This window comes from Schistocerca gregaria, chromosome 7, assembly GCF_023897955.1.
Source record: "Schistocerca gregaria isolate iqSchGreg1 chromosome 7, iqSchGreg1.2, whole genome shotgun sequence".
Classification (NCBI taxonomy): Eukaryota; Metazoa; Arthropoda; class Insecta; order Orthoptera; family Acrididae; genus Schistocerca; species Schistocerca gregaria.
Window position 1 is genome coordinate 136349738 of NC_064926.1, and position 72089 is coordinate 136421826.

The 72089-nt window shown below is 42.4% G+C and overlaps 1 protein-coding gene across 1 annotated transcript; it reads right to left on the bottom strand.

Moving 5' to 3' along the window:
- Positions 1-25947: 25947 nt before the first annotated feature.
- Positions 25948-57318, bottom strand: LOC126282330 (gastrula zinc finger protein XlCGF8.2DB). Its single transcript, XM_049981988.1, has 4 exons — positions 57262-57318; positions 50595-50981; positions 43306-43569; positions 25948-26109 (listed from the first exon to the last, which is right to left on the bottom strand). The coding sequence occupies exons 1-4, from the start codon at positions 57316-57318 to the stop codon at positions 25948-25950; spliced, it is 870 nt and encodes a 289-aa protein (XP_049837945.1).
- Positions 57319-72089: the final 14771 nt, after the last annotated feature.

Genomic DNA, 72089 nt, shown 5'->3' on the forward strand with positions numbered 1-72089 from the left:
GGACTGTGAAGGCTTGTGATCTGTCACTAAATAGAACTTACAAATAGTGATGGAATTTTGTGAAACCATAAACAATCGCGAGAGCCTCTTTTTCAATTTGTGAATAATTGTACTGAGACTTAACAGCTTTTGAGGCAAAAGCAATAGGTCTCTCTTGTGAGCCAATTCTGTGCGAATGCAGAACGCCGATTCCGTAGAAAGAAACGGTGACTTACAATACTACTGGCTGGGTAGGGTGAAAATGCATTAAACGTCTGTAACTAAGCTAAGCATTTTTGTGTTGCTGAAATGGGTCGTGACACTCTTTGGCCAACTCGAAAGGCACATTTTTGCGCCGCAAGCGATGCAAGGCAACCGCGATCTGAGTGACATTCGGTATGAATCGAATGTAGTATGTCTTCTTGTCTACTAATGCTTGCAGTTCAGACACATTGCGAGCAACAGGCAGGTCACGGATTGCAAGCAAATGTGATTGGAGGAGGTGCTCACCCTGATTGTTAATCACATGATCTAGGTTCTGTAGTTCAGTTTGAAAAAAGTCACTCTTTTCGATACGACACTTGTGTCCTGCTTCTACAGCACTCGAAAAGGAGTACACAAATTAGCAATGTGTTCCTCCGGCGTACGACGTGAGATGACAATATCGTCAAGGTAGTTCGAACGAAATGGCACTTTTGCAGTCACATGTTCCAAGTCACGTTGAAATGTGGTGGGTGCGGAAGCACTGCCGAACGGCAAACGCGAATACTTGAAGAGTCCAAACTGTGTATTTACAACAAACACTTTCTGTGACTCTTCATCTAATTTAATTTGCAAGTAGACAACACGCAAATCTATCTTAGAAAAGTAATGTCCTGTGCGAAGCCTATGCATGAGTCCCGCAGGGCGAGGTAACGGGTAAGTGACAGCTACTGTCTGTGGGTTGACTGCACACTTGAAGTCAACACAAATGCGAATTCGGCCAGAAGGCTTAGGCAACAAAGTGACAGCACCTGCCCACTGATTAGATTGAAAACCATTATCTTGCAATTGTTTCAGTGCATTGGCTACTTTGTCTCTGAAAGCAACTGGAACAGGGAAGGCCAGAAAAAACTTAGGCTGAACATTGTCTTTGAACGTAACATATGCTACAAAGTTATTAGATTTTCCCACGCGTACTGAAAATATTTCAGGAAATTCTTGAAGCAAGCTAGAGACCATGTTTTTTGGACTAAAATCGATCACTGCTTGAATATTGCTCACAAGTGTGGGATCCGTACGAGGTGGGTTTGATAGAGGAGTAGAGAAGATCCAACGGAGAGCAAATCGCTTCGTTACAGAAACATTTAGTAATCGCGAAAGCGTTAAGGAGATGATAGATAAAGTCCAGTGGAAGACTCTGCAGGAGAGACGCCCAGTAGCTAGGTACGGGCTTTTGTTGAAGTTTCGAGAACATACCTTCACCGAGGAGTCAAGCAGTATATTGCTCCCTCCTACGTATATTTCGCGAAGAGACCATGAGGATAAAATCAGAGGGATCAGAGCCCGCACAGAAGCCTGCCGACAATCTTTCTTTCTACGAATAATACAAGACTGGAATAGAACGGAGAACTGATAGAGGTACTCAGAGTACCCTCCGCCACACACCGTCAGGTGGCTTGCAGAGTATGGATGTCGATGTAGAGATACATTATCTTGGATGCTAACTAGGTACAAACAAATCAAAGGCATCTAAACCGAATATGTTCTCAGTGTCTCTTGATTTCAGCACATTAAAATTCACTGTCTCAGTGAGAGATTCGTAAGTTGCAGGTAAACTACATCATCCAAGCAGTGGAATTTCGTCTCTGTTGTAAGCAGTGAGATGTTTGCTAGATTTAGAAAGGCGCTGTGAGCCTAACTGTTTATATGTGGCACAATTAAGCGAAGTTCACACAATGGCCAGCAATTCGTAATGAGACAAATAATTTGTTAGAACGTCGTTGCACAGCACTAGGGCGAGAAGCACGCACAACCTTAATCTTAAGTTGGCTGCACCTGTTGTAAATTTCGAAGACACAGCGTTCACTGCATTTTTACCAGACTGTTTTTTGTGGGAGCTGGCCAAATTTTCGTTTTTCTGCCACTGCAAACAAACTGCTTGGACATGGCCTTTTTTTCCACATGCGTGACACGTTGCGTTATGTGGAGGGCAGTCCTGACTTTTATGATGGGCAAAACATCTAGGCAAGACTTCGCTAAATTCACAGGCCTGTTTTCATGTCTAAGTGGCGTCCGCTCGACTGAGTACACCCTCGTTGCTGTGGCTGCTTGGAGCGCTCGCGAACGAAAGGTGACTCGACCCGTCAAATAGGGGCCTGGTCAAACTTATCGGTTGCTATTGCACCCGAATCGTAATGCAACACTTGGGGAAGTGATGAATCAAAGTACATTAAGATATGTTCCCTTATTCTAATATCTGTTATTACATATATGTTATTACATCGTGGATAATTAAATCACGGTAGAAGTTGCCATGGCTACACTTAAATTTACACTTCCTAGTCATGCCCGTTGATTCGGTGTACCACTGGAGGTTCGTCTGTTCCGGCCTTTTCTGCAAGCGAAAGAACATATCTGGCTTCAGCTACTTGGACTTGCTGATCATAGTATTGAGTTAATTCAGCGATTACTTGGTCATAGCTAGGTTCGTCAGGAGAGGCGTTTGGGAATAGCTTTTTGTATTAACCTGAACACTGGGGATGCTGCAATCGAAAGAAAGTATTGTAACTTTGCAGTACCCTGAACATGATGAACATGGCAATGTGCTTCGAGCTGAGTCAGTCACTCGAGAATTCTTCTTCTGTTTCTTTACACTGCCGGAACATTGGTATACTGGCCGGCGGCACTTTTCGGGCTGGTTGTTTGGTCGGTTTTGCGGCCGACGCAGCTTGTGCAGGCGGCCGAAGTGGCCGAGCGGTTCTAGGCGCTACCGATGACCTCAGAAGTTACGTCCCATAGTGTTCAGAGCCATTTGAGCCATTTTGAACCAGCTTGTGCAGCCAGTAATTGTTGCACCGTCCTCAGTAAGATTGCCACTTTTGGTTATGAAACTGAAGTGTGACAGATCCATCACATTGCCCGGCTCTGGCTGTGGCGTTGGGACAGGGATGGAGGGGATGGGCTAGTCATGGTTTTAGCGAAAGGCAAGCAGCCTCTGAAACGAGAAATTTGATTAGTTCTGCGCCTCCCCTTCTCCAATACATTCCAGAACACAACAACAAATTAGCATATAGAAACACTTGAACACGATACCTCTTCAAGCTAAAATACAAGACAAGCAAGCACAATATTCGGAAAAGTTGATTAACTTCGATCACCACTGAATTATCCTCGTCGCCATTGTAGAACCCTCATCGCCACCGCCTATCGCAAAAAAGCAAGTGTAAGGACGTTGTTATGGGTGTCTGAGATCCTCTTTTTACAACACAAATGCACGCATGTTTCTTTATTTACATGAAGCTCCTACTTAGCTTGAGTAGAGTCCATGTTTTGTGGTACAAGCTAGCCAGTAAACATGCTCTTGCAGACAATATCGGTAAGGATGCTATTACATACTTTCGTCTCACTGCCAGTCTCGCTATACGCACAAATCTGGACGCTATGTACTGTTGCAACCTGCGACGTGAACTGAGCCCCCACTGCAACTAACTGGGTGTGAGAGAGTGGGGCCCTCGTGTCAGTGGTGGTGGTCTCAATCCCTCCTGCCGAGAGAGCTTCGGTGACATGTTGTTTGTCAGGGTATCTCTGGCCTCTCGTCCTCTCTTCTGATAGGTGCACTCGATCCAGCACCTACTAATAGCTTTTCGCTTCGTCTTAGCCCTACGGGGTGCTGGCGACAGTTCACGCCATGCTTCGAACATTAAATTTACATGCTGAAATGAAGAATAGTGGTGCATTGGGCGTAATTGGATTCTTCTCGTCCACTATATCCTCACTCTGTTTCTGCAGCATGACTGGAATATTGTGTGATGGCGCACATGGTGGGGTCCATTACCGACCTGCATCATGCTGTTAAGCACTCTCACTGCACTTCTGCAAATCAGGGACTGGCTGCATTCAACCAACAGTGACAACTCATTATTCTGCTGCAACAATATGACCAGGTGAACAACAGGATACCAAGTTGCTCCCACTGCTGCAGGTCCTGATACACTGAATGGTGCTATCACTGCAGGTCCTGACATGCTGGGACATGTTACTACTGCAGGTGGAATACGCCACAGTCACTAATGAACAAAGAAGAAAAATCGTTACAAGCGATAATAGCATCACAAGGACTTCATCTTTCTCACAACAGTAAACACTGGCATTAAGCAAGGGGTACTCACTTCTCCATGGATTCTTCCTATTCTGCTGATGCTGCGACTGGACAGTGCCAGGCGATCTTGGCCAGTGTTTCACACTTACTGACATCTACCGAGGCTGGAGAGGTGTTGGGCCCTTCCTTATATCCCCAATGTGATCAGATGCTGCATTTCTATTGGCTACTGCCAATTTCGAGCGTCTCTTGTGGCATAATTGTGAACTAAATCAGTTTCTCGGTGCTATGGATCAGAGGCAAATGTCTTGTGTGAGGTAGGAAACTGACTATGCCTTTCAAAAAGTGCAAGCAGTTATAACATCAGCAGTCTGCATGACTTACAGAATGCATCTTCATACAATTCTGCTGCATAGCCATATCTGCTGGATGGTATTCCTCTTCTTCTTCTGGCACTCATCCAGTACAACCCCTTTACATTCTGCATGAAGGAGATCACAGGGGCAGTCCTCGGTTCTATGCTTATGGGCTACATGGCCCTGGTTAGACACTAGCAGCTGTTCGAAAGAAAACATTGCACACATCACCGAGGATGGTCAGTGACTGACGATAGCACGAGAGGATGGGTTGGTGGAGGGAAAGTAGATGGGGTTGGGCAGTTGATGCTTTTCAGTGGCGTATATTATATGTACAAATATGCTTCTATGGAAGCAAATTAGTACCAACGCCCACCTCTTCCATTTTCGAACGCTTTATGTGGAATATCTCAGCATTTTGTGCGTGTGCATAAACATGCATCAGTTGTAATATACATCTTGGCATCACCCCTCTGTAATGCAACAATCTGCTGAATTGAATCCAACTGCTTCTTTCTCGTACACTCTTCCGTTACTATAGTCTTCCATCCCCTCGGTACTAAGTAATGGCTACAGTCCTCCCTCCAATGGATATATGTAATACAACTATTGAACGTCAGTCTACCCTTCACATTGAACTCTTTGATCGAACAAATTGTGATGCTTCCACAATGACAGTTCAGCACATACTGAATGTCTCCCACCACATCTGGTCATGTGAGTGGAGAAAAAAAAATTCCCACCCAAATTCGAATTTCCCATCAATTCCTGGGTGAGAGGTGGGGTGTGGGGTGAGAACCGTCTTGGGACAGAGAAGTTCCCTCCATTTTTGAATTTCCCACTAAAATTAGAAATTCCTATCTACACGAAAGGTGGTGGTAAGGGCAGGGGAACCCACATGCTGCCTGGGGAGAAACCGTGATGCCATCTGGGGGTAGGGTGGGATAATAAAGTTGATATTAGGTAATTGACATAATTAATTTGATATCAATTTGAAATCAAAACTGTACTCGTAGCAGCTTTGTCCCACTACTCATATTGTAAGCAGGAACAGTCGTATCACACTTTCTTGGGGTACTCCTGAAATTATCTTCATATCTGTTTATTTTGTCTGTTGAGGGTGACATGTTAAGCTCTCTTTGCATGGAAATGTTGAACCCGGTCTTTAATCTGGTGCTATTTTTCTTTATTTTTCTTCACTAATCGGCAGTGTGGGCCGAGGCAAATGCCTTCGTGAAGAACAGGAATATAACAGCAACATTAGGTCTGATATTTACAATAGTGTGAATTTCACTGGGAAACAGAAGCAGTTGAGTTTAGCATGGCCTCTCTTTGTAGAATAAATGTTGATTATTGTGGAGGAGATTTCCATTCTCCAAAAAAGTCATCATGCATTCACAAAAAAAACTAAAATAATCTCCGACGGAACACGCCTCAGAAGACACAACAGTACTGATCATCCGCAGTCTCATCCTCTGTCGATAGGCATCATTAGATGACGGTACAAATGTGTTGAGGCAAAGCCAGTAAGGCCCCAATGATGATACAGCCCCAATACTGGTGCGGCCCCAGAGTACCGTTATCCAATATGGCGGCAATGACATCACTCAACCCCAAGGCGGGTACGGCCCCAAAGTACTATTACTCAAGATAGCAGCAATGATGTCATGTACTGACGTCAGCTGATGATATCGTGCAAGGTTGCGTCCGTGACGTCAGTTTATTATGTAATCCCAGATGGCGGCCGTGACGTTATCCAAGATGCACGGAAAAGTGCCACACTCCCCTGCCATGCCCAACTCCCCACCCTGGTGGGAAGTTCAAATTCCATCAGAACAATGCAACCTCTACTAACCTAAGAAAAAGGTGGGAATCTTCAGAATTGTGTAAGCGATAGGCAGGATGCTGCCTAGTGCTTGATATCAAGAAGTACCACGAAAATGGTATAATATTATGGCGGCCCATTCGAAAATATGTGTGTCCTTCTAATCCCCAAGTCTGGAGTTGTGCGTAGAAAAGCGAGCAAGTAAGGAAGCAGGTTCGGAGCAGAAACAGTAAAGCATTTGTGCCAAAGAGAAACGATCCCAAATTTGTAGAACAGTACTGAGAGCAACATCGCCCCGCTGACATGCTGTGGCCACCCATCAGGTGTAGATGCCCTAGCGCTGAGAGGAGTAATTATACGGTTCTGTCTAACTTCATGGTATATGTATGAATGATGTGAAACGGATGACATAGTATGGCATAGGATATGAATTGTATATCTACTACATCGACACGTTACACAGTGATACATTACTGGGTTGAAGATCGGTTTTGTGGACAAATATTCCAGCTCCTGTCCTCAGTGAGGGAGCACTGTAAATGAGTAAGAGTCTTTCTGTATCTGACGTTATGTATTGCACTTTGTGAGGTTTAGTTGTTGGTGCAATATATTGATCAGTGTAAAATAGTTTATTGGCACTGGAAGTCTCATTTGCAGAAGGAAATAAAAGGCTGACGATGCTTCGATACTGGCGTTATCAGCAATTCGGCAGGTAAATTCGATAAGAGGCAATCATAATGCTTGATTCTTTCACATCCATTGTGTTGGGATATAGGAGCCTCTACGTGGTGGAAGTAAGGTTTGTGTGTGTGTTGAAAGCAGGTAGGGTAACATGCGATGGACTGGGTATCACGTTAGGTCCACGAGGAAAACTGCATTCGGAGTTTTTTTCGTAAGCAGGTTCTGTTAAGGAAACAATTCCTGTGCATACTAGCTGAGACATCAAGAATGCAAGCATTAACAATTTCTGAGACACTATACAATTCCTGAGAGGTCGACTAGGCTTTTACTTTTTACAAAGGCATGTGATATAAGAATAACATTGTGAACTGTTTAGATGGCAAGTCGCCATGAGAACATTTCGCGGCGAGGTGTCAGTGACACTGGGGCGGGTATGCACAGCTGGATGCAGCTCATATGTTCCTTTAGGGGGAAAGCAGCCTGTGCTAGTCTGTCATGAGCGGTAAAGACAATTGCTGCCCAGAGGTGTGTGCGTATGAGACAGCCGTGAGTGTGCCTTGGAGTTCTGTGACATCAGTATAACAGAGACTGTAAACTCGAAAATAGAGGCAACTTTCACCTGCGTCCAGCAGTGGCTCGTGGCTGTGCGTGCTCCCGCAGCATCTCCACTCCGTCCGATCACGTCAGCACCGGTGCCTAGGTGAACACGTATTTAAGTGTGAATTTCTCTGGTGTCAAGTATGAAAGGGACGTCGCTGCCTCTTGCCTGAGGGCACCTGTGTGTGGTTTGACAGCTGACGGCCGCATCACTTCTCGGGGTTGCCACTAACCTACCGTGTGGACCAGTGGACAGGGCGTGGAGGGTGTTGATTAGGTGTCCATTGCATTATTTTGCAAGTGGGCCTGTAGGCTGTGCTATTCGCAATTTGGACAGTTTATGACTTGATTTCGTTTTGCACATCTGTGTGCCGTATTATTAGCCAGCTGGTGTGGCCATGCAGTCCTAGGCGCTTTAGTCTGGAACCGCGTGACCGCTCCGGTCGCAGGTTCGAATCCTGCCTCGGACTTGGATGTGTGTGATGACCTTAGGTTGGTTAGGTTTAAGTAGTTCTAAGTTCTAGGGGACTGATGACCACAGATGTTAAGCCCCATAGTCCTCAGAGCCATTTGAACCATTTGCCGCATTATTAGGTAGCAGTTTTCAGGTCTGTACTGAAATTATTTCGGAAAATTAGGAGTTGTTTGTGTGTCTGGAGAGCTTTATTTAGAAGTAGCTTACAGGTCTGCAGACTGTGGCCCGCATCTCGTGGTCGTGCGGTAGCGTTCTCGCTTCCCACGCCCGCGTTCCCGGATCCGATTCCCAAATGGGTCAGGGATTTTCTCTGCCTCGTGATGGCTGGGTGTAGTGTGACGTCCTTAGGTTAGTTAGGTGTAAGTAGTTCTAAGTTCTAGGGGACTGATGACCATCGATGTTAAGTACCATAGTGCCCAGAGCCATTTGAGCCATTTGTAGACTGTGTACTATGACCCAAAGCACATCAGGGCTACTGTTTTTTTGTCAGTGTGATAAATATACTTCATCCCTAAATAAAATGTTCCAAAATAGAGTTTACTCCACCCTTACTCTCTCAGCAGCCCACTGCAGGCTGAGTCATTTTTGCGCCATTTACCTCACTACAGACCACCATCTTCGATTACGTAAAATGAGGGATGACAGCACACACTGGTTTCATTACTGTATACTAGGTCAGTTGGATTCTAGATCCTGTGGTGAAGAGGCTGTCTGCAAAATAAAGATTCATGTTCACCACAGGCAGTCATTTTCCCACCATTTTCCCCCACCCCAGAACTCCATCTTGGATTATGTCACAGGAGGGATGACAGCACCCTCTGGTGGCTTTATTGTGTGCTAGGTCAGTTGCAGTCTAGATCTCGTGGTGGAGACACTGCCTGCAAGCTAGAAACTTACGCTCAGCACTGGTAGAGTCGTTTTTCCGCCATTTTCCCCCTACCATCTTGCGTTACAACACGAAACAGGCGACAGCGCTCTCTGGTGGTGGTACTGAGTATTAGGTAAGATCTCATGGTGAATACACTGTTTGATGCCATCTTGGATAATGGTACTTGCATCATCACCTGATATCATGGCCGTCATCTTGGACGACAACGCTCTCTGGTGGTGGCGCTGTGTACTAGGTCAGTTGGAGTGTGGACCTCATGGCAAACACACTGGTTGGTGGTGCTGCCTCTAATTGTTTCAATAAAGACTGGTGCATGATTTCGACAGCTGACGATTAGCAAAACATGTTTCCAGAGTGTTTTACATGGATTATTATTTTGACAATTTACGAGTTGTTGGTTCTCTGGAAATAAATGTATTGCATTTTTTATGAGTGGTTTGCATGGCTGTAGGCTGTGCAGTGCGTTATTTTTTACAGTTTACTACTAGCAAGCACGTGTGTTGAGCACTATACAAGAGTTATGTAGGAGTAGTTTGCAGGTCTCTATGCTGTGTGGCATGTCAGAGCATATGTTCTGTATCACTGTGAGAAATGTACTCCATCCCTAAATAAATAGCTCCAAAATAAATATAGGACACTCCTTCCTCTCTCCATCAGCCTAGTGCATGCAGAGTCATTTTCCCACGAACCCTTAGGAAGAGGTGGTGGCTGGGTGACTTACGTTAGTGGAGGTGAGCTTTGTTTCCTGCAGTTTTCTTAGGTTGGTAGCAAAACTACCAGTGACCTTTCTTTACTGCCAAAATTCAAACTTGGTGACAGTTTCTAGGAGGAGGTGCCAATTTCTTAGCTTGGTAGAGATATGCGAGTTGACCTTCATTTACAGCCAAAATTCAAACTTGGCTCCAGTTCATAGGAAGAGGTGGCCTTCAGGTGACATAGGTTAGTGGAGGTAGGCCAAATGATGTATCTTCGAGGGATTTTCGTAGGTTCGTAGAGATAACCATGGTGTGATGCATTATACTGTTGGAATTTGAACTTGCTGCCATTTTTCTGGGGGAGGGGGCGTGGCCATCTTGGATAAGGGTACTTGCATCATCAGGTGACTTCATGGCCACCATCTTGGATGACGGCGTGCGCTGTTGCCAAGTCTACATACCGCCATCTTGGAAGAAGTCATCGCCGCCATTTTGGAAAAATCTGGCAACAATGCAGAGTGGACCAGAACTCTGTTTGCCCCAATTCTCAGGGTGTTTGCCGAGCAATGCAGTGGGAGAAGTCCGTAGTTAACTGCAACGGGAAACAATGATAGACACAGTCCTCAACTGAATCCTTATTAGACTCCTCTCTGTCCAACATCATCTCGTCAGTTGAATACATTTCGCACCAAAAATAAAGTAGTACCTTCCAGTCCAGCCTTTCTTCCACCTGCTTGTAGGACAAGAGTTTGAGTATATCAGCCACTAGTTCCATAGCAGGATAACACTAGTTGTATAACAGTATCAATTTTTGATACATATTGCAATTTTAAGGCCAGCAGCCTTGAGACAGTAGTAACACTGAAGTTAAGCACTGTCGGTCAGAGCTAGCGCTTGGATGGGTGACCATCCTATCTGCCGAACACTGTTGGTAGCGGGGTGCGCTCAGCCCTTGCGAGGTTAACTGAAGAGCTACTTCACTGAGAAGTAGAAGCTCCAATGTCGTAAACTGACATACGGCTGGGAGAGTGATGTGCTGACCACATGCCCTTCCACTTCAGCATCCAGTGACGCTTGTGGTGTGAGGATGACACGGCGGCCAGTCGGTGCCATTGGGCCTTGCAAGGCCTGTTCGGACAGAGTTTGGCTAAGTTTAGTTTTGTATTGCGATTTTAGGCGCTCCTTGTGGAGGACTATGTATATATGTGTAATTAGGCCCACTCTTTAAGGCCGGCCGCGGTGGTCGAGCGTTTCTAGGCACTTCCGTCCGGAACTGCGCGACTGCTACGGTCACAGGTTCGGATTCTGCCTCGGGCATGGATGTGTGATGTCCTTAGGTTAGTTAGGTTTAAGTAGTTCTAAGTCCTAGGGGACTGATGATCTCAGATGCTAAGTCCCATAGTGCTCAGAGCCATGTGAGTCATTTCAATCTTTACGATTAATCATGTTATTAGAACCGTTGTTAGTTCAGTTCATCAAGGAAAGTAAACAGAGCACACAAACCTAACCTTCCGCTCCCGCAGCTGGACAGATTCCCTTTGTAGTGGCGAGCACTTCGTCTTCCACTCAGAAGGACTGGGGTCAAGGCGCGGAAAGGGCACCACAATTTTAATTTTCCCTTCAATTGCCGGGTTAGGGGTGGAGTGGGACATCAGCAAAGCCTTGGGACAAAGAAGTTCCCACCATCTTCAAGTTCCCACCATTTCTTGAATATTCCGCCAAAATTCGAAATTCCCGCCAGTAGGGCAGAGGGAAGAGGAGGAGAAGGGGGAGGGGAGGGAACGGGAGGAAGAGGGGGCGGTGAATCACTTGCCAGCTCCGGAAAACCCATGACGTCATCTGCAGTGTGGGATCATTAATTGATCAGTGAATTAAAGTGCATTTAAATTTGATATCAAAAGTGCGCCCTGAGTCCCATCATTCAATTTCTCCTGTATCATCGGGGCACGGAAGGCAGTCAGTTTCGGCAACCTAGGATATAAAAGAAATGTAACGGCCGAGATCTGCATCAGAAGTTATGGTTGTAGGCATTAACATTTTGCTAATAAGTTGTGTTGTAATAATACGTAACTAGGAGTGAAATGTTACTACCTGAAAACCTTTATTAAATAAAGTTATAGGATAATTCATATAGTAAACAATGAAGAACAATGAAAATTTAGTATCTGCTGTAGTTTCCTGGTAGCAGGCTCATATTCGTATATAGTTATAGGAAAATTCATATAGTAAACAATGAAGAACAATGAAAATTTAGTATCTGCTGTAGTTCCCTGGTAGCAGGCTCATAATCGTATATAGTTATAGGATAATTCATATAGTAAACAATGAAGAACAATGAAAATTTAGTATCTGCTGTAGTTTCCTGGTAGCAGGCTCATATTCTTAAAAATTAAAGACATAAAAATCTAGGAGTAAGCGACGATTACAAACCATGTACGACACAACAACGTGAGAACAATGGCAGAGTGATGATTTTCTACCGTTTCCAGTTTGTTTACCTATGAATCACACAAGGGCTACTACTGCAAAATGTACAGAAAGCAACCAGTTGTCAGTGAGAGTTGCAGCGTGTGACTGAGGTGCGTCGCGATGCCCACATTATGTACTGCCAGGCTGGAGTGTAGCAACTGCAGTGCGACACTCTAGACCGGCTCATCTTTGTGGCTGCTGCCAGAGGCTAGTGACCTGTGTCGCACTCCGTGTACTTAAAATCAGTATGTCTGCTTAAAAGCGAACTGCTTCTTTGTCTACAAACATATTCGAGCTTTGAAATGTTTTAATTATTCCACCCATGCAGGTATTTTGCTGTCACAAGTCACCTATGAACCGGCTTCTGTTAATCGCTATTTAAATCCGTTAGCTTTTAGTCCTCGTCTTGGTAAAAAAAACCTCATAGCTTTCCTCGACAATTTCGTCATTATTTGTACTCAGGACGACTTTATTGCCGAACAACATGTAGATTCTATTGGTAATTTTTACATCAGAAAGTTAGTCAAATCCTATCTATTTGCGTAAAACTTACACGCACATAAAAAACAGTGAATCCATAGCGTGTAATATGGACCCTCACAGTCATGAACAACTGAATCATAGACTCCTATGTAATATTTATGGCACTTGTTGGCAATGAAGACACCTCGTGGTGACGTGCACTCTGTGAAACACTGAGGACCTATTGCGATCAAAAGCTACGCGCCCGCCGACCCCTATTCATGGGTTGAGCGGTGCTACCTTCAAGGCTTGCATGTATCGCTGGAAGGCGTAGACTCCTATGTAATATTTATGGCACTTGTTGGCAATGAAGACACCTCGTGGTGACGTGCACTCTGTGAAACACTGAGGACCTATTGCGATCAAAAGCTACGCGCCCGCCGACCCCTATTCATGGGTTGAGCGGTGATACCTTCAAGGCTTGCATGTATCGCTGGAAGGCGTAAAGTGTGCGAAAAACATTGATTTCTATTTACCTGGGGTCAACGCATGAAGCTTCATATCTGTGTAGTAGTGTTCGAAACACTGAAGCGAGATTCGGAAGCGGTGTAGCATAGTGAACTCCTACTGAAGGTGCTGTGTGGTCCAGTAGAGGAGCAAATGAATCCACATAATTATACACTGGATTCCTGCGTCCTGTCTCCAGTGAGAGACGATGCTAGACGTGTCAGGGATCTCATTACATCCAGTGTAACTGCTACCCACAAAAGAATATATCCACCAAAACCTGGTGGACTCATGTAGCCTCACGTGGCTTCCGTTGTATTCGTATCAGCAGCTATCCCAGTATACTGCCATTATTCAGTCCTGACGTTTACCAATGCTTTGGGTGTCGCCGGGGTGACGTTAGTAGGTGTACGCTATTCTCGGTGTCCCGTTAAATGCGATGAACAGAGGGCCACATATGGATCCGTTATTGAGTGTTAATAAAAGGGAGATAACAGAGGGAAATGATGGCGATGGAGGCTATGAACAATGGGAAGGAAACACAATGGGGCAACCTCCACACCCACCATTTGTTTTTAAATAAAAGGAATTACCAATGCATAGTAATAAAGTCTGTGGTTGCTCTGTATTACAACTGCTCTGACAACTTTTGTTTGCGCTAGGCTAAAATTATACTATTTTATTGCTTTATATTCTCAAATCACTTTCGGTTAGACATTGAAAGAAGATGCGGTGTTTGTAATTTTACTGAAGAATATGCCATCTACTTATTGGCATTCAGCATTTGTATTTTAAAAGAGTGTGGGAAACAAATCGGAAAGGTCTATGTTCAGTGTTTACACTTGCTTCAAACAGAATAAAGTTTTAAAACAAGAAGCCTTAATCGACCGTTAGGTGCTGGTATAGTATTATTTAGAATTTCAGCTCTTAACTCAATTCTTATATGAGAGGTTCACTGCTGTGGCAAACATAAATATTACGAAGTCAGATCTTCATTTAGGGTTCCACTAACGTTGGAATGGTTCATTATGTTCCTTAAAACAGTGGTTTAACCAAGCAGAATTGTAAAGACATACACGTACATCATTCTGATAATTAGCATTATCCGTATCATTGCGACAGATTTAGGGAACCTCTATAGGCTTCTGCATCCCGTGCATTGAAGTCAGCTTTGTATGTTATACGGTATTCCTGGACTATACTTGCCTACCATTGGATGGGAAGGTGATTTGCTGGACTGTGGGCCTTGTACTCATTATTAGAATTAGCAATGAGCGCTTGAAATTTCTATAATTAACATGTTACTGTCCTTGGTAGTGACTGACAGTGACAGTTCTATCCATATTTCACGTTCTCATGTGACGATCTTTCTACGTTAACATGTGAAAAGCCAGTGAATGTGCGTTCTTGCGTCATGCGTCAATCAACCACAGTATTGGTGCAATAAAACTAGCTGATACCGCGCTTCTTGCTCATGCCTGCCTGAATGTTCAGTATGACCTCGGGTGAGCAACTGAACTGCTCCATTCTCTCTCATTGTGCCACATTGCACTATCCACAAACATCTGAGTTCACGGAGTATTTAAGAGGCGACGTTTAGTTACCCTATTTGTGTCATATTGACAATAACCAAAGAAACCGAAAGCAACTGGCTTCACCTCGAATAAATGGAAGTCATGTACACTGCTGTATCTCATATGGCTGTGGACTGAGATAACAATACGGTTGCATTTCATTGACTCGACTACCGAATTCCTTTCAACAGTTGCGTCTGTTTATCATATCAGAACTGCAGATAGTTTTTTTACACCACCCAAACTAGTCTATAATTTGAATTAAATGTTTTTACATGGACAACGAGGGCATAGAAGCTTTTTTGTGTGTGTCCGTCTTTTCATGGCGCAAAAAAAATGTCTGTACCGGCCGCTGTGGCCGAGAGGTTCTATGCGCTTCAGTCTGGAACCGCACGTCCGCTACGGTCACAGTTTCGAATCCTGCCTCGGGCATGGATGTGTGTGATGTTCTTAGGTTAGTTAGGTTTAAGTAGTTCTAAGTTTTAGGGGACTGATGACCTCAGATGTTAAGTCCCATAGTAATATAAATAAAATTTAAAAAAACCAAGAAATGTCTGTTATTCTCTACTCAGAAAGGGACACTTAGCGACAGGGGAGATAACAACCTTCTCGCTATGAAAGATACAAACTGTGAATAAAATCCGTAACAGATAAGGTCAGTGGCAGCTGGCTTGACTGTCGACTACCGGCTGCAGTAATACACGTCATGAACGCTACTCTGTAGACGATTACTATTGGCTGACGCTAGCTGCAATTCTCTACAGTAGAGATCTTCGAATTGTGACATGTAACATGGCGACGTGTACTGTAAGTATGACGGTGCGTGAGAAACAGCATGCTGTAATCGAGCACCCAGCCGCACAAAACGTGCCTCCTGTTGAAATCCATTGAAGAAAGAAATCTATGTGCGGTGGCGATTGTATCGACAGCAGTAATGTGCCACATTGAGTTGTCAGTGCCCATAATGAAGTTATCGTCAACGTGTGTGACAGAGTTCGCGATGGACAATCAGGTCTGGGAAACGAGGAGAGTCATCGGAAATTGGTTGATGAACGCATAAGAGAAAATCAGACACATAAAAACAGACAAAGCCCTCAGTTAAGTGTGGTATTTCACGAGAACGCTTACAGGCCATTGTTACAGAATTGCGGTACAGAAAAATGTTGGCACGGTGGGTGCCTCGAGTGCTTACTCCTGACATAAAATACACTCCTGGAAATGGAAAAAAGAACACATTGACACCGGTGTGTAGGACCCACCATACTCGCACCGGACACTGCGAGAAGGTTGTACAAGCAATGATCACACGCACGGCACAGCGGACACACCAGGAACCGCGGTGTTGGCCGTCGAATGGCGCTAGCTGCGCAGCATTTGTGCACCGCCGCCGTCAGTGTCAGCCAGTTTGCCGTGGCATACGGAGCTCCATCGCAGTCTTTAATACTGGTAGCATGCCGCGACAGCGTGGACGTGAACCGTATGTGCAGTTGATGGACTTTGAGCGAGGGCGTATAGTGGGCATGCAGGAGGCCGGGTGGAAGTACCGCCGAATTGCTCAACACGTGGGGCGTGAGGTCTCCACAGTACATCAATGTTGTCGCCAGTGGTCGGCGGAAGGTGCATGTGCCCGTCGACCTGGGACCGGACCGCAGCGACGCACGGATGCACGCCAAGACCGTAGGATCCTACGCAGTGCCGTAGGGGACCGCACCGCCACTTCCCAGCAAATTAGGGACACTGTTGCTCCTGGGGTATCGGCGAGGATCATTCGCAACCGTCTCCATGAAGCTGGGCTACGGTCCCGCACACCGTTAGGCCGTCTTCCGCTCACGCCCCAACATCGTGCAGCCCGCCTCCAGTGGTGTCGCGACAGGCGTGAATGGAGGGACGAATGGAGACGTGTCGTCTTCAGCGATGAGAGTCGCTTCTGCCTTGGTGCCAAGGATGGTCGTATGCGTGTTTGGCGCCGTGCAGGTGAGCGCCACAATCAGGACTGCATACGACCGAGGCACACAGGGCCAACACCCAGCATCATGGTATGGGGAGCGATATCCTACACTGGCCGTACACCTCTGGTGATCGTCGAGGGGACACTGAATAGTGCACGGTACATCCAAACCGTCATCGAACCCATCGTTCTACCATTCCTAGACCGGCAAGGGAACTTGCTGTTCCAACAGGACAATGCACGTCCGCATGTATCCCGTGCCACCCAACGTGCTCTAGATGGTGTACGTCAACTACCCTGGCCAGCAAGATCTCCGGATCTGTCCCCCATTGAGCATGTTTGGGACTGGATGAAGCGTCGTCTCACGCGGTTTGCACGTCCAGCACGAACGCTGGTCCAACTGAGGCGCCAGGTGGAAATGGCATGGCAAGCCGTTCCACAGGACTACATCCAGCATCTCTACGATCGTCTCCATGGGAGAATAGCAGCCTGCATTGCTGCGAAAGGTAGATATACACTGTACTAGTGCCGACATTGTGCATGCTCTGTTGCCTGTGTCTATGTGCCTGTGGTTCTGTCAGTGTGATCATGTGATGTATCTGACCCCAGGAATGTGCCAATAAAGTTTCCCCTTCCTGGGACAATGAATTCACGGTGTTCTTATTTCAATTTCCAGGAGTGTAGAAGAAATTTGAACTCTGTCAAACTTTTGTTGTGTTTTGAGCATGAGGTTTGTGGGTTCCTTAACACGTTGTGACAGGTGATGGAAGCTGGGTTCCCCATTCTGACCACCAAAACGAGAAGACATTAATGGATCCCGTCAGAAAGCATCACCAACGCCCAAAAACTTCAAGACGGTGCCAGCAGCAGGCAAGGTCATGCTAACAGTGTTCTGGGATTTTCCAGGTGTGGTGCATTTGGAATTCATACCTAAACGCTCCACCAAAAACTCTATAAGGCACGTGGCGTTCGCTGTGTTATTCAGTGGTTTGGTATTTAACTGATTTGTAAATGAAAATGATAATGTTATTTCATTACAGTGAGTAATTACAAAATAATTTTTCTCCCGGCTAAATATTTGGCCAAGTTGCTAAAGAAATCCAAGTTAACATTGTGTTAAAGTGTTGTCTGTAAGCTGTGTGTCACTGAATCACAGTTTATACAGCAGATTCTATACAACTATTGATTATGATGGAAACGGTTATCTTCAGGAAAATGATCATTAAAACCACCGAATATCAGCTGAATACAACACTAACGTATGTTACCTGAAAGAATATTCTTCGCAACTTGTGCGTAATTAATTTCGGCTCCATACATCAGCAAGAAAAAGCTTGTTATATGGACCGTGCTATGAGCACTGTTTTTAAAGAACCAATCTGATTTGAACTATTTTCATTAAAATGAGTTCGGGACCACCGCTGCACATTTCGTTTTACACATTTTATTACTTTCGGCATTTATGTCTGCAGAGTTGCATAATTTGAATTTGCTGCTGAGATAATTGTTAAGATGGCGGCACACAATTGACAGAGACTTTGTATTGTTAGAGCAAATTTCCTTTTAACAGGATAAGTATTTGAATCAATGCCTATTAAACTTTACTTTTATACTGTGCGCTATTTGGACTAATTTTCATCAAGCAAACCTTTGATACATTCGTAACAAACACAGATAAAAATGCCATAGAAATCGCTATCATCAATGGCTGCGCTCCTTGCAGCGGAAAGAAATAATTAACACAGATAATACTTATTCACAACAGAGGAATTAAAGTTACAAATAATTATTCACTCATATTTATAATACACTCCTGGAAATTGAAAAAAGGACACCGTGAATTCATTGTCCCAGGAAGGGGAAACTTTATTGACACATTCCTGGGGTCAGATACATCACATGATCACACTGACAGAACCACAGGCACATAGACACAGGCAACAGAGCATGCACAATGTCGGCACTAGTACAGTGCACATCCACCTTTCGCAGCACTGCAGGCTGCTATTCTCCCATGGAGACGATCGTAGAGATGCTGGATGTAGTCCTGTGGAACGGCTTGCCATGCCATTTCCACCTGGCGCCTCAGTTGGACCAGCGTCGTGCTGGACGTGCAAACCGCGTGAGACGACGCTTCATCCAGTCCCAAACATGCTCAATGGGGGACAGATCCGGAGATCTTGCTGGCCAGGGTAGTTGACTTACACCTTCTAGAGCACGTTGGGTGGCACGGGATACATGCGGACGTGCAGTGTCCTGTTGGAACAGCAAGTTCCCTTGCCGGTCTAGGAATGGTAGAACGATGGGTTCGATGACGGTTTGGATGTACCGTGCACTATTCAGTGTCCCCTCGACGATCACCAGAGGTGTACGGCCAGTGTAGGAGATCGCTCCCCACACCATGATGCCGGGTGTTGGCCCTGTGTGCCTCGGTCGTATGCAGTCCTGATTGTGGCGCTCACCTGCACGGCGCCAAACACGCATACGACCATCATTGGCACCAAGGCAGAAGCGACTCTCATCGCTGAAGACGACACGTCTCCATTCGTCCCTCCATTCACGCCTGTCGCGATACTACTTGAGGCGGGCTGCACGATGTTGGGGCGTGAGCGGAAGACGGCCTAACGGTGTGCGGGACCGTAGCCCAGCTTCATAGAGACGGTTGCGAATGATCCTCGCCGATACCCCAGGAGCAACAGTGTCCCTAATTTGCTGGGAAGTGGCGGTGCGGTCCCCTACGGCACTGCATAGGATTCTACGGTCTTGGCGTGCATCCGTGCGTCGCTGCGGTCCGGTCCCAGGTCGACGGGCACGTGCACCTTCCGCCGACCACTGGCGACGACATCGATGTACTGTGGAGACCTCACGCCCCACATGTTGATCAATTAGGCGGTACGTCCACCCGGCCTCCCGCATGCCCACTATACGCCCTCGCTCAAAGTCCATCAACTGCACATACGGTTCACGTCCACGCTGTCGCGGCATGCTACCAGTGTTCAAGACTGCGATGGAGCTCCGTATGCCACGGCAAACTGGCTGACACTGACGGCGGCGGTGCACAAATGCTGCGCAGCTAGCGCCATTCGACGGCCAACACCGCGGTTCCTGGTGTGTCCGCTGTGCCGTGCGTGTGATCATTGCTTGTACAGTCCTCTCGCAGTGTCCGGAGCAAGTATGGTGGGTCTGACACACCGGTGTCAATGTGTTCTTTTTTCCATTTCCAGGAGTGTAATAATAAACTCTACTCTCCAGTAATAATTAGCAATTAATTACAGTTTCTTAACAGGCTTCAGTTTGATATGCGTCTTGCATCCACAACCTACAAAAACCAACTAAAAGAAAAGGTAAAAACAAATGAAGACAAACGCAGATCATCAAAGGATTTTACAATTATCATTTTGTAAGACGTCGTGGTCTCCTGATCTTCATTGCTTACATATTCCGCCTTCAGAATCATATTCCACACGTAAAGACGTTTCATTCGGACCCAGACTGGATAAGATAAAGTCAATGTTGTAGTAATCCATGTAAACTATACGCAAATAACAAGTAAATCACAAGTGTGCACCGAGGTTGAAATACTCGAGGCTGCCGTACACACACACATTCAAGAGACCACGGTTTCAAAAGCTTTTAGTTTGGGAGAGGAAAACTGCACGCCAGGAAGCCAGTTCCTTCAGAGGACGAGTCAACCTATCTATGTCGGCCGCCGACCGCCCGTAGAGCAGACAGCGTTTGGCCGAGTGAAAGGGAGAGCGACCCCCTGTTCGGCTTGAAAGCAAATTCCACTACATAGTGTGGAGCGCCAAGCCTATGCATTCTTTACAAACATAGCAAGCTGCTTCAGAGGTTTTCACAGGGAGACAGCAAACGCCAAACGCAGATGCTACAGATGTCCGGATTGGTCGCCTTAAAGGAAACGTTATTCTCCCATTTTAGAAGAGCAATGCTGATTGGCAGACGATATTCCTGACGCCTCGAGCTGAAGTAGTAATGGAAGACACCGAAAGATATACCCCCTCATGTCTGGCGTGGAGAGGGGCCGTTCCATCGTCGCTCTTGGAACGAGAACACGTAACGAGAGCTTGTGGGTTCATACGTGTACTCAAAGAGCGAGAAGCAAGTCTCTCCTCAGTACTTCACTGGGAGATCATCTCTGTCGAGAGCGAATCGAAGTGTGACTCTACATTGAGTCTTGGCGATTAAGCGTTGTTCACTGTGTTGGCCGCCACACTTATTGTGCGGTGTGAATGGACAGAGTTATAATTAAACGACTGCGAGCGAATTTTTGAGTGGTATCACGGTGGACTGGTTATCTGAGCGGTGTACCACGCCAATAGTTAGACTAGGGGTGACTAGGAGTCCTTGACTTCATCAAGGCGTAGGGGGAGTTTGATTAGCGAAGGTCAATCCATATAGAATGAGAGTTATCTTATTTGTCAGCAGCTTACGTTACTGTGCGCCACAGCTCTTGCAAGCCCGATATTTCCTCTACAACAGTACACTTCACTGCATTTCACACGTGAAATTGCATCTTGCAGGAGCTACAGGGTAAAGGGTACATCTCAGATTAATTTGTTGCACAGAATGACAGAATAGCACCCAAATGTCGTCCACAATTGTCTTTGTATGATACACATCGATATGTCCAATTACATCATAATATATTACATAAATAATTAATGTTTATCATGGTTTTGTTTTATTTCACTGTTTTTCTATATGTCGGATAGATTATAACTGTTAGAGGCATAATTTCCTGTGGTCGCACTGTAGCTAAAATTCATCTCGTACATGTTACAGATACTAGGAGATTCTCAAAAAGCTGAAGGTGTGGACTAGAAGAGTTCGTCCACACGTGGAGCACCGTCTCCTTCAGCATGACATTGGCAGACCACACATAAACGTTGCGATGTCTGCAACAATCCGATGCCTTGTATTCAGTATAATCGATCATCCTCCGTACAATCCTGAGTTTGCCCCATCCAACTTTCACCTGTTTCCAAAACTTAAGGAGCACATTCAAGGACTTCACTTTGATAATGATGAAGCGGTGCAAGGATAGGTGAGGTTGTGGCACCCTCAAGAAAGTCAAACACTCTGCAGTGACGTTATCGTCATACCAGTCTCTCGTTGGGAGAAATGTGTTTGTGACCAGGGTACATATGTTGAGAAATACATTGAGGTGACAAACGTCATGAGATAGCGATATAATCACACACAAATTGCAGTAGTCTCGTGTACACAACGTACAAATAGGCAGCGCATCATCAGAGCTGATATTTGTGCTCCGATGATCCATGTGGAGAGGTTTCCAACGTGATTACGGCCGTACGGCGGGACTAACAGACTTTGTACGCGGAATAGCAGCTGGAGGTAATCGAATGGAACATTCAATTTTGGAAAGGATAAGAGGATTCAATATTCCAAGATCCATGTCTCAACAGTGTGCCGAGAATAACAGATTTCAGTCATTACGTCTCACCACGGACAAAGCAATGACCGACGGCCATCACACAAGGACCGAGAGCGCCACGCGGGATTAGACAAGCGGTCTCAGGCGCTGCAGTCATGGACTGGGCGGGTGGTCCTGGCGGAGGTTTGAGTCCTCCCTCGGGTATGGGTGTGTGTGTTCGTCGTTAGGATAATCAAGGTTAAGTAGTGTGTAAGCTTAGGGACTGATGACCATGGCAGTTAAGTCCCATAAGATTTCACACACATTTGAACATTTGGACAGAGAGTAGCGGCGTTTCTGTAGAGTTGCCAGTGCTACCGACAAGCAACACTCCGTGAAATGAGCGCAGAAGTCAACGTGGGACGTACCACGATCTTATTCGTTAGGACAATACGGCGAAATTTGGCGTTAATGGGCTATGGCAGCAGTCGTCCGACGCGAGTGCTTTTGCTAACTGCACGACATCGCCTGCAGCATCTCTCCTCTGCTCGTGACCATGTCGGTTGGACCCTATACAACTGGAAAATCGTGGCCTAGTCGGATGGGTCCAGATTTCAATTGCTAAGAGCTGATGTTAGGGTTCTAGTGTGGAGCAGACCCCACGATGCCAAGGACCCAATATGTTAACAAGATACTATAGAAATTAGTGGCGCCTCCACAACGGCATGACCTTTGTTTACTAGGAATGGACTGGACCCTCTGGTCCAACTGCACCGCACATTGACTTGAAAATTATTATGTGCGAGTACTTGGAGACCATTTGCGGCCGTTGCTTCATGTTATCAATCGACTTTGTCATGTCACCACGCCACAATTTTTCGCGATTGGTTTGAACATTCTGGATATCTGGAGCGAACAATCGTGGCAACCAGATCGCCCGACATGAATTCCATCGAATATTAAAGGAATGTAATCGATAGGTCGGTTCGTGTAAAACTTTTCTGCACTGGCAATACTTCACAGTAGTGGACGCCTGAAGGGGGGACTTGTGGAGTCCATGTCACGTCGAGCTGCTGCACTATACCGGGAAAACGAGGTCTGACAGGAAATTTGGAGACATCCTAGACTTTTGGCACCTCAGTGTAAGTATGTAGACACGAAAAAAAAATATGCAGAATGTTAAGAAAGTTGATTTTCCCTAGAAAACTTTAAGAATTTTCACATGAAAACCCGGGGCATTACTTTTCACGCCCTCGCAGAAAAACATTAGTTAAAGATTTTTCAAATGGCTCTGAGCACTACGGGACTTAACATCTGAGGTTATCAGTCCCCTAGAACTTAGAACTCCTTAAACCTAACCAACCTAAGGTCATCACACACATCCCTGCCCGAGGAAGGATTCGAGCATATGAAAGATAAACAGATAAATTAGTGCACAGCTTTATTTCTCAGGGCTATAGCAGAAAATCGGTGTACCACAATAGTCATTTCGCGAACATAAAACATTGTTGCGCAGAGTTGACAATATGCTCTCAGAGCCAAGAAAGGTGGCTTCTGCCGTAATAATCATCGCAGTAGCACAGGTGTTCCCAGTGACCAGTTTAAATACAGCCTTTGCCTTGTTCAATATGCCTAAAGCAAAGTGCTCCGACGGCGTGAAGTTGCGAGGATATGTTCGAGAACTTGGCGAGAAGTTCTTTAGTATTATTTTGTAAACTGTATGAAATTAAAGTTCGTGCAGAAAAGTGATTTAATGTGCAACAACACTGTAATGCCGCTAAACACAGCAGCTGTGTGAAAAGAAGTGCTGAAAATAACAGCAGGCAAACGCTGTTATTTGAACAGACAGGTCAATCGTGAACCGTGCAATCACTCTGCCGGGATTTGTGTGAGATGATGGTGTTCTGCAACATCCCATTGGAAAATTGGAAGAATCCACGCTTCAGACTGTTCTTGGTCAAGTACACAACACACCCAGTTGCAGATGAATATACACTGAGAAAGAACTATTTATCCGTATGCTACAATGATATGCTCAACAAAATACGAATTACTATTGCTGAGGAAAAGATCTGGCTGTCAATAGATGAAACTACGGATATTAGTGGGCGGTATATTGCCAATGTTGTTCTAAACGTTGTTGGCCCTGGAGATATGTTCCTACTAACTTGTGAAGCTCTCGACAGAGTAAACAATTCGACGATTGCTATTTTGTTTGACAACTTTCAAAAGCTGCTGTGGCCGGATGGTGTGAAAAGAGAGAAAGTTTTGCTGCTTGTAACAGATGGTGATTCATATATGGCTAAAGCAGCCAAAGAGCTTCAGATTCTCTAACCCAGTATGGTGTACGCCACTTGCCTTGCACATGCGTTGCACAGAGTTGCCGAAGAGGTACGATCAAATTACGCTGACGTGGACAAATTAATTTCCTGTGGCAAGAAAATCTATGTGAAGGCTCCGCTATGGGAGCAGAAATTCAAGGAACAAGCACCTTCAACTCCCCTCCCACCTAAACCTGTTCTTACACGATGGGGTTCTTGGCTTAATGCAGCTGAGTATTACTGCACCAACTACACCCAAATAAAGACAGTCTTCTGTGAGGATAGCGATGAATCAAGTGCTATCAAAATTGTGAAAGATGTTTTTGCAGAAACATTGTCTCGAAACTTGGCATACATCGACGCCAATTTTTCAATGATATCAAAAGCCATCAAGCGACAGGAAGCTGTTGGCACTCAGCTATGTGAGGCCCTGAGTATTGTGCAACATGTGCAGAGTGAGTTGGGTCGAGCTCGTGGTTATGTGGCTGACAAAATGAAAACCAAATTGCAAAGTGTTCTCCAACGAAATCCTGGATATTCTGCACTATACAAAATTAGTGACCTGGCTGCCTTCCAATACGCTCCAGTGACGTCTTGTGGAGTGGAGAGGAGCTTTTCCAGGTACAAAACTATCCTCAGCGACAGCCGTGGATCTGTGACAGTGGAAAACCTGAAAATACACCTTGTGATCCAGTGTAACTTTGCAGATACTGAAGTTTGACATGCGGTATTGAATAATGTGAAACGCTTCAAATACTATGTAGAAATAAAAACATTGTTTTACTGTTTCGATAGATGATCGTTTCACTGTACTTTGTGTTTAGAAAATAAAACATTCAGGCATTCAAAAAACTAGGTGCAAATTAGCCATGAACGCTGCAGAAAGGAAGAACTATACTTACAATATTTTGAGAAGTGAATTTTGTATTACTTTATGGTGAATATGAAATTCAATAAACAAACAAGGATGTTTTAAGTAAACTTCTATTAAGTCATGCTTTATTTTTTAAGATATTTATGTAAGTTTTAAGTCATAAATACTTGCATATTTTACTGCTTTTTACGTAGTTAAAATCCGGGCCCTAGTAGTAAGACCTGCACCACGGAGTGCAGATCTGCCCGATGAGGGGCCTCCCGGCCATTGACGCCAAACGCTCATTTTTTTCAGCTAAACTTGTATTGCAACCACATATTTAATTCTGGTTTCTGCACCATGACAGCATTAAATTAGACGCGTGGGAACTTTCAACAGTCGTGACCAGCCTGCTCTGCAGGCGTCCCGCCTTGCACTCTCCGCGCCGCCCACACGGTTCAGCTCTCGGCCCTTAGCAGCAGGCAGCGGCCACAGGAAGCCGGCTGGGACCCACCTCTGCTGCCCACGCCTGAGAGCCTGTGTCGTCTTGTCACCCGCACGACAGCACAGTGAGCAAGTAGCAGCCGTTGTGAAGCTGACAAGGCGACGCAGCACGGCAGCTCAATTGTCCAGTAGCACCTGTCGTCCGGGTGATGAGGCGACACAGTAGCTCTCGTGTGGGCAGCGCAGGCGCGTGCCCGCCGAGTCGTTGCGGCCTCTGTCTGCTACTGACGGCCGAAAGCTGAACTGTGTGGGCAGCGTGGTGCGTGCACGGCTGGAAGCCTGCAGGGCAGGCCGCACAGCAAGTTTCTCGCGTCAGTCAGGAGCCCCGCATTCCTAACGCAGCGCAAGTACGCTGCAGGAAACAAAACTAAATATACAGTCGTACATTTTTAATAATCAAAATGGTTCAAATGGCTCTGAGCACTATGGGACTTAACATCTTAGGTCATCAGTCCCCTACAAATCAGAACTTCTTAAACCTAACTAACCTAAGGACATCACACACATCCATGCCCGAAGCAGGATTCGAGCCTGCAACCGTAGCGGTCGCGCGGTTCCAGACTGAAGCGCCTAGAACCGCTCGGCCACTTCGGACAGCTGTTTAATAATCAAACACCGTCGCAGAACCACTTCTATGTTTACCTAGCGTAATGAATCTTGCCTCCTCAGGACTTTCGTACTTCACTTGAAACGTTCCGTTCCGTATAAACTTGGGCGTGAATTGTCATTGCTAAATTATTTAGTCCACATCTAAAGACAATTTTACTTCGATCTGATCACCAAAGGAAAATTTTCCTGAAAAATACAAATTTATTTTTTCATGTCAAACCACTTAGCAACATCGATCTTCAACCATGAAAATTAGTAATCGCAATTGTTAACATAAAGGAGTCAAAAACCACATTACAGTGAAACTAGTGTTATTAGACTTTGGTTTGACTGTAAAGAAAATTTCTTTTCTCATTTTTACTTTTTCTAGTTGTAGTATTGATAATTCAATCGACAGTTACACAAAGAAAGGAAAAAGATAGTTTATGTATTGGCAGAATTTGCAAAAATGTTGAAATGTGTGTGAAATCTTATGGCACTTAACTACTGAGGTCATCAGTCTCTAAGCTTACACACTACTTAACCTAAATTATAGTAAGGAGAAACACCCATGCCCGAGGGTGGACTCGAACCTTCTCCGAGACCAGCCGCACAGTCCATGACTGCAGCGCCCAAGACCGGTCGGCTAATCCCGCGCGGCCGGAATTTGCAAATACCATTATTAATTATTAGGCGCACAGATGTTTATATAAAGAACTAAAAGCAGAAAACATTATGTAAATTATACCTGAATAGTAATTTCAATTAAGACATTAGAAATACGTCCTGTTGCACAAGGATCTGCAAGCTATGTATGTAATACTTGTTGAAATTTTAAGCTCGAAACATACCATAACAGTTTAAGTTGTTGTCTAAATCATTCAATGTAGCTGTCAAGTTCTTTGTGTCTTGTTGAAATGCTGTACAATGCATTTACTTAACAAGTGGCTTTGTAGAAAGCGTCAAGAATTTATGAAGAAATACTGATTATTCCAAAAAACAACAATATTCCTGAGATCTTTACTGAAACAAAAAACGTTGGACCTCTTAATTGGAAAGTACGAGCAGGAACCGACACTCTCGACAACGAGACAGCCATAGCAACATAAGTAAGATTTATCTACAAATATAACACTTCCGTCATTACAGAATTATGTTAAAGTGTCGTACTAGAATAGTTAGTTAAGCGTAGGATATCTACTTTCTGTACATCGATGAACACTCTGTTAGTAAAGGATATGTAGCATTATACTAGCAGTACAGCTCTCCATCGTCATGCTCAACCCAGCAAAGCAAACTGAAAACCAGGACAGGTTGGCAGCCCTGCCATGTTATAACACCAGCAACAAGGAGGAGGAACAGTGACAGCGTACTCTCCTGTATTTTTACAGGCGCTAGTCTCTCACGTCTATACAACAATACTCTGCATAACACAACAATCAAACAGTGTACTCCAATTTCGTTGCACACTATTTCTCGCAAACTACCGCTCCCACAATATTTGCTCACATTATAGTCCGTACGAATACACATTTAGCCTGACGAAACCACTCACCACTTCCATATTGATGCCAAGTTTTTTCGTAAAAATCATATATAATGTGCTCCTTATGAAACTGTCGTATAGGTGTTCAGGGTGATTATTTTGGTTCCTCTGAAAACCCAATCCTAATCGTTGTTAAAGTTTTCTTGCAAGCCTTCCCTGCGACACAATGTTATTTCTTCATATTGTTCACAGCAGCGCAGCTCCGAATTTGCTGTCTAATAACACATATAACCATTTCGTCCAGGGTTTCCCACTTTCTGGGTTTAGATTGGATAGTCCAGTTTCTAAATAAAAAATTGTGATGACCAGCTGAACGTCCCAACCGGACGTCCAAGTCTGGTTTTCGGGCCCTCTGAAGTTACGCTAAAGTCATATTCAATATTTTTATTTATTTTTTCAGGAGCCAATAATAAAGATGGAGCCAGTTACACTTTTCAATTTGATTATTCTTTGATTTCAATATTTTGTATGAGATTGTGTCACAAACTGGGAGTATTGTGGATTTGTCGCAACAAATTTCAGTGTATTTTAATAGAGGTTGGCGCTTTCATTTGTTCGGCAAGCCGAGCCGAAGAGTTCAAAGAGCCTTTGTACTTTTATTACGCCGAAGTGTCCATTGTCGTCAAATCATTTGAAGACTGCTCCAATAAGAACGAAGTAGGGAAGGTAGACCAATAATAGCTCGTATTTTCTTATGACAGCCGCATGTTACTTCCACGTTGTTTATAAAGCAGAGCTACAATACCAGCTTATGTCTGTTTGTTCTTCTGCTCAGTTATATAACAGCATAAAACAACAAACAAAAGAAGCTGTGACTATGTCGAATTTTGTTTTTATTGTCGGTGCTTGTAATAAAAACCTACTAATTTTAAAAGGTATAACGCTGTCGAACGATTAAAACACGCCAAGTATACCCACTGTTGCATGCCGCTAATTGATGTGAGGAATTATTCAGTACTTGCAATTTTCGGATAAGAAGTGCCTTATAATTAATTAGGAGAGTGAACTATTTCTGTATAAACGGTGACTGTTAAGTTGGATCAAGAGCTTGTGATACACTGTATGTACTCGTATGATCCGTGACAGTGCGATGAACTAGTCCTCGACCATAGATACTAGTAGACTGGCCTTGCTGTGCAGAAGCTATAGGGCTGATGTGGCTCCAACACAAACCACGTGACTGTTGCCAAAACGTGGCGGGATTTCAAATCAGTGGTCTGCTATCCTAAGTTTGTATCGTATTTTACCCACATTTCTCAATTGACTGCCAAACGCTTCCAGCAAAAATTACTTTTTTATTTGCGAAAAATTATGTCAGAACTACATTTGACCTGTATTTGTTCACAGTACCATTTACAGGGTGTTTCAAAAATGACCGGTTTATTTGAAACAGCAATACAAAATAAACGAGCAGCGATAGAAATACAACGTTTGTTGCAATATGCTTGGGACAACAGTAAATTTTCAGGCAGACAAACTTTCGAAATTACAGTAGTTACAATTGTCAACAACAGATGGCGCTGCGGTCTGGGAAACTCTATAGTACGATATTTTCCACATATCCACCATGTGTAGCAATAATATAACGTAGTATCTGAATGAAATTACCCGAAACCTTTGACAACGTGTCTGGCGGAATGGCTTCACATGCAGATGAAATGTACTGCTTCAGCTGTTCAATTGTTTCTGGACTCTGGTGGTACACCTGGTCTTTCAAGTGTCCCCACAGAAAGAAGTCACAGGGGTTCATGTCAGGCGAATAGGGAGGCCAATCCACGCCGCCTTCTGTATGTTTCGGATAGCCCAAAGCAATCACACGATCATCGAAATATTCATTCAGGAAATTAAAGACGTCCGCTGTGCGATGTGGCCGGGCACCATCTTGCATAAACCAGACGTGTTCGCAGTGTCGTCTAAGGCAGTATGTACCGCCACAAATTCACGACAGCGAGATTCAGTAATCGTTTCGGATCTGAAAAATGGGCAACACGACGAACGGAAACCCGAGGCCGCAGTTGGATCACCTGCTGCACTAGCTGCACGTTGCCCTCTGCGGTTGCCGTACGCGGTCACCCTAACTTTCCAGCACGTTCATCCGTCACGTTCCCAGTCCGTTGAAATTTGTCAAACAGATCCTTTATTGTATCGCTTTTCGTTCCTTTGGTTACATTAAACCTCCGTCGAAAACTTCGTCTTGTTGCAACACTTTGTTCTAGGCGGTGGAAGTCAACACCCGAAAAATCCTCTGTTTTAAGGAATAAACCATGTTGTCCACAGCACACTTGCACGTTGTGAACAGCACCCGCTTACAGCAGAAAGACGACGTACAGAATGGCGCACCCACAGACTGCGTTGTCTTCTATATCTTTCACATAACTTGCAGCGCCATCTGTTGTTGAAAATTGTAACTACTGTAATTTCGAAAGTTTGTCCGCCTGAAAATGTACTGTTGTCCCAAGCATATTGCAACAAACGGTGTATTTCTATCGCTGCTCGTTTAGTTTTTATTGCCGTTTCAAATATACCGGTCATTTTTGAAACACCCTGTATAAAATCTAACAAACACATCGAACGCCCCTCTGGTGGGCAGCGGGATGAAATTACTATAAACTATCAATTAAAGTCAAACGTTAAAATTCTTTTAAACAGTAAGACTGGACTCGTGTCAAAACTTTAAACATTGGATTCGCCGCATTTTGAGCTCTAGTCACTTATAAAAGAAAATGGGACATGGGAATTATGTCAACTATAGGAGCCTAAATTTTCGACTTTAGGAGCAGGTCCATTTTAGAGTATCAATTTTAGGTGCACTTCAAAGGTTAAGTTCCTACTATTTTTACAAAAGTTTAAACTATCAGTTAAAAAAATGATATTTTGAAGTTTCAGAAAATAATTTTGGATGCTACATTTATTTAATAGCATTAGAAGGTAGAAAAAAATTCTCTTCATGTGCCGACTATAGGTGCTCTTACCTTATTATAACCTCACTTGCATATACAAAAAGGGGCGTATGTGCAGATGGCTTAAAGTTTTTCCGTTTCAGGGCCCGTATCCAAAGCTGTCTTCAATTTTCATTCTTAGGGAACCTATAAGTAGGAACATGAAACAGTTATACTTACTTATGTAACCGAATTATCACAGATACCTTCCAAAATCTAATATGAGTCTGACTTTACAGGCATCACTTTTAACACTTTAATTTACGTGATTCTCTGTATCAAGTGTATAAAACATGTAAAAGTCACTTCAGCAGATTTCAATAAACGCATCTGCAATATCATAGAAACACAGGTGAAATGTAATGCCATTTCCCCTGACAAAACGCTGAGTACAGCCATAAGCGCAACACGAAACAACCATGTTTTGCCGACAAACACGTGACTTTAACTCAGAGATGTCGGAGCCACGAAAATGACGTCAGGGCCATTCTATAATATTTATGCTCGAAGTACGAAGTAAACAAATCCACAGTGGTGCGCTTTTGACGACGCTAGCGGTACCTAGGTACGAAAGTGAGCACTTATTTGACAGCCATAACGGTAGACGATTCTAGTGTCACCTACGGGCAAAAGTGAAAACTTTTTGGCAGCCATCATCATATACGACGCGAGCGACGCCGCAAATATTACCATCCTTTGCAGAGAGGGTGCAGTGCTCACAGCCGGACGGCGTCTACTGAGTCGGCGCTACGCAACAGCTGCTACTACGGGGCCAGAATACAACGCAAAGTAAGTAACGCACCACAACGTTACGACACGCAACTGAAGCAACGAGAGTAATTAACTGGCAGCGTAGATTGCGTTCTATAATAACGCAATTACAAACACTGACGGATAAAATTCTTTTGTATCATTAAATTAATGTCACGAGACATTATTTACCTTGCCGACCGTACAGTACAGCAGATGTCACTGCCAGATCCCGCTTACTTAGTAGTCTAATTGTTTAACAACAGGTAATACAATGGCTGAACTCTATTTACGTTAGCTTATTTTTCGTTTTTTCTTCTTTTACGTGATCCTGTATGTTATGTGTGCTTCTGAGCACGAATTACAGCGTTGAGTGCATACGGCGTTGTAGTTTTGTTGTGGTTATTGCCATCCATTAGGTACTACGAGTGCTATTGTGATTTGTTTATTTTTTTCCTTGAGTGACTTGTATGGGGTTCAATATTGCACATAATGAGGTTGGTGCAACTGCAATAGACAGGGCGGTGAAAGGAGACTCTTTCGGTTAAAGTAATAGGGTGGAGACGAAAACAGAAGCAACTAGTAGGGAAATGTCGAAGGATTCCGGTATAGGTGACAGTAGTATATCAACAGAGATGGGAAGTCGTAATGCAATGTCGTCACCAATCGTGGAGACGCCTTGACGGGATGAGTGTAGATTTAGGCTGACATGTCTATCGTTGACATGTTCAAAACATTATTGCATGACAATAAACAAATAAAGGAAGACATTAAGCGCTAGAGGGAAGATATTATGTGCCAAAAGGAAGATGTTAGGTGATCACTAGAGCATAACAACAAACAATGAAGGGAAGATATTAGGCAATCGGTACAGCACATAAACGAACAACTCAGTAAAACGATCGACGAGACTAATGAGGCTCTAAGGAAACTGGCTGAGTCAAGTCATAAGAGAACAGATGAACTTACCGTTCGATTTGAGGAGAACGTTGCAGACAGTGCTAAACGTTTTGAAAAGGCAGAGTAAGATGTCAAAGAAGTGAAAGAAGAACTTAGTAAAAGTGTTGAGATTTACGACGAGCATTACAAACAAATGGATGAGGAAGTGTAACACTGTAAACACAGAATATCAGCTGTTGCCCTAAACCAGGACGCATATGCACGGTGAGTGGAAGAAGTGAACAGTGAGGTCGGCAAGACTAAGGAACAGATCAATCAGCAGGTGAAGAGTGAAGTGAAATAACTATTACGTGATGGAAGCATTGCCGGACGTAGCTTAATTGGTATACAAAATAATGAGGTCCTCCTTGGCAAAGGGAATTTTAAGAACTTCGAACCAAGTGGAAGATGGCATCCTGGAGATTTCTTAGATCAATTTAAGGGCTTGTTACCTGAATGATGGGACAAGCAAAGAAAGGTGCCCTTCGTTGCAGCAAGTTTGGTACCTGGGGTATGAGAATAGGACACAAGTGTACAACCCCTGCTGAATTTGAAAAGGAAGTTTTGCAACAGTACTGGTTGTGACAGAAGCAAAATGAAGTACGTAACAGTCTATAGCAAGGTAGAAGGTCTGAGAGAGGGGAGACGAGACCTTCAAGAAAATTTTCAAGATCATGATTATGGTGAGAGGAACTTGTTTTTAGGTGAACCAATGACGACAAAAGCCATAGTGTCCCTGATCATAAGTAAACAACCAACTGGAGTTCAGGATAAGTTGCTAGCAATCCCTAGAGATGAAAAAGAGGCAATGATGTCAGCCCTAGGACAATTAGACATGTATGAGTCAAGAGGAACAGGAGGAGAAGAAGATGATAGAGGAGTATAAGGGACAATGAACCCAACACAATAACCATTCAAACCATAACAAAAGACATGGTGGACGACATTTGAATAATAATAATGAGACATTATGTTGGTTTGTGTGGCGATGTTGGTTACAGAGGGGACCGTGGCAGCTACGGATATTAGAACTCAAGGCACAATGCATCAGATGACCAGGAGCGAAACTGGAAATATAGCAAGGGGAAAGAGTACATAAGCTATTTTGAAGGTGTAGTCTGGGGCATACCTCATGCCACAAGGGCAGGCGCCTTGTGAAAAACATTAAACTATACCATGAGCAATATTAATGACTGAATGGTATATGTGACGTGTTTGAATCTTTATATACAGGGTGATTCAAAAAGAATACCACAACTTTAAAAATGTGTATTTAATGAAAGAAACATAATATAACCTTCTGTTATACATCATTACAAAGAGTATTTAAAAAGGTATTTTTCACTCAAAAACAAGTTCAGAGATGTTCAATATGGCCCCCTCCAGACACTCGAGTAATATCAACCCGATACTCCAACTCGTTCCACACTCTCTGTAGCATATCAGGCATAACAGTTTGGATAGCTGCTGTTATTTCTCGTTTCAAATCATCAATGGTGGCTGGGAGAGGTGGCCGAAACACCATATCTTTAACATACCCCCATAAGAAAAAATCGCAGGTTGTAAGATCAGGGCTTCTTGGAGGCCAGTGATGAAGTGCTCTGTCACGGGCTGCCTGGCGGCCGATCCATCGCCTCGGGTAGTTGACGTTCAGGTAGTTACGGACAGATAAGTGCAAATGTGGACTCTCCATACAGTTGTTTGTGGAATTTGCAGCTCTCTGCTAGCTCTGCGAGTCGATTTTCCTGGGCTGCGAACAAATGCTTGCTGGATGCGTGCTACATTTTCATCACTCGTTCTCGGCCGTCCAGAACTTTTCCGTCTGCACAAACACCCATTCTCTGTAAACTGTTAATACCAACGTTTAATACACCACCTATCAGGAGGTTTAACACCATACTTCGTTCGAAATGCACTCTGAACAACTGTCGTCGATTCACTTCTGCCGTACTCAATAACACAAAAAGCTTTTGTTGAGCGGTCGCCATCGTAGCATCAACTGACGCTGACGCATAGTCAGCAGCGCCTCAAGCGAACACATATAAAACTAAATGAAACTTTATAGCTCCCTTAATTCGCCGACAGATAGTGCTTAGCTCTGCCTTTTGTCGTTGCAGTGTTTTAAATTCCTAAAGTTGTGGTATTCTTTTTGAATCACCCTGTATTTCAGCTGCTGTTGTTCTTAAGTACAAACATTCATTTATTATTATTATGAGGACACACTAATCGAGTGAGATTTAACTAGGTTGTGTTACTGCCATACGCAATACTATTTTTTTTCTCACTTTCAATCTGTTCGATCTAGGCTATAGGTATTACGTTTCTTGTTGCCCATACAGTGATGTGGTTGAGTGATTACCAGTGTCTACAGTTTGTGTTATCCATATGGTTCTTCATTTAAAAATTTATTACTATGCCTGCTTAATGATTGTTAAAAATTTTGTATTATTCACTCAGTAACTAAATTTAACTTAGATGAAATTCATATAATCTCTTGTTACTAATATATGTGTTTGTTATGCCATACAGACAGTTGTAATGCCTGTTCAACCTATTCATAGTCTGTTACCACTACAATAGACTTTTACATCTTCTTCCATGAATCTTTGATCTGGCACTTTTTTAATATTATGGTGATGATTTAACAAATTTAAGCTTTGATCTGACCAGCGATAGGTCTTCCAAAACTGTAACCATGTGTTTTTCTTTTTTTGTTTTCCCCTTCTTTCTTGCTCTGTGTGCCACATGGACGGTTTCGTTTCATGTTGATGCCTTTTCAAATTATATTCTTGATGCTTGTTTTACGCCCAGTAGTGTACCTGTAGGTGTTTGCGTTTGTCCAATCCTGAGTTAGTGAAGTTGTAGAAAGTCACATTTTTCAGAGACTTCTTCACGGATGTTGTCGTCACTTTCCATTGTTTATATCAGAACTACGTAGTGTAACTTCCGCAGACCGTGAGACAGAATACCCATTTGTCTCGCCCATCCAAACAAACTTGAACTCAACATTTCTGTGTTTATTGAGGTAAATCTCAGCAAGAATTACGCATCTGTTATTGCGTAGTATTTCCAAATTCCAAATAAAGTCAGTTTTGAGTCGATCAGTGTTCTGGCCTCTGGGACACCGATATGTGTTATGAACGCTTATGTTTCTCCCTGAGTCTTTCATGTAACATGACGTTTAAGAAAACGTGAAAGCAAATTAGACTGCCTGAACGAACTATCAGACGGAGTTCCTGCAAACACCTTTGCCCAAATACTCACAAATATTAATTTTATAATGTTATCTGACTCAGTCAGTAATGATTTACACAAACACATTAAAACCATGAGTTATCATCTGTTTTCTCCATTAATACTTGATACTAAACTACGAATTTTTAGTTTTTAATCATTTCTGACTGCTATTATACCTTTCGTTCCACACATCTGATACTACATGCATCTGGATACCTAATATAAGAGTAACATAACATAATATGGAATAAAGGAAATAAGAACAATTTATTTTTAGCAATGTGTTTATTGAAAATATAGGTAAAATTTACATAAAAGTAAGTAAAATAAGTTTTTTCATAGAGATTCTCAACAACAAAGGGGGCCATCAACACAGAAAAGCCAAGTAGGAACTAGGTATGTGTTCATACCAATATCCTCACACTTTTGTCTCATATTTTATCTCACATAGTTAGGTCATCGAAAATCTAGATATGAAACGTACTTTTGGATTTCGTCACTATGTCTATCTTATACTGAAATGGTGTTTATATCTTCATGGGAGATCAATAGTGAAAAACGTATCACAGATCATTGATCCACATACATCAGAAAGTCCAACAGAAATCAATAAACCACGAATTCTCCGTTTATCGGCAGTGGAGCAGGTTGTGAAAGAATTACCTTTTTCTTACATTAAACATCGGTATGTAGTAAAATAAGCGAGAAATACTACCTGGAAGCCTTCCGTGATTAGTACAGTCATTTCAAGATGTTACTTATAGTGAACAAGAAATTAAAAGGAGGTACTCATAATATGAGACTTGACTTAAGCATATCTGAATAAATGTAGTCGTCTAAATCTTCTCATTTATCCACCATAATTATATCACCATAATTATATCATATAATAACCCATCAGTTACATATGTTTTCGAACACGAATATGTCAAACAAGGTGGCATAGTTCCCTTTTAAAATATAGGGAAACTTACGAAAACAATTTCATCTAAATAGTTATAATCACACCCACCAGAAACTTTAGCAAAAAATTCGGAAAACCTCCTCTTTTACTAAACAGACGAATGCTCTCCTGTCACACCAACTGCCATAAAAACTGGTGCGAAAGCATCATCGGAAATGCTTTCTTTATTTGTAATACTGTATCTGGGACGGACTGCACTCACGTCCATATGGCAGCTCTAACAACAGAACTGTTGTTTCCATGCATCGTGCTACAAATATAAAAATAAATATACAAAAGAAGCTCTAGATATTTTGGCCCTCAATTTTCTACAGTTCAAGCTTCACTTCTTGTGTACGCGTGGACGGCATTTCAAATCTACAGTGTGAAGTTCAAAATGGTTCAAATTGCTCTGAGCACTATGGGACTTAACTTCTGAGGTCATCAATCCCCTAGAACTTAAAATTACTTAAACCTAACTAACCTAAGGACATCACACACATCCATGACCAAGGCAGGATACGAACCCGCGACCGTAGCGGTGGCGCGATTCCAGACTGTAGCGCCTAGAACCGCTCGGCCACAACAGCCGGCCACTGTGAAGTAAGAACTTACAAGCTACTCTATACTTTATTTGTTTGTCGCTTTTTCAAGAAACAACCTCCTTGTACACGGTTCACTTCTTTGTAAATATTGTTGAGATCACCCAAAGCAACAACTTAAAGTCCTGTTTTTTACAGCTCCCTCCTGACAATGATTTGGTGACGCCACAAAGCACAATTTTTGTTGGCGAGACGTTTGTAGTGTTAAACAAATATTCTGAGTACTGTGGGCGGCGTAATATAACAGAAACCAAATTCGAAAACCAGTTTCTAAAAAATAAAAGTAACAAAATTGCACCGACTCTAATGCTGAGAAAGCAGTCTCATAATTGGAATCTAACCACTTGAAATATTCTGTTCTTGGAAAGAAAACCTGAGTAAAAGGTTCGAAAACCAGTTTCTAAAAAATAAAAGTAACAAAATTGCTGCGACTCTAATACTGAGAAAGCAGTCTTATAATTGGAATCGAACCACTTGAAATATTCTGTTCTGTGAAAAGAAAACCTCAGTAAACGGTCGAAGCAGCAGATGAAGAGAATATTGCACACTAGAAGACAACGTTTTATGGAGTACTGACATCGTGAGATAGGTTAGTTTTCCATAGACGTTTGTGAACAGCCGAAGCTGCAGGGAGTTGCAAGGCAGGCACATATAACAGTTTTGATTAAGTTCCCTGAAGCATATGTGCAAGAAATACAAAGACTGGAAACCCAGAAAAGTCAATAAAACATTTGAAAACCAAATTAACTTCATAAAAATCAAGTTCCTTTCCAGTTTCCATTTGTAGTGTCCCTCAATTTCGAAGTCGGGGTTCATCCACAATCCTTACCAAAAGAAGATATCAATACCTGGAATAGTCCGTCTTATAAAAGTATCATTTCCTGTGGTAATCGCTTTTCTCGGCCGTTCTTATAAAGAATTATCTATAAGGTTCCTTAACTTTACTCTCAGAATAAGTGTAGAACGCACAAGAGAATACAGTACTCGATAATTCAAAAGAAAAAAAATTATATTATTCAGTAGCAGCATCAAGATTAAGAAGACTGAAAAATTTATATTTAGTATCAATATAACCTTTTCATGAAGCTGGAGATACAGTGGGGTGGATGTATTAGTCATACCGATTTATTGCCGAATTACTGAAAGACAAGCGGATTTGACAGGGACTATGTCGCCAACAAAAGATTGTGCGCTTCCTTATGTCGGCATAGGGGCAGTGGGTTTCTCTACACGGGACCTAATACAAGCCACGTCAACATTTAGAAAAAAAAATACAGATATCTCGTACAAAAATTATGGCATACGAAAATATACTGAATCATTCCAGACTACATTGCCTACTGCGGAAGAATAGGCCATCACGGTCTGCTTTTCACAGCAGTGTTGGGTTTAATATTTAGCTAACAACAATGTACCTGTCTGTAATTCTGCTTTTGGGTAATAGTGTTCTGTATGCGTTATACACGGTGTATAGTAATGGTGAACCAAGGACTAAATTAAATCTTTGGAAGCAAAGTCTTCTTTTACTGGATAAAATAATTTTCGAACATTTCTTATTTCTGTTTTATTTTAGGACTTTTAAAGGAAATGAAAATCTGTATAACATTTTCTGTTAAGCACGATGAAACACATCCAGGTGGGTACAAGAATACCGATTAGATGTGATAACGATAAAAAATTCGTAGACAAGCAATTGTTGATGAACTCGAGTAACCAGAAAGCAACTGAAAAGGAATGCTATTCGAGACATATTCCTGCTAATGGTTTTCAGGTCTTCGGTTCCCGATAACAGAAAATATGCCCTGAACCTTTGAATGAAGATACATCCAAGAAATTTAAGAATAAAAATTAATTACAGCTTCCGAAACTTAAAGACCTTGTTCATTTTTACGTGTCTAGAAGAGCATGAAGTAAATGTGAGATAAATATATACCAGGAAATGTTACAACCTATCCATATTTTAAGAAGATTTGAATCCATTATGAAGTAATACGTTCTTTGACAGAGACTGGATATTTGAACTGAACAATCCCACATAATTTGCTCAGTGTTTACTTACGGCATGAAATTTCGAATGTGGAAAATACGCTATCAGTTATCATCAGCACAATGCAAGTTCTCACAGGTTTCATTTAATTATGGATTGCTGTTGTAATACGAATCTCTAACAGATGAGTGAGCAGCATGCTAATGCGTAACAGCACCATACTTAATGCTACATGGCATTACGGAAAATTACTAAGTCACAGTTTCTGTGATGTAAGTGCTTTACTCGAAAATTTAATAAACCCGAGTATATGGTTTGACTGGTGGGTCTCCGTCGAAAGAAATGGATCAATAAACAGATGATTCGACCTGGCGGAAGTTGTAACATCATCAGTGTCAAAACATCTCACTTTTGCAAATGATTCAATGGGACAAGACACATAATACTTTAGTTATAGATAAGTAAAGACGAGATACACGCCATTCTTTGGTATTGGTGATCAGATTTTAGAAAACGAAAATTAGTTCCATAACGTGTTGATATTTAAGATATTGTATCAATCTGAAATCGACAGTAGCTTACATAGCGCAGATTAGATAACTGGTCGTCTCTTCTCTCGTTTATTGTAAGAGATTTTATCTCGTTAACAGTGTTCTTGATTCTTTATGTTGATCCTATAACATAATTGGAACACTTCTCATTCATATGTACAGCCCATACAAATTATTTTTAGTTCTCTGCTTGTCCTCCTTGTAAACCATTACTCTACACCACTGCTGGAGATATTTTATGGAATTAAATACATCCGTCTATTAGAAGTTCATAAAACATTTTCTGATATCAAATAGTGGCAAAGTACACAAACATTTCGCATTAGATAAAACTACTGGAGCAATGGGACAACTTTCATCTGAAATAAACTTGCTATTTAGTTATTAAAGAGACTGGTTGTGATACACATAGAGCAAAAGCACAGAAAGAAACCATTGGTCAACGCAAAATATAGTAGTAGAAATTAAGGCAATCTCCAGTAAAGCAGAACTGAAGACTCGAACAACTGAAAGGATTGCGCTATATATGAAGCAAAAATTTGCAAAAAGAGTGAAGCAAAGGAGACCGGCAAGATCGGAGAGTTGTCCTCGAAACAATTTAAAATTGCTACTGTTGCTTATTAGCTTGGAAATGAGGAACAGTTACCTAAACCGGTCCTCTACAAGTAATCTCCCGTTTAATAGGGAGACGTATTTAACAGAAAATCCGTGGAATAAAACAGCAAAATTTTGAAACGTGGTGGAACAAAGGCATGTATGCAGTTGACATCAGTAGAACACTGTTAAATCAGAAGCATTAGACAGAAATGGCGGAGCTACAATTTTCTGCCAAAATCTTCACAGAATATTGCATTTTCTAAGGCAGATTAGTTATTACGGAAGAAGCTGGTAGTGTCACTAATAAAGAGATCGACACGTGGATGACGATGGCGTTAATTTTATCAACGCTGTTTCGTATGGTACTGCATTGGATCAGTGTTTACAATTAATTACATAATGAATATGCAAGTATGTAAATATATGTTCAAAGATGCCATATTGCTAAATGACTGGTGATAGATGCCACTCTTACGAAAATTTATGTACGACATTGACGGACAAGACTACTGCCACGATTGTAACAGAGTTCAAAGAGTTGCATTATTATTAAGGATTCACTGCAATGCGCTTCTGTAAAGCGTAGAACAAAGCTGATTGGTTTAATTCGTTATGTTGTTTTGATACAAAGGAAAACAAAAGTAGTAAAATTTTAGGAAGATGCAAGATGAAATGGGCAAAGAATTTCTCAAGATGAGACAGTCTTTACGCGAAATCTATGACGGCTGTAGGAATGGAGAGCAACACAGTTTCATGTAATCTGTTTTCATCGGCTGTGGTTAGCAAAATAAGCAACTGTTCACAGCCCGCCTAAAATGTCAAAGGGAAGGATCAATTATTATTATTAATTATATCACATGACTAATCTTTTCTGTTGCCCTTCTCAGTAAGAGACATTCTGCTAAAAATAACTAGATGCAGTGAAGTGGCAATTTGACGGTGGATGAAATTCAGTTTGATGTTCTTTGTGAATGGTGGCAAAAAGAATAGACTGATTTACACAACAGACATATCTTGTTTTCGTTTTATTTCCTTGAGTTTTCAGGGCACATTTGATCATGGGACAGAATTTCCAGGGTTTGATAATGTGGAGTGAAATAATAAAAATTGTAGAGTGCAGTCTGAGCCATAAATTTGGTAAGAAAACGAAGAATACTGTTGAGTCGCTTTCAAGACTATTGGGAACAATGGAAGCGCTAGAAATTACATAGAGAACATTTCTTAAAAGACATCATTGTCGCCGTTGACTTCATAAAATATTTATTGTTACGGTTGTAATTTCGTCCTTATGACCATTTTCAAGCAACACTGCAAACGTTACCTACATACAAAAAATACAAAAGCGAAGCACAATCTGTATATATGTAATTAAGCAAACATTTCATTAAGATAGTTGCGCACTTATAAAAATTGGTGAGAAATGTACATTACTTACATTCTGTCAGAATATAAGACTATCTGACATTACACGTCGTCACTTTTTACATTGTAATATGTTGTTCAATGTGTACTGAAATGTTAATGTTACCGTCGTTCTAATAATCTGTCACACAAACAAGCTCAGGTGCACTGACATGTGGAGCTAAGTCCTTTGGAGCGAAAATACTTTTACTAAAGTTACTGCCCGTGCACGGAGCAAAGATAGTGTACACCAAGGATACAACTTATAAGCTTTATATCGTAAAGTCTTTTCATCTGTCGACATCATACAGCTTTCTAAATAGTGCTATGATTGTAAGGGGCGGTAGGACAAGATGGGAATATTTATTTATAACGTAATAGAGGTGAATACATGTTATACCTGTGAAAAAACTCTCACATTGACTTAAGTGCTCGCAAAAGAGATGAAGACGGAGCTCTGACATATATAATACTTCGTATGCGTATGCATTTTACGAATATGAATGGCGTAAAGCGCTCGCCAGCAATCAAATTCATTGTGTAGCACCACAACAGCACAATGCCTCCGCACAATTACAGGATTCATCCTTCAACAAGGCTCTATTGTAGCAAATACGACGATGTAAATACGTATATTATTCAATTGAAATTGCTTAAAATGTTTTCGATGAGTGTCTAAAGTAACTGTACAGTTCTATGAATCACTGTTGAAGTAGATTGATGCAATAAATCAGATTCTACGGATACAATTAAATGTTTCATTTCTCACAAATTTTTATAAATGCGCGACTATCTTAATGAAATGTTTGCTTAATTATGTATATACACCCTGTGGTTCAGTTTTGAATTTTTTGTGTGTAGGTAACTTTCGCAGTGTTGCTTGAAAACGGCCATAAGGCCGAAATTGCAATCGTAATAATAAATATTATATACAGTCAACGGCGACTATGATGCCTTTTAAGAAATATTGTATGACTGTGGACCCCAACCATGAGAAGTCAATCACATAGAGATCAGTATTACACCAAAAGCAACACTGTTGAACAAAACTTAAATATGATAATAATCCTTAATGTGGATTCTGCTACAGAATCGTCTCTTACAAATAGTAACTGGCATTGCCTTGACATACTGGCTCGCAGCGACTCAGGCAGTATATGAGACATTGTAGTTCGAGAGTGGAGCATTCCCATCTTTTCTTGTGTGGGTGGCTGTCGGAGCCGCGAGAGACACAGCTGAGTCGGTAGTGCACGTGACGTTTCGGGCGGTGGCGGCGGCTACATCGTCGGTGCGATGCAGCACGCGCTGCACCAGCTCTCCGGACACGCGCATGATGACGCCGGCGGCCGCCGCTCTCGCCGTGGGCCCGCCGCTTCCTCCGCCGGCCCCGCCCACGACGCCGACACCGCCCCCGCGGGGCGGACCCGGCGCGGTGCACTTCTTGCGGTGCGTGCGCATGTTGCCGGGCTGGCTGAAGCGCGCGCCGCAGCGGTCGCAGGCGTGCGGCCGCAGCCCCGTGTGGCAGGACATGTGCGCCTCCAGGTGGTGCTTCTTGGTGAACGCCTTGCCGCACTGGCAGCAGCTGTACGGCCTGATGCCCGAGTGCAGGCGCTGATGGAGCATCATGTTGCTGCGGTCCGCGAACCGCTTCCCGCACACCTGCGCCGATAATAACAAACATCTCTCAGCTAGTGTAGCGAACTCAATCACACTGGAGTCTTACATCTAATGGGTCACCGATCTTGCCCGTGTTTCACACGATTTTAGGAAATACACTACTGCTCATTAAAATTGCTACACCAAGAATAAATGCAGATGATAAACAGGTATTCATTGGATAAATATATTATACTAGAACTGACATGTGATTACATTACCACACAATTTGCGTGCATAGATCCTGATAGATCATTACCCAGAACAACCACCTCTGGCCGTAATAACTGCCTTGATAAGCCTAGGCATTGAGTCAAACAGAGCTTGGATGGCGTGTACAGGTACAGCTGCCCATGCAGCTTCAACAAAATACTGCAGTTCATCGCGAGTAGTGACTGGCGTATAGTGACGAACCAGTTCCTAGGCCACCATTTACCAGTCGTTTTCAATAAGGGAGAGATCTGGAGAATGTGCTGGCCACGGTATCATTCGAACATTTTCTGTACCCAGAAACATGCTGTCGTCCATTACCCTGCAGCAATGTAGGATTTCGCAGGAATCGAAAGAAGGGTAGAGCCACGGGCTATAACACATCTGAAAAGTAACGTCCACTGTTCAAATTGCCGTCAGTTGGAACAAGAGGTGACCCAGACGTAACCAATGGCACCCATACCATCACGCCGGGTGATATGCCAGTATGGCGATGACGAATCCACGCTACCAATGTGCGTTCACCGCTATGTCGCCAAACACGGATGCGACCATCACGATGCTGTAAACAGAACCTGGATTCGTCCTAAAAAATTACGTTTTGTCATTCGTGCACTCAGGTTCGTCGTTGATTACACCATTGCTGGCGCTCCTGTCTATGATGCAGCGTCAAGTGTAACCGCAGCCTTGGTCACCGAGCTGATAGTCCATGCTGCTGCAAACGTCGTGGAACTTTCCGTGCAGACGGTAGTTGTCTTGCAAACGTCCCCATCAGTTAGGGATCGAGACGTGGCTGCACGATCCATGCGGATAAGATGCCTGTCATCTCGACTGCTAGTGATACGAGGCTGTTGGGATACAGCACGGCATTCCGTATTACCCTCCTGAACCCACCGATTCCATATTCTGCTAACAGTCATTGGATCTCGACCAACGGGAGCAGCAATGTCGCGATACGATAAACCGCAACCGCGATAGGCTACAATCCGACCTTTATCAGAGTCGGAAACGTGATGGTATGCATATCTCCTTACACGAGGCATCACGACAACATTTGACCACGAAACGCCGGTCAACTGCTGTTTGTGTATGAGAAATCGGTTGGAAACTTTCCTCATGTCAGCACGTTGTAGGTGTCGCCGCCGGCACCAATCTTGCGGGAATGCTCTGAAAAGCTAATCATTAGCATATCACAGCATCGTCTTCCAGTCGGTTAAATTTCGCATCTGTAGCACGTCATCTTCGTGGTGTAGCAATTTTAATGGCCAGTAGTCTACTTCTATGCAACAAATGTTTCTGTAGTACGATGCCCCTCTCAAGTGTTTCCAAAATTCAACATTCCAAGTATCACGATCCTGTTAAATAACACAAGAGGATACAAGCTGCCCAGTAGAGGTGCCAACGCATAAGGCTAAGGTCTGCTAGTCTTCCCGTACTACATTGCTACCACGTCATTCTTTTTTTTTCTTTTTTTGCAAATCTTCCACCAAATACTCATATCACTACAAAAAATCATGTTTCTACGGAGAAGAACAAAGAGAATAATGGTAATCATTATGGTACAATGTTGGTATTGTATCGTTTGTACACTTATCAATACACTGACGCCCTTACTGCAAATAACAGGTACTTTGCTCGAGTCAGGTATGGCTCGATATGCTCTCACTGCGATACGTACATGAAAGAATCGATAAAAATTGAATATTTGTGGTAAGTTTCTTCGGGACCAGACTTCTGAAGTCACTGGTCCCTAGGCTGACACACTACTTATTCTAACTTTAACTTACGCTAAGGACAACACACACACCCATGTCCGACGGAGGGCACGAACATCCGACAGGGCGAGCTGCACGAACCGTGGCAAGACGCTTCAAGGCTCGCGGCTCTCCCGCCCGTTAGTATCGATCAATTAATCACCCTTCATTATTTCCTGGTTGTATTTCACTGTAACTGAACCACAATGATTATTGTTTTTATTATTGTTATTTTCCGCCCGCATCTCGTGGTCGTGCGGTAGCGTTCTCGCTTCCCACGCCCGGGTTCCCGGCACGGTCAGGGATTTTCTCTGCCTCGTGATGGCTGCACAATCTTGACCTAGTGCACAGCTTGTGGGATAGCGTGACTCGACTGCGAAATGCGCCCTTCGGCTCCTCTCTCTGGCTACAGTTTGCTGTTGTCCACAGTGGCACTGGCGTTGCCCATGGGGCCTCATGTAAGGCGACTGCGATGTCCTTAGGTTAGTTAGCTTTAAGTAGTTGTAAGTTCTAGGGGACTGATGACCATAGATGTTAAGTCCATAGTGCTCAGAGCCATTTGAACCATTTTTATGTTATTTTCCGAATAAATACGATTTGTTGTAGGGATACAAGGGTTTGATGAAAGACAAGGACAAAAATTAAACGCAGTAAGGACAGGCCTCCTTAGCTGATCAGGATAGCGCCGTTGGTCGGGACTCGATTCCCTCAAAGAGTTTCCATCGGGCTATTAAAACTTCGAATGTCTATTTTTCAAAAATGCATGAGGAGCACTTCGCACTAGAGCAGCCACCGTTACATCTAAGTATTTACTACACTCGTGCGAAAGATGTGCAAAGCCAGTGACCTTGAGCCTACAGTTTCTGATCTTTTAGGGTCAACATTGCGTAGGAGGAAAATATATTTCTAAATGCATTATAAAGTATTTAGTTCGTCAACTATGTGATACGACAATTAAACCTACATCATTAGGAGGAAGATACATTTTACATTGCAGTGTTTCTCGCAAGTATTGGTGATTCCTTGTGGGGGCATGTGAATAATCCACGAGGTTGTGTTGCATATTGTACTACTATCGGTTAACTAAACTAACCACATCTCCTATTGACGTCACATAGCCAATTTATGTAAAAGTTTCATAGAAGTCGAAGAAGTATTAGGACCTGTCGTTGGCATCATAATATATTGCGTAATGGATACGCCAGTACCATAACAGTACAGACAATGAATCTACATGTTCTATGACTTAAATAAGCACTTAAAAGGAAGGGACTATGTAGGTAGCGTACTGAAACGATGTGACACAGCTACAAGTATTTGTGGCAATGTGGTTTTGCTTTCATACACGTACGTGAAGAGACCTCCGTATTTTGCACCTAAAATATCACATCAGTACAACGCCAGAGGCATGAGCTAAGACCAAGGTTCTCTCCAACGTTTCAAACGCACAAATAGGTGATCTTTTTTTGTATTAAATCGTCGTGGAGACTCGGAACAAGATTTCTGCAAAAAACATGGTTGGTTATGTTTTTACTTATGCAGTTCAGGTCGTAGTAAACTACAGTGACGTATACACAAAAATGGAAAGAATGTATGAAATTACCTCATTTAGAAGGAGACTGGTTCATTACTTCCTTCAAACAAGGGAACATTATCTGTTGAGGGAGCATATTTGAGATATCAAAATACTTATTGTGTTACAGATCCTTCAGTGTTTTTCAGGAATTACTTCACACTGAAACAGTCTTCTGTCACATTCATAATCTCAGTCGATTACTTTATGAGACTTAAAAGCATTAAATGGATTCATAGACGCTACTGTTGTATGTCCAGGAGAGGTTATTCTGAGTATGTTGTTTGTCTGAAAACAGCTAAATTCGTAGATTTAGGATCTGCATAATATGTAGTGGCCAAAAGTGGGCAGTGACTCCTACAGCAATGGGATTTCACTCTATAGAACAGCTGCTTACTGTACTTGTTGACGATTCTCTACAACATTTCGCAACTCTGGAATAACACGTTAGAGTAATCCTAGGGACTTTCAGATTGTTAAAGTTGAAGTCTAGTCAAATTGAAGGGAAGTGTTCTATTTTACTTTTTGTATTTGAAACAGTGAAAAGGAAAGGAGGAAGTCACAAATGGCGCTGTGTTTATTGTCTGCGTTACGTACAGAGATTCATCAGGTTGCAACAGTATTAGGCTTAAATATAAATTCCAAGTGATTGTGCAGAGAGTAATAACGAACAAAGTTGAGGTTAGCACTGAGATTTAAAATTGTGGAAGCCAATGCAGTGGCAGAAGTTAATCAATAATACGTTCCGGTTTATAGCTAAAATCTAATGAATTGAAACCATAAAGGACACACACAGGTCAATTTAAATACTACACTGAAGAACAGATTCAACCGAAATTAATTAACAGTGGTCCAAAACCTTGCAATTAGTTGCATTAATCACTACAGTCAGGTTTTGGAACAGAAAAGAACAAAGAAGCATTAAATTTTTGATTCAGTGGAACATTCAATACCAATGCTTACGTCCCCCGAGAGACACCAGAAAACTTGTTTGTGCCACTCACAACAAAGGGTGAGGATTGTTGCTGTGGAGAAACAGTTTACTGTACAACAGTATTTATGTGATAACCGTGTGTAGCCCAAATAAATTGGCGTAATCCCATAGAGGAACATCTACTCTAGTTGTCTCTCCACATAAACGAGCAACTTGTTTATCAAATTATCAAATGGTTCTAATGGCTCTAAGTACTATGGGACTTAACAGCTGAGGTCATCAGTCCCCTAGACTTGCAACTACTTAAACCTAAGTAACCTAAGGACATCACACAGATCCATGCTTGAGGCAGGATTCGAACCTGCGACCGTAGCAGCTGCGTGATTCCGGACTGAAGCGCCTAGAACCGCTCGGCTGGTTTCAAACTATCGACATCACTAATTTCTAGGGACTTATGTGATAAATGAATAAGCGGTATTTCAGTTCATAAAGGATAAAAGTGGAAAGTGAAAGTGATGTTGTTTCACCAGACATTCAGGAATTCACTGAAGTGATTTTAGGAAACCAATGAAAACTTAACAACGATGTTAGGATAAGGATTAGAATACCTCACCCATATATCATCCCAGTGTCTTACAATTTAACTGTAAAAGAGCTGTAAGTACGTAGCGTCTACATCTGCATCTATAATCTGAAAGTCAACTTAAAGTCTGTAAATCTTTTCAGTGATTTACAACAAGAAATAACAGCAAAATGAATAGAAATAAATCCAACTCGTTTTAAAAGGTAAGCCGCGCGGGATTAGCCGAGTGGTCTAAGGCGCCGCAGTCATGGACTGTGCTACTGATCCCAGCGAAGGTTCGAGTCCTCTCTCGAACATGGGTGTGTGTGTGTTTGTCCTTAGGATAATTTAGGTTAAGCAGTGTGTAAGCTTAGGACCTGATGACCTTAGCAGTAAAGTCCCATAAGATTTCACAAACATTTGAACATTTTTTTAAAAAGGTAATCTAGTTTCTTCTTTTCCCATCTAGTAAAGCGTCTATTTCTTTGGGGTCTGGAAAAATGTTCAAATGTGTGTGAAATTTTATGGAACTTAACTGCTAAGGTCATCAGTCCCTAAGCTTACACAATACTTAACCTAAATTATCCTAAGGACAGACACACACACCCATGCCTGAGGGAGGATTCGAACCTCCGCCGCTTGGCTAATCCCTCGCGGCCTGGGGTCTGTAAAATTATGTTCTTGTTATATGACAGTGTGGTCCGATGTCCTTCCTGAAGCCATAGGAAGGTAATCTACGAGAGGAATAGCCCGTGTGCCATCTGACTTGTATCATGCGCCGGCCGCGGTGGTCTCGCGGTTCTAGGCGCGCAGTCCGGAACCGTGAGACTGCTACGGTCGCAGGTTCGAATCCTGCCTCGGGCATGGCTGTGTGTGATGTCCTTAGGTTAGTTAGGTTTAAGTAGTTCTAAGTTCTAGGGGACTGATGACCACAGCAGTTGAGTCCCATAGTGCTCAGAGCCATTTGAACCATTTTTGTATCATGCAACATTTGTTCGGAGAGTTATCGTATCTTAGCTCATTGAGTATCATATTATTTAAGGCTCAATCTAGGCGCCATACCAAACTTTACCTAAGCGAGCGTGGGAAACTGCCCGATATATGTTAATCTGCTATGCGGATTGGATCCGAGTCTGGCTGACTCCGGTGTCTCAGAAACTAGCTCACTGTGTGTTACTCTAAATGAGCAGGTCTTCTTTGGAAATGTGCACAGAAAGGTTAACCAGCGAAAGTGAGAGTAAACTGGATGTTGTGTACATAGTTCCACGTAGTCAGCGTGTACACAACTTTCCCGCTAGAGCGCGCCCCGCTAAGCACAACAACAGAGGCGCAGCGTTCGTCCATCTCCGCACTACGAGATGGCGCTGCCACAGAGATGGGCCAAATTCTGCTTCCACCCATCCGCTTATTAATATGTAACGCAGCCGATGAGATTGCTGCTTATGTAGAACCTTTTCTCCTCACGGAGCACACTCGCGCAGTGATACATGAACGCACGAGGTATTATAACGAGTGTACAGACCTCCGATTAGTCAGTCTGCATTTGTCTGCACCAGTATGTACCAGTCTGGATTAGTCTGTACCAGTCGGTACGAGTTCTACATTTGTCTGTACCAGGCTATAGTCAAGTTTCAGTCTGTGCCTAATAAGATTACCATATTCCTGTACGTAGACATGAAGATAAATGTTTAGACACTTTTGTCAAGTATCAGAGATATATTGCTGACTACTACTTCGTTAGGGCGACAAGTCAAATAATCTGACACCACGTTCGCAGGTTCCAATCCTGCCTCGGGCATGGATGTGTGTGATGTCCTTAGGTTAGTTAGGTTTAAGTAGCTCTAAGTTCTAGGGGACTGATGACCTCAGCAGTTAAGTCCCATAGTGCTCAGAGCCATTTGAACCATTTGAACCAAATAATCTGATGGTGTGTGTACTGAGGGTCTAACAGTACGAACACCACACTGGAAGAAAACAGTGTTCCCGAAAACGTACCTCACAGCTGAAGGGCTTCTCACCGGTGTGCGTCCGCATGTGCTGGTTAAGCAGCATCTTGCGCGCGAAGGCTTTGTCGCACAGGGAGCAGGCGTGTGGCCGCTCTCCTGTGTGTATGCGTCTGTGCGTGGTGTAGGCGACGCGTTGGTTGAAGCGCCGCCCGCACTCGGCGCAGGCGTACTCCCTGCGGTTGCGGTGGATCTTCATGTGCGAGCTGAGGTAGCCGCGGTTGTTGAACACCTTGCCGCACTCGGGGCAGGCGGCGGCGAACTCGTGCGTTCCCGCGTGCACTGACATGTGGTACTTGTAGTTGCGTTGCTGGGTGAACGCTTTGCCACACTCAGCGCACTGGTACGGCTTCTCTCCCGTATGCGAGAGCGCGTGCACCTGCAAAGGTGTGCAGTGTCCGAAACTGGAACGAATGTGAGCTGAACGAAAGCGAGGAAGAATGGAACTGACGAGGGAGAGAAGAGATAAGGGAGTTGTCGGAGCATCATCATCATCATCATCATCATCATCATTTAAGACTGATTATGCCTTTCAGCGTCCAGTCTGGAGCATAGCCCCCTTATAAAATTCCTCCATGATCACCTATTCAGTGCTAACATTGGTGCCTCTTCTGATGTTAAACCTATTACTTCAAAATCATTCTTTACCGAGTCCAGGTACCTTCTCCTTGGTCTGCCCCGACTCCTCCTACCCTCTACTGCTGAACCCATAAGTCTCTTGCGTAACCTTGCTTCTCCCATGCGTGTAACATGACCCCACCCTCTAAGCCTGTTCATCCTGACTGCTACATCTATAGAGTTCATTCCCAGTTTTTCTTTGATTTCCTCATTGTGGACACCCTCCTGCCATTGTTCCCACCTACTAATACCTAGAATCATCCTAGCTACTTTCATATCCGTAACCTCAACCTTGTTGATAAGATAACCTGAATCCACCCAGCTTTCGCTGCCTTACAACAAAGTTGGTCGAAAGATTGAACGGTGCACAGATAACTTAGTCTTGGTACTGACTGCCTTCTTGCAGAAGAGAGTAGATCGTAGCTGCGCGCTCACTGCATTAGCTTTGCTACACTCCGCTTCCAGTTCTTTCACTATGTTGCCATCCTGTTGTCGAAGCAGTTGGAGATAATAATGTTGCAAAGGATTGATATCGACGTGGCTATACTGATATTCTTATTACACTACTGGCCATTAAAACTGCTACATGAAGAAGAAGCGCAGATGATAAACGGATATTCATTGGACAAATATAGTATACTAGAACTGACATGTGATAACATTTTCACGCAATTTGCGTGCATAGATCCTGAGAAATCAGTACCCAGAGCAACCACCTCTGGCTGTAATAACGGCCTTGATATGCCTGGGCATTGCGTTAAACAGAGCTTGGATGGCGTGTACAGGTACAGCTGCCCATGGAGCTTCAACACGAAACCACAGTTCATCAAGAGCAGTTACTGGCGTATTGTGACGAGCCAGTCGCTCGGTCACCATTGACCAGACGTTTTCAGTTGGTGAGAGATCTGGAGAATGTGCTGGCCAGGGCAGCAGTCGCTCATTTTGTGTATCCACAAAGCCCCATACAGTGCCTGCAACATGCAGTCGTGCTTTATCCTGCTGAAATGTAGGGTTTCGCATGGATCGAATGAAGGGTAGAGCCACGGGTCGTAACGCATCTAAAATGTCCACTGTTCAAAGTGTCGCCAATGGGAACAAGAGGTGACCGAGACTTGTAACAAATGGCACCCCATAACATCAGGCCGGGTGATACGCCAGTACGGCGACGACGAATACACGCTTCCAATGTGCGTTCACCGTGATGTCGCCAAACACGGATGCGACCATCATGATACTGTGAACAGAACCTGGATTCATCAGAAAAAAATGATGTTTTGCCATTTGTGCATCGAGGTTCGTCGTTGAGTACACCATCGCATGCGCTCCTGTCTGTGATGCAGCGCCAAGAGTAACCGCAGCCATGGTCTCCGAGCTGATACTCCATGCTGCTGCAAACGTCGTCGAACTGTTCATGCAGATGGTTGTTGTTTTCCAAACGTTCGGATCTGTTGACTCAGGGATCGAGACATGGCTGCACGATCCGTTATAGCCATGCGGAAAAGATACCTGTCATCCCGACTCCTAGTGATACGAGACTGTTGGGATCCAGAACATCGTTCCGTATTACCCTCATGAACGCACCGATTTCCATATTCTGCCAACAGTCACTGGATCTCGACCAAAGCGAGCAGCAATGTCGCGATACGATAAACCGCAACCGCGATAGGCTATAATCCGACCTTTATCAGAGTGGAAACGTGATGGTATGCATATCCCCTCCTTACACGAGGCATCACAACAACGTTTGACCAGGAAACGCCGGTCAACTGCTGTTTGTGTGTGAGAAATCGGTTGGTAACTTTCCTCATGTCAGCATGTTGTAGGTATCGCTGCTGGCGCCAACCTTGTGTGAATGCTCTGAAAAGCGAATCATTTGTATATCACAGCATCTTCTTCCTGTCGGTTATATTTCGCGTCTGTAGCACGTCGTTTTCGTGGTGTAGCAATTTTAATGGCCAGTACTGTATTATCATGGAGAAATGTTTGCAGTAGGAAGAGTGAAAAGAAGGCACTTGTAGATGCAATGGTAGTTGAAGATGAAGGGAAGAAACAAGTCAATAACGAGGAAGTAGAGGAATAAAAGGAGTAAGAGAAAGATGTAGGCGAAGACCAAGAGGAAAATTAACTAAAGGAGACTGCAGTGGAGAGATCAACTTTAACGGAGTACTTTGTGAGCGACCCTACCTTTCTAAAGAGACAAGATCCAGTCAGCGTGCCACATATTGGGTGGCAGAGTGATGAAAGAAACCGTACAGTGAATAGGTCAGATGTAGCTGAACATTTAGTTGCTAAACGTAAAACTTTGCAGGCACGATGGGTTTATAGACGTACAATTCAACTTACGAATTCAACTTACGTGTTGTCAGAGACAGAGCATTAACAGAAGGCACAAGAACTGTTTTGTTGATTGAACGAAACAAAATAGGAGAAAGACAAGTGGAACAGAATGCTTCTTCGAAGGAAATGATGACATTCGATATAGCTAAACGAACCTGGGTAATTTATAAGAAACGAAAGTTAATTAAAAATACCGATATACTACGAGAGGACGGTATACCTGGAGATTTTATACAAGGAGCGAAGTTTTGCAGTGTTAGAAATATACAATGCGTTCTGTTAAATCTTTTCCTAGGTACTTCGTGTTAAGGCATATTGTTAATGTTAAGTAATGTTTCAATGTAGTACAGTAAATTAAGAGCGTACACTATGTGAAATCAGTCAGCCAATGACGGTGAAGAGTGATCATTAGTTGGAGCAAACCCTCATTGTTGACGAGGAGTAGGGCACCGTCTGTGCGCTGGAATACTGGCAGGTGCTGTGGAGACATGGCTGTAAACAAATGGATGTGTTCCTACGCGATACAGGATGCTGCGCTGGACGTGAAGAAGGTGCCACGCCACGCAGTGTTTGTGTGGTGTCGTCCGAGCAAGACACAGCCAAGGCAAAAGCACCACAGGAGCAAAGATACAAGCTGGTGCCACCGCCATAGAGACCAGACACTTGCGCCAGTTCCACCGGCGCCACGGGCGGCTCTGAGGATGAAAATACCGACATGGCCTCGGCCAATTGCTGACCGACAATGACAGAACGACAACGGAAGATAGAAGAGCAACTCTGGCCCACTTGGATATAGATCATCGCCCAGGGCTTAGACAGGTAATGTCGTTTAGTGCGCTCTTAGAAGGGAACACAGAGTAAGGCTTTTAAGTTCTTGTAGTTCTGACATATCCATTAACACTTAGCCATTCCTCTTCATCAATGTAGCTTTCAATTCCGATGACCAACTCGTTTATATCACTCATCTCCCACCAAAAAACTGAAAATCTGTCATTTTTATCTCCCTTAACCCGAACAAACCATACTCCCATGTATGACATTCCTACCACCTCTTTAAGCTCCAGAACTATGCACTTTCACAAATTATGTCCACCTCATCAGATCCTTTCCGTTTAACTGCCCATCTTATGTCAACATCAACAACACAAACTCCCATATCTTCCATCCCAGTGCAGGTATGTCTCATGGTGCTGTCCTCTGACTCCTCTCATGTATGACCTCTACATAGCCAACATGCCAAAGACCCCTCCTCCTGTTGGTCCCACTAGTATGCCATTAACACAGTCTTTCTCATCATATACTCTACTGTCCAGAAATCCCAACGATCCACCCAGCTCTGTCCCAATCATTTCACCTCCTGGTGCAACCAGTGGCTCCTCAAAATAAACGCTACCAAAATTCATACAATAATTATAAACAGAGTAACCTGCAGCTTCCAACATCAACAACTTTAGCATCACCATTTGCGCCCATTCTATCCACTGAACTAGCACTCTAAAATACCTCCAACCAACAATTGACGCCAAGTCACATGGAAGCCCCATCTACCAACCATTCAACACAAAGCCCACAACAGACTAAAATTATTAGAACTACTAACTGGACGAATATGGAGCATGGACGTCTGCACCTCAGTCATGTTATCACACCCTACAGGTCTTTACCCCCAACACTTCACACCCATCTCTTCCTCTGCAAACGAAACTTCAATCACCTGTCCTTACCTGACCGTGAATCCACCCTGATATATCTCAGTCCTATCAGATTAAGGAGATCCCTACCACCATTCCGTTGTCACGGCTGCCTCACCTCCACTCCCCTCTATCTAGTTCCTAGTTCTTGGATCAGAACCGCGTTCCTCCTCATTCTTCCCAAATCCTTTCTCCTAACATCCATAGACACTGGCCATCTCATACATATTACCCTTAAGTGCTGTGTTCCTGTGACAGCCTTATCCATGACAATCTACTTCAACTCATCAACTCTGTCATCTATTTCAATCAGTTAACACATCGTCCATCTATGTTTCACTTTATGCTATTGTCAGTTGGTCTCTATATATTTGTTTGCAGTACTCGGGTTCCATTCACCTGTGTCTATATTTTAAGTAATCAACAAAAATGCTGTTTTTACGATCTATTTTTTTCGTGCAAAACATTCTTCTCATTTGTCCAGTTTTTCTACTAAGTTATTAAAGCATTTGCTCTCATGGGGCTGAAGAGCAGAAAATTGTATCCCCTGACAGTCCAAGCTCTGTCCATATGGAATAAGGGGGATGAAATAATAGTAAGGCGAGAACAAACTTCTGAATGGCGGTATGAGGGTTGTTACACTCCTTTCCACATGGACTAACAATTGCCTGGGTTGCTCCCAGAGATGGAAAAATGGTTCAAATGGCTCTGAACACTATGGGACTCAACTGCTGTGGTCATCAGTCCCCTAGAACTTAGAGCTACTTAAACCTAACTAACCTAAGAACATCACAAACATCCGTGCCCGAGGCAGGATTCGAACCTGCGACCGTAGCAGTCGCACGGTTCCGGACTGCGCGCCTAGAACCGCGAGACCACCGCGGCCGGATCAGAGATGGAATCTCGATAGGGACAAATTTTCAGCTGTTGTCTTCGCACCCTACGTTTTCACCAGTGCCAGTTGTGTTGCCCACCACTGTAATCGTCTCTGCCCCCAGTCATCATTTTCTCAACTACTTCTTGCTACAATTTGTTACCTTTGCTGCTACTTCTTGCTACAAAGTATCACCTTCACAACCAGACTTGGTCACAACGAATGATTGTGAGTCCACATATTTGGTTTCACTGTTTTCCTCCTTCAGCAAATCACCGCTGTAGCTGTCCTCATTCACCAATATATCAACCTGTAATTTCACCATCCTCAGCCACATAATCATCTACTCTCATTTGTACTCCACCCTCATCTCCACTTATTTATTTATCTCTATTCACATCCTCTTGTCCACTTATGCTACTCTCTCCTTCCCCTCCTTCCCCACTATTTCGACCACACCATCTGTCTTCCTCCTCTCACACACTGTATCCCCTGACTTTATTAACTCCTCATCTCCTCATGTGCAGATATCATTGCTCCAGCAAGCACAGCAGCTCCTTTGCGACCACCACTGCAGCCACCACTGCCACCCCTATCACCAATGTCACAACTGCACCATCCAGCAGCGCCTTTTGCTCCTATTGCTGCTTCATTGGCATAGTCATCATAGCTACATCTGTGTTCACAAGCAGAAGCATGAGCCAAACCTACTCCAGAAACAACCAGACCTGCACCAGCAACATATACTGCTCTTGTGAGTGCATCAACCACATATGCATCAGCTTCAACCCCACCAGCTCCAAGTAAGAAAATTATGAAAATTTGTTTACAATCCCTCGCCACCAGATAGTCAATATCCTCAAACGATCATTGCAATCCAGCTGGTACAGATTCCTCATCTGAAATGGTCCAGCACCAGTCTCATACATTGGATCATATGGCGTCCTCTCCCATTCCACCCCACACATCTCCTGTTACCCATTCCTTCATCTTATCACAGTCTGTTATCAAATTCTTCAATCACACCATTTTACCTCCCATGACCTAGATAATCGTAACTATTCCTGCCACTGGGAGACGTTGAGTGGGAGTTAAATTCCAATCCCAACTCTCAAATCCTAAAAGCCCTCCGAATTTACCACCATGTTGGCACTATGTTCATGACTTGCATCTTCTTCAGAGATCCCTATCTTCATATTGGAGCCTTCATCTATCAATGTAAACACAAAGTTAAGCCCTCCCAGCTCAAACCTAAACTTGCCATTGGCACAAATGCCTCATCTGCCATGATTAGTTAACACCTGACTTCAAAAATCCTACAATCTGACCCCCTCCCCCAACAATGCCAGCCATCTGCATTAACATCATCATAACCTTTAATCCCCACATGCCTCTAAGCCTTGCAACCAATTCCATCCAAGTTACTTCTGTAAGTGTACAGCCAGACCCCACCCCAACAAACTTGAATTGTCTAGCCTAATCCTCCTTTCCTATACACCACTTCACACAAACATCTCCCTGCACCTACTCCTTCCACTGAAGACACCACCCACTTCATCACCACTGTCATTCGAAACATCGATCTTCATGAGCATCCACATATTTTCTAACATGTCACCCTGGCAACCTGTTCTGAATATCATGTAAATGCCACATTCACATATTTCCAACACCACTCACATATTCACTTTTGTCTATTAGATCCCTGACCTAATACACTCCTACTCAATCTTGAACAACACCTCCAACCACATAATATCCTCGATCCTCCATCACCGTCCCTCTCACGCCCAAACCAGCAATCATTCTTTTTTTCACAACTTCAGTTCCAACTGACATCCTCATTCCTCGTTTCACTCACTACTGAGCTACTGGAATCTATTCCATCTACCCATTACCTTGGGCTTGTTGTCAAGCAGAAACCACATCAACATCATTTCCTGCAACTCATTGCCTCTGAGCAGCTTGACATGAAATGGAATTCCTCCGCATGAGCATCACCCAGAAATATCAATGTTCATATTTTGTTCACTTTTCTATGTTGTTATAACAACTGTTATATTTAAAAGTTGTAGAATGAAGAGTGTCTGCATCACTGCTGACAGTAAAGAAAAAATTTTTATGAATGGATGTTTTCCATTATCTTTCCTGCAGCTTGTATCTTTACATATAAATTTCGTTTTCCATACTGTTATATACATTTGTATTAAACTACATGTGACTGCATACAAAATTGGTATACATTACTTTGGAAGTAGTATGCCCACTATTTGAGCATTATGCAAGCATCTTCAACCACTGTAAGCATGGATGGTTTTTGGTGTCCTCTGCACATTGATGTAAAGCCATACTTTCATATTATACCATCAGACTTTATAATAAAGAAAAGGTTGAGTTCTTTATATTCAAGTTCTTGCCACTCATCTAGGCTTACCTAAATGGATGTATTGCGTATCAGCTGTTATGTGTTCGATTATTCTAATATGACTGCGGTTGGTCCCATTCATGTAATATTTTGGCTTATGATGGTTGTAAGGTTCAAACAGCTAGCCTGTTATTATGGTCCAATATTATACTATTACATTTTCAAAAAAATTGAAAGTCCTTTTAGTTGTAATATTACCTTATATTTTTTCAAGTTGTTGCCATTCATTTAGCTTGCCTAAATAGTTGTGCTGTATGTCAGCTATTGTATGTTTGACTACTGTAAATGACTATGTTTGATCATACTCACATAGCATTTCAGCCTGTCATGATTGCTAACATTTTTAATCGAGTAATACTGCTTTAGGCTCTTGAAACCTGATTTATTGCGATTTTAGTTTCGACATGTTGTCATTTTCAAATATTCAGAAAGCAATTAGTCATATAAAATAACATCTGTAATTATGAAATCGATAAACATTGGTAGTGAAAATTTCAAAGCTTGTTGCATGATGTGTTGTAACCCACTTAATAATATGAAGCTCTGACATGCTGTGTAAGAGCAGGTACATATAGTGGTGTGAATTTTTCTGCTGTTCCACATACTATGCAAGTTAGAAAGCTGGTGAAATAGTTATGTCAATGGTTAAGTTTAAATCTCGTCTAACAAAGGTGGTAAATGGATTATAAAAGCGGCAGAGTTGTCGACATACAAGCAGTATGAGTGTGGAGTGTAAAGATGCCAATGTATGCACTTGATAAGTGGTTTGTGTAATATGTATGCAGAAAGGACAAAAGTGACAGAATATATGTTAAATAAAATAACTCTTGTAATTATGTAATCGATAAACACTGATAGTGAAACGTTCAAAGCTTGTTTCCATATATACACATATTCGTCAAATTGTTGCCCAACATCCAGAAGTATGCACCTCATTGGTAGATTTCAACATCTATTCACGATAATATTTCAAAAGTTACGCCTAAAAATTCGCTGTTGCAGTAACACATTGACGTGACTTATAATAACAGAAAAAGACGTCTAGGCAAACTAATTATGTCTACTCTCAACACACCCACAAGTATGTATCCCACCATTTAAAAATGCAGTTAAACACCATTTGAGGAGTGGCAAACATAAGCTGATTAGCAATATCATAACGAATTTATTGCTTGTCAATTGTCGCTGTTACTACAAATGAGACAGACCGACTGAAGTCTAATTAAAATGTAGCAGCTGTTTGTAGACAGAAGTGTCCCAAAAACCTTAATAGGCCATATTTGTCCGATACCATTGCTCGCAGTATTAAAAAATACGTTAGCAACTTGAAAAAAGTGACGTTCACGTATATAAATATGTAAAGTGCGCAGTCAATCTGTACAGATGCGTTTCCGGAAACCATGGCTCGCGAAAACAAAAATCTGTAACCTACCACACCAGTAAAAATAGACACACATACACAGACACACACACACACACACACACACACACACACACACACACACAAATGAACAAACAAGGAAGGAAAGAAAGAATGAATAAGGTGATTTTGTTCACAAAACTACTACACAAACGAGAGAGAAGTATGTAAACATCAGTCTGTAAACACACGACCAAACACAACAACAGTGGAGATGTGATATTTTCAAGTATTATCTTAGAGTAGATATCTAAAAAAACGACTTACCATATATTGTGAGACATCTCACACTTCGAAAGCACGAAGTATATATCGCCAGATCCAAATTTTATTTATAACTCATAACAATACACGTTTATCGTAATACAAATCAAATCTCTAAAAAAATTCGATTTTGAACGTCTTCCAAATACCAAGAGCTTTCACAATAGGCGTAACGTAAGACTTTGTATTTTAACCTCCACTGCTATAAATGCTAAACAAATGCTATAACACTTTTTAAAGTGAAGCTGTTCTCTGTAATATACACATATGTAGGCGTCGACGTCGTTCAGCTCTAAAAATTTTGTGGGTTGTAGCCAAAAATGACGTTAGGGTTCTACCAACCATGATATTGTCTCAGCTGAAATATAATCTTCATATCAAGTCCTCAACCACATCGTTGATTTTTGGACCTCCAGTAAGCAAAGGTTAAACAAAATAGTTCTAAATATTACGAGATACAGTAACTTAGATTACAGTGTGACAGCATGATAGTACCAGGTTTCAAATATGAAGATATTGACGTAGTAATACACGAAAAACGGAATATGAATGCTAAGTCGACAGCAGTGAGGCATTAGCAATAGTTGCCAAAGTGACGTAATTACCTTCTGTTAGAGAGTAGTTGAGATGTAAGATTCAAGTCATCATGTGAATACCGGAACAATCTTTCACGGAGAACAAATACACGATCCATTCTGCAGTGGTATCAAGCCAGGTAACACCATTTTCAGTCATGTCTGGTACCGTTTTTAAATCTGTAATGTGGCTACCAATGATGTTACTCTCACCTGGGCTTGTGATTTGGCGTATGTAATATAATAAACTAGTCTTACTCTACAATTAGAGGTACCCTGCTGTAAAATATCAACCCTAACAGTCTTATCGTATAGTGTGACACTGGGTGTCGCTGTATATGCAACTGAAGATATTGTTCCGGAGAGAGGAATGAACCACGCTGGGCGTACAGAAATACATGTACAGGTTTGGCATTGACTTTTATTCTGCCTCCGCTGATCCCTACGACAGTGGCACGCCATGTGTACTTGTGCAAGTGCAAATGGCAGTGAGCGAATCTGCTGCTACAGCAGCTGGTTGCTCCATCCTCAGGCCAAATGCCTCGCGCCTGTCCTACGGAGTGTGGCTGGATATTCTCTCAAGGGCTTTGCATGGTCACCACGTGGAGTGCCGAAGGGTTATATCGGCAGCCATCGTTGTAGCTTGGCCTCAGCTGCTGCAGTCGTCCACCCAGGGTCGTTTGGTCAGTGACTGAGGACAGCCTCAGAAGTCGGAGGCTACGAGATCACGTCCCAGCCTCCCCCTTGCCGACATAAGCTTGCAGTACGGTGGTCAAAGTCACCCAGAGAGCGGAGGCTGGCCGCTCACATGCTCCCCACTCTCACGAAGCACTAAGTTTCGGACCTGTATAGCTGCAGTTGTGATGTGTCCCAGCAGCAAAATTTGGCGGATGATTCAGCAGGCCAGTTGGCTGCCGAAATTTTTCTCCAGATGTTGCTCGCCTTGCAAATTAAACAATCGTCATTCTCTCCAGTTCCCGACATGGACAGAATGGTGATATGATTCCTTGCCTTTAGCCTCTGGGCTCCCCTATTTATATTTCCTTTCTTATGCCCCTGATGTAGTCCCACTATAATTTGCTAGACGTTCTTATAACTGCAACATATTTGTTTTTCATAACACGTCAGTGTGCTATGGTTCGCACATTTGTTTCTAGTGCCTGTCAGTCTGTACTTCCTTGTCTGTGAGTGGTGTTGCAAACCTGACTCGCAGAACTATTTGCATGATAACAACATTCTCAATGCCAGTGTCCACTACCTGATGTGCACATCAGTGCCTTAACTTCAATGTTACAGCCATAGGTACTCAAAATTTTCAATTATTTCGGAAATTCGTGCCATATTTATCCATGACGCTGCAGCACGTTATGCTGCACCTAAGAGAAGCTTTTAGAGCTATCACAGATGGCCGCTCTGTTAATCCAGTTTTATAGTGTAGTATCATTAGATATAAGATTGCGAATCGCATGTGTACTGTTTATAAATTAATGGGATTATAGCACATACCAAAAGAAATATGGTAAAGAATAATATTGTAACAGGATAATTTAAATCTAATTTCCGCAGTTTGTGAGACAGAATACCAAATAGCGACTGACAGACTGGCAGCATTGGAATGAGAACAACACTTTCTCTGATATTATATAGCACACCTGCCAGAGACAGAGTTGCTTATTAGAGCTGAATGAATAGTAAGTGGATAGGTTCAGTACACTCGCAGATAATCTTACAAGGTTAGGTTGAGCTTGGTTGGAGATCGTTTTCTTTTGGTCATAGACAATCTTCCTTCACTTGTTCGGTTTTTGATGAACCCCGAGGGGACCGAAGGGGTGAGCCAAAAAGTGAAGCAGTGAGGGAAGATTGTTTGCATGCAAACAGAAGATTATCTACGAGCGAGCTCAGCGCACCCACAGGCAGATTATCTATGAGCAAGTTCAAGGCATCCACTTTCTGCTCACCCGCTAATGAAAACTCGACGAGTCACAAAAGGCCTGCCGAAAAGCTACCCAGATCACGAAAAAGTGCAAAACATTCCCTATCGAACACTTCCATACAGTGATCGCTGAGCTTCAGGCCTCTACCTTATGTACGTCAACTCAGCATGGAGTCCCACCTCTTAATTAACAGAGAGGCTCAATTATTTGGGTTGAAACACGCCAGACAGGTTTTAAACCCGGATATAAATCGTACAGAAGCGAGGGTAGAAAATGTTCTGTCAAAAGGCAAGCTCTCCTCCACCAAAAAGATATTTCAAAAATCACATAACGAACTCCAGGTCGTGAAAACCTTTCTCATTAGTTTTAGTCTTCTTCGTTCCTTTATATTTTAGTTTAAAGTTACTATCTTCAAAAAACAGGAAGTCCCATTTATCTAATATTCTTTAAACCCTTCTGGTAAAATAAATTTAAATTTATTTTTGAGCCCGAGAGAAATTTTTTGTCCATATCTAGTTCTTAAACGTTCCCAACTGGTAATGTAATACTGCTCATTTACTTTACGCTCACTAATCTTTTTCAACAAATTAGTATTGCTCGCATCATCGATTTACCATTCAACTTTTGAATACTCTTGTAGTTTAGAGTGAAGCCCTTTACTTTCATCTGTGTTGTTTTATTATTTTCCTCTGAACAGTAACTTTCCTGGGCAGTTGAAGCCCAATTTCCACTGCAGTTATTTCCCAGATCATCACTCCATTTGCATGACATACCACCGGTTTCCACAGTATTTTCACCATTATCAATATATACTACAGAATCGGTATCAAAATATATAACAGATTCTCCTACTTTATTTAACATATATAGTCTGAGCCTTCCATTTGATGTAGTGAATGCACCTATAAAAATATTTGTAGTGGTGTTTTTTTCCACATAATAATCCTGAAAATTATACCTCATCTGAAGCATATGCCCTGTAATAAAATTGAAATCTAGTCGATCTAATCGATCATCCAGCAGTATCTCGTACAACTGCTGTAAATCAGTTAAAGAGTTTTACTCACATTTTCCCATTGTTCAAATAGTCACTAAAATGAATTCAGACAAATCTTAGCAGCAGCTCGTATTCCAGGATTTTTCTTTATTCTGTCAGGATATAACTCAATATCCATTTTCTTTTTAACTGTTTTCATATACTCTTCATCATTTTCAAAATTATATGCACAGACCTCTAATTTTATCTTCTGAAAATCTTATGTTTCTTTTAAATCCCAAACTTCATACACATTAAAATTTCATATCCTTCTTCTACTGCTTTCTACACTTCGTCAGTCATCCAAGTTCGAATAAAATTATTTTTCATCATCACTGTGATTGCATTTATTATTCGTTCTTCTGCACGTTTGGCACACAAAGGAAATAGCAGTTTCTCTTTTTTATCGATCTTTATTTTCACAGGCAAAACAGGGTAATACAATCAAAAAAATGGTTCAAATGGCTCTGAGCACTATGGGACTTAACAGCTATGGTCATCAGTCCCTTAGAACTTAGAACTACTTAAACCTAACTAGCCAAAGGACATCACACAACCCCTGCCAGTCATCACAAGGCAGAGAAAATCCCTGACCCCACCCGGAATTGAACCCGGGAACCCGGGCGTGGGAAGTGAGAACGCTACAGGATACAATCCTATAGGAGGGAATACTTTATATGTTATTAAAACATACCAATTTTTAGAATAATATTTCAGTCTATATATTTTTCTCAGATGTTGTTCAGGATAAAAAGCATAATATTGCATAGTAGTATGAAGACTTCATAGATCAATATATTTTATTTTTGAGCTAACACCATGTGTTTTAGCTTTTAATTTTATTGCATTTGTTCTGCCACCATAAAAAGCCTCTCTTTAATTCAACAATTTCAGGCAATTGCTTTAATTTCTTAAGCCTTTTCTACCTTGCTGAGTTCAGCCAATCACTTTCCCATGTCTCTACCAGATTGTATCCAGCATTTCGTATTTCTGTTTTTCTTCTCAAAGCTTTAATAAAGGTCACCATTGTCTGCTTATTTTCATTGTTAATCGTTTCACTTTTGAAACATTTTTTACATTCATGCCAATAACACCGACAGTATTGATAAACAGTATTAGTTCCTTTATCAAATCCATCTACTTTTGTACCAGCTATCCTTACTTCGCCACTATTAAGAGCATGTTGGATGTTGTTGCTGCTGAACCAATCTATTTGTACTTTACTATAATTCTCTTTCTGTTCTTTATCCAATACAGCAATTGCATCTTTCAGTAAATATTTAGATCTGTAAATAGCCATGCAAACTCCAGCAGTGATTAAATAACAGAATGGAGAAATGTTGGCAATTTCTAGAAATTGTTTTCTTAGTTCCAGACAGCATCTTCTTAATATATCTGCACCAGAATTACAGTACTCATTATGTTTTTTCTTTACATTGAACACATAATTTTCTTTAACTCTGGAGCTATGCCATTTGAGAAATTCTTCCCTAACTTTCAGCTTCATACTGTCAACATAGTAAAATTGAGTATCAGGAATCGGTCCTATGTAGTTTTCATTTTCCCGTGTATTGAATAAATGAGAAAGTTGCCTTTCTTCAATTCTTTCAAATCAAAAGTTTTTGGAAAGCTAGTGAATGGTCCATGGGTAAAGTTACTGCTCTCTATAATTTTTTTACGTAACTGTTTGATCTTCAATAACATCAGTTCAATTCCTTTTTAGATGGTAACTGCCTTATTGCATTTGCAACACAATACTTCAAAATTAATTGGGATTGGCAATCTTAAGCATAGTGAACTATGAATGTATAGTCATGGTGTTCATCAGATATCATCTAAAGCCCGAATTCATCATTTCTACTAAATTTATATTTGTCACCTTTAAAGTTGTGAGATATTACGAGATTCGGAATATGTATGTGAGTTTCTTGTTGAGCTTCATAATCAAACCACATGTATTTCTCAGTATAGGTACAATTCACTTTCCCAGGGAAACCTTTTTCACAGCATTTAAACTTTTCACCTGTGACTATTTTATTGCATTCGAAGCAGTGGTAAATATAAAAAAATTTTAGTTCTCCATTAATATAGCAATCTTCTTTATTGTAATTTGGACAACCTTGCACTACAAAATCCCCATCAAATCTTCTTTCAGAGATACCACCATTTTGCAAAACAGATTGCATATAATATTTATGATTTCCAGTTTCCACTGCTTGTTTACAGTTTACGCAATGTTCAAAGCCACATTCATATTCTCCAGATATCAAAAAAATCATTTTGCATCCTTCACGTTTGTAAATCACAGTCTTCTTGGTGATTGTTCAAGCGATCTTCATTATAACAGTATCTATTGTATTTCTCACTTACATGTTCTGGCCTTTTGCAATGCACACTTTCCTCTCTATTTTACATCTATGAGCATTCTTGTTGTTATACGGCTTATTCCATTTATCACAGAAATGCACTGATACTAGGAAGGCTGTCATACTGTTTATTACATCAATATGTTTGTGATCATTATACAGGTAAATCTTGATATCTGTCTTAGGACTGCTATAGATAACCACATTTGAAAGTTTCAGCACTTATGACATTTATTTGGATAGCCAACAATACTTCAACTTTTTTAATGTCATCTAAAGTAAATCCTTCTTCATTGTATTCACCCAGCTGTTTACATAATGTCAGTTAACTTTTTCTGTAATTTGTATTTATCTCCTTCTCTGATTTTCTTTATTTCACCTGTGGTTAGTTCTCTTCCTAAAATGTGAATTGTATGGTAAATTAATCCCACAATTACTGCTCCAGTAAAGCACAGATTATCATCATTTTAAATTCTTGTGATACATCTCTCAGTCTTTTTGTCTTCCACTAGATCTATTATTATTTTACCTTGACCACCTAGGCCTCTAGGAATTGCTAACATCTGAATATTAAATGAGGTATATGCTATATCAACAGTCTCATTATATGTTAAGATAGCTGTCATTTTGTTGCACAAAACTTGAACAGACTCCATACTGATATTTGATTCTTCATATCTTGTGGAAGTGGATAAAACATTTTTGGGTTGCTGAGTGTCAAATTCAACTTGTCTCCTTTTCTAAAATTAGTTCTCTTTTCAGCTACTTTTACCATGGAATTGAGAGCTTTCATTATATAATCTGTTTTCTCACTAATGGTATGATGTTTGGCAATTAAGCATCGTTACAGACAAATTTTGCAGTCAACAGACCATGCTTTAAATTTTTCAGAATAACTTTTAGATGTCTCAGTCTCCTTTTCGTGCTCAAATATTTTGCTACTAAATGGGTCTGACCCGTGGTCTAGGCGCAGCGTCTTTGATTCATAATCAAAACGTCTTCGGTCACGAGTTCGATCCCCGCCACTGCCTAAATTTTGATAAATAATCAGAATTGGCGGCCGAAGACTTCCGGCATAAGAAGTCAGCCTCATTCTGCCAACGGCCTTGTCAAAGAGGGCGGAGGAGCAGATAGAGGTTCAGGGCACTCTCTTGTCCTAGGGGTGGGAAATTGCCCCTAAAGGCGGAAGAATCAGCAATGATCAACGACATGAGGATCGAGAAGGCAATGGAAACCACTGCATTAAAGACACATAACGTGTATCCACAGGACATGTAGCTTGTAATTGAAAAAGTGTCATGATGATCTCTCCATTGGCAAAAGATTCCGGAGTAGTCCACCATTTGGATCTCCAGGAGGGGACTGCCAAGGGGGAGGTTACCATGAGAAAAAGATTGAATAATCAACGAAAGGATAATGTTCTACGAGTCGGGGCGTGGAATGTCAGAAGCTTGAACGTGGTAGGAAAACTAGAAAATCTGAAAAGGGAAATGCAAAGGCTCAATCTGGGTGATACATAGGAAGACAAGGATTTATGGTCAGATGAGTATCGGGTAATATCAACAGCAGCAGAAAATGGTATAAGAGGTGTAGGATTCGTTATGAGTAGGAAGGTAGGGCAGAGGGTGTGTTACTGTGAACAGTTCAGTGACCGGGTTGTTCTAATCAGAATCGACAGCAGACCAACACCGACAACGATAGTTCAGGTATACATGCCGACGTCGCAAGCTGAAGATGAACAGATAGAGAAAGTGTATGAGGATATTGAAAGGGTAATGCAGTATGTAAAGGGGGACGAAAATCTAATAGTCATTGGCGACTGGAATGCAGTTGTACGGGAAGGAGTAGAAGAAAAGGTTGCAGAAGAATATGGGCTTGGGACAAGGAATGAAAGAGGAGAAAGACTCATTGAGTTCTGTAACAAGTTTCAGCTAGTAATAACGAATACCCTGTTCAAGAATCAAAAGAGGAGGAGGTATACTTGGAAAAGGCCGGGAGATACGGGAAGATTTCAATTAGATTACATCATGTTCAGACAGAGATTCCGAAATCAGATACTGGATTGTAATGCGTACCCAGGAGCAGATATAGACTCAGATCACAATATAGTAGTGATGAAGAGTAGGCTGAAGTTCAAGACATTAGTCAGGAAGAATCAATACGCAAAGAAGTGGGATACGGAATTTCTAAGGAATGACGAGATGCGTTTGAAGTTCTCTAACGCTCTAGATACAGCAATAAGGAATAGCGCAGAAGGCAACACAGTTGAAGAGGAATGGACGTCTCTAAAAAGGGCCATCACAGAAGTTGGGAAGGAAAACATAGGTACAAAGAAGGCAGCTGCGAAGAAACCATGGGTAACAGAAGAAATACTTCAGTTGATGATGAAAGGAGGAAGTACAAACATGTTCCGGGAAAATCAGGAATACAGAAATACAAGTCGCTGATGAATGAAATAAATAGGAATTGCAGGGAAGCTAAGTCGAAATGGCTGCAGGAAAAATGTGAAGACATCGAAAAAGATATAATTGTTGGAAGGACAGACTCAGCATACAGAAAGTCAAAACAACCTTTGGTGACATTGAAAGCAATGGTGGTAACATTAAGAGTGCAACAGGAATTCGACTGTTAAATGCAGAGGAGAGAGCAGATAGGTGGAAAGAATACATTGAAAGCCTCTATGAGGGTAAAGATTTGTCTGATGTGATAGAAGAAGAAACAGGAGTCGATTTAGAAGAGATAGGGGATCCAGTATTAGAATCGGAATTTAAAAGAGCTTTGGAGGACTTACTGTCAAATAAGGCAGAAGGGATAGATAACATTCCATCAGAATTTCTAAAATCATTAGGGGAAGTGGCAACAAAGCGACTGTTCACGTTGGCGTGTAGAATACATGAGTCCTGTGACATACCATCTGACTTTCGGAAAAGCATCATCCACACAATTCCGAAGACGGCAAGAGCTGACAAGTGCGAGAATTATCGGACAATCAGCTTGACAGCTCATGCATCGAAGTTGCTTACACGAATAATAAACAGAAGAATGGAAAAGAAAATTGAGAATGCGCTAGATGACGATCAGTTTGGCTTTAGGAAAAGTAAAGGCACGAAAGAGGCAATTCTGACGTTACGGCTAATAATGGAAGCAAGGCTAAAGAAAAATCAAAACACGTTCATAGGATTTGTCGACCTGGAAAAAGCGTTCGACAATATAAAATGGTGCAAGCTGTTCAAGATACTGAAAAAAGTAGGGGTAAGCTATAGGGCGAGACGGGTCATATACAATATGTACAACAACCAAGAGGGAATAATAAGACTGGACGATCAAGAACGAAGTGCTCCTATTAAGAAGGGAGTAAGACAAGGCTGTAGCCCTTAGCCCTAACCCTTCAATCTGTATATGGAGGAAGCAATGATGGTAATAAAAGAAAGGTTCAGGAGTGGAATTAAAATACAAGGTGAAAGGATATCAATGATATGATTCGCTGATGACATTGCTATCCTGAGTGAAAGTGAAGAAGAATTAAATGATCTGCTGAACGGAATGAACAGTCTAATGAGTACACAGTATGGTTTAAGAGTAAATCGGAGAAAGACGAAGGTAACGAGAAGTAGTAAAAATGAGAAAAGCGAAAAACTTAACATCAGGATTGATGGTCACGAAGTCAGAGAAGTTAAGGAATTCTGCTACCTAGGCAGTAAAACAACCTATGACGGACGGAGCAAGGCGGACATCAAAAGCAGACTCGCTATGGCAAAAAAGGCATTTCTGGCCAAAAGAAGTCTACCAATATCAAATACCGGCCTTAATTTGAGGAAGAAATTTCTGAGGATGTACGTCTGGAGTACAGCGTTGTATGGTAGTGAAACGTGGACTGTGGGAAAACTGGAACAGAAGAGAATCGAAGCATTTGAGATGTGGTGCTATAGACGAATGTTGAAAATTAGGTGGACTGATAAGCTAAGGAATGAGGAGGTTCTACGCACAATCGGAGATGAAAGGAATATGTGGAAAACACTGATAAGGAGAAGGGACAGGATGAAGGACATGTGCTAAGACATGAGGGAATGACTTCCATGGTACTAGAGGGAGCTATAGAGGGCAAAAACTGTAGAGGAAGACAGAGATTGGAATACGTCAAGCAAATAATTGAGGACGTAGGTTGCAAGTGCTACTCTCAGATGAAGAGGTTAGAACAGGAAAGGAATTTGTGGTGGGCCGCATCAAACCAGTCAGTAGACTGATGACATAAAAAAAGGGTAAATTTGATCTACACTCACTATTTATTCCTCTTTTGGTGCACGAAGTATATCAATAATCTCATCATTAAATCTGTAGAAATAGTTTATATTAGGTACATGTTGTGGTCTTGATCTCGTCTTTCAGAATAATTCTGATGAAATGTAAACTCTAGTAATCCAATTGCAGTAATTAATTCTGATTTCTTTAATGTACTGTATCCTCTAATATCAAGATTTTTAGCTAGAGCTTTGAGTTTCTTTACTGTCAAATCATCAGGAGTTGTTTTAGGAGGCAGACTGTTTGAAATAATTCAGTTCATTAAATCAGCTTTTCCAATTTTACTATGAACCCATGAATTATTCCGTCTACATTAATCACGAAGTTTGGTTACTGTAAACTTTGTCAACAGAGTGTTCATATTTTTTAGCCTTTTTCTTTAATACACATAAAAAGCAATAAGCCCTCCAAAAATTAAGCACCAGTTAATTTGTGCATGTTTGACTGTAATTGTCTTTTGAGTCCACTTTTAAATATTTATATTCTGCACCACACTATTTTCCTTTTTCGCTAATCTTATAGTTGACAAATTTCACATTTACTTGAGCGTTTGTCCTTAGTTGAACGGTTAAAGTGAAAACAATTAAAATCTTTAATTTCTTGACAACCAATACATTTTTGGCAGTTTCTTTGTTATGCATCAAACAGCAGTCTTCAGTCAGCAATTGCAGAAGCAGTGGCAGCTGCGGCAGCCTTTCTGGGAGTGCCGGATGCCGCCTGAAAACTTTTGCCTGCCTCAGGGTTTCGTCCTGCTCCTACAGGCGAAATTCTATTAATTTTATTAAGTTGTTTACAATAATCACGAATACAGCTCTTACATCTACTAGATAGTTTGCTTTTAGACATAGGATTCGAGAAAAAAGAATCAGATTTTAAATTTCTTGACAACCAATACATTTTTTAGAATTAGCATCATTTTCATCTCTTTCAGCAGCCATTGCATCAATTACTGTATTTAACATTTTATCATATTCTTCACTGAAAATTTGTTTTAAAAAATTCTTTTCACCTGGAAATGGAAAAGCAACACATTGTCACCGGTGTGTCAGACCCACCATACTTGCTCCGGACACTGCGAGAGGGCTGTACAAGCAACGATCACACTCACGGCACAGCGGACACACCAGGAACCGCGGTGTTGGCCGTTGAATGGCGCTAGCTGCGCAGCATTTGTGCCCCGCCGCCGTCAGTGTCAGCCAGTTTGCCGTGGCATACGGAGCTCCATCGCAGTCCTTAACACTGGTAGCATGTCGCGATAGCGTGGACGTGAACCGTATGTGTAGTTGACGGACTTTGAGCGAGGGCGTATAGTGGGCATGCGGGAGGCCGGGTGGACGTACCGCCGAATTGCTCAACACGTGGGGCGTGAGGTCTCCACAGTACATCGATGTTGTCGCCAATGGTCGGCGGAAGGTGCACGTGCCCGTCGACCTGGGACCAGACCACATCGACGCACGGATGCACGCCAAGACCGTAGGATCCTACGCAGTGCAGTAGGGGACCGCACCGCCACTTCCCAGCAAATTAGGGACACTGTTGCTCCTGGGGTATCGACGAGGACCATTCGCAACCGTCTCCATGAAGCTGGGTTACGGTCCCGCACACCGTTAGGCCGTCTTCCGCTCACGCCCGAACATCGTGCAGCCCG

Bases quoted from the DNA above. Each gene is read 5' to 3' on its own strand.
- LOC126282330 (XM_049981988.1), bottom strand. From the start codon at position 57,318: ATGAAGATAGGGATCTCTGAAGAAGATGCAAGTCATGAACATAGTGCC. The intron at 43,570-50,594 runs GTACGTTTTCGG...TTATCGGCGCAG, and splicing joins AGAAGCCCTTCAGCTGTGAG to GTGTGCGGGAAGCGGTTCGC. The intron at 26,110-43,305 runs GTGGGCGGGGCC...CCTGCCCTGCAG, and splicing joins GCGGGGGCGGTGTCGGCGTC to GCTTCCAGCCGTGCACGCAC.